The 72089-nt window shown below is 42.0% G+C and overlaps 1 protein-coding gene across 1 annotated transcript; it reads right to left on the bottom strand.

The window, feature by feature from the left end:
- Positions 1 to 15550: 15550 nt before the first annotated feature.
- On the bottom strand, positions 15551 to 22089 carry LOC123078664 (probable sodium/metabolite cotransporter BASS2, chloroplastic). Its single transcript, XM_044501250.1, has 13 exons — positions 21741 to 22089; positions 21547 to 21664; positions 19878 to 20001; positions 19716 to 19757; positions 19504 to 19617; positions 19314 to 19376; positions 18268 to 18395; positions 17421 to 17502; positions 17282 to 17333; positions 17088 to 17185; positions 16591 to 16752; positions 16003 to 16092; positions 15551 to 15901 (listed from the first exon to the last, which is right to left on the bottom strand). The coding sequence occupies exons 1-13, from the start codon at positions 21829 to 21831 to the stop codon at positions 15824 to 15826; spliced, it is 1242 nt and encodes a 413-aa protein (XP_044357185.1). The 5' UTR covers positions 21832 to 22089; the 3' UTR covers positions 15551 to 15823.
- Positions 22090 to 72089: the final 50000 nt, after the last annotated feature.

Raw genomic sequence — 72089 nt, forward strand, 5'->3', positions numbered from 1 at the left:
CAAAATATTATTTTAATATCTTTTTTTGCAACGAATTAGTTGAAATAAAACTTAAGCAGTTCCTCTCATAACTAAATGAAAGGAAACATGAATTACATTGAGTACTGAAACAAAAGAACAAAATCTTATTTTCTGATAATTAGACCCTCTAAAACAACATATACTACTAGCAATCATAAAGAAAAAAAAGATAATAGAAGAGATATAACTACAAAACACATCTGACCTTTAGGTTACTTCATAAAATCTTAGTTCTATATCTGTCAAATGACTCGGGAGGAGCATCTTTGCGTTCAAGCACTTCTCTGTGAAGAGGCAGCTTGAGTTCAAGGCTGTCCTCTTGGTTCCCAGGAGGAACCCTTTAACATCCTTGAGAACATAAAAATCTTAACAAAGCAAGCACTATGTGTGTTGTGCCTTCATCATGGACAATTACAAACTGGAAATTTTGAGCCAGGATGAATGCAATAGATAGTCTAAGCTCGTACAGCCCAAAAAGCATATGATTTGGATAACGTCCAAGTTTCAACACTACCTTGAGCCTAAGACATTCTTTCTGCGTATAGTTGAAGATCAAAGCTGCAAGCATGACTAAAAATCAAGAGCGATATGATGAGTTTGGATTGACACGAACATGAAGTAGGATAATCAACATGGTTGGTTAACATAAAACTATGATGAATACTACCATCACACAAAATATGTAAATCTGTCTGCATTACTTAGGTTATGAACATCTTGTAGCAAAATGGAACATAGTGAAAGGTTCTTATGTATGTACGCGTTCACGTCTTCCTCTCTCATGCTCTCCCGTTTCCTTTTCTCCTACCCAAGTGTCTCCTTGCCAATCTGTCAAAAAAAGTAGCAGCTTAGTGACACGTCGAGAGCGGACATCAGCCTTGAGGAAGTACTCGTCAAGCTCGATATTGACCGATGCCCACCTTGATTGAAGACGGCAGGCTGTGAGAACATGTGACACACCCTAGCTCACCAAATATCGTTCCACCGCGGAAGTAGTTCTGCACACATCAAGACTTCAGACACAAGAATGAATGTCATAAAAAATACCAGAAGAAGGTGCACATATAAAAGTGTAAAAAGGTATAAGTAGGGAAGTAATTGTGCGATAGCGCTGCTGCTTTGATGAGTGCTTAAGACAGTACACTACCAAAATAAAACAGTTTATGTGGCAATTTGATTGTCAGAGAAGTTTACATGCTCATAATGTACCCATCAAGAGAACTGGAAATTGAGAGGGTACATTATTAAAAAATAACTATCATCCATATAGATACATAGATCTGACAGAGCACAATCAAATCCCCCCAAAAAATAAAATTATTGTCGCCATAGGTGACATACAAAGTGTCGAGAAAGCACATAGCAATGGTCATTTTGGTAGGAATCAAAATATGACACATTATTCAGAAAAAAATTATAAGCTCAATGTGCAGGAAAAATGATACTAATTTATACATGCACTTGATATGCGCACAGTAGGCTCCATTTGAAAATAAAGTAGTCATTTTTACAATCCAGTTTCATCTACCAGATGGCAGAAGCCATATGTGTTTGACACTTTACTAATCATCTGCAAATTTTGAATGATACCTTCGGGGCCTTGTGATAAAAAAAGAAACACTGAACAATTGGCATAGATTCACCCAGGCAAGAGATTATGTAATTAGCACCATGATTCTAAAACAAAATGATCAAATTTTTAATACCGCTCAATAAGTATTGCTTCATCCCCAGAAAAAACCTCAATTGCCTTTGCAAAAAGCATATCCGTATGTGGAACTCTGTAGTGAAGCTTTGTCTGTCGTGGTGCAAATTGTGTTGTCTCACCAGATTGTAGGCCTTTTCCGGAATATGAAAATTCTTTCTCAGACTGTAGATTTACTTCAACCACATGCTTCCGAGTTCCCTAGCAAAAAAAACTACAGAATACATAACTTTGCATCATAGAAGTATAAAGCTATGAAAAGCATTGTAGAGTACTCTCACTTCAAGCAAATTAACATCCACCGTAATTCTTTCAAATTTTTCTAACGATATTATCATCCGTGTAGTTCTGTTACAATATCCATAGTACGTCGGCAGTCCGACAATTAGTATTCAGGTCCTATATACCATCCAAGAAAATGCAAACATGTTTTTCTTCCTGCTGGTAGCATGTTCCATTGATTGTTCAAAGTATATATCCTGTGATGTTTGACTATATTTAGAAAATAATGCATTGTCCTAGATTGAGATTAATCATGATGTTACATTGGCAAATACAGTGTGTACACTGGGGTATTTTTTCTAACAATAGCGAAAATAACAGATATTGTCGTGCAACAATAGCAATAAAGGAATCCAATTGATCTCATTGGCATCCTCATATGAGTTGACGCTGTTCATAACACAACTTTACCCGATGATACTCAACTCATGGGAGTCTAGGTATCTTCAATTCATAAGCCTGCTCCAGGACGGGATTCGGCGCTCAGCGCTTTTTTTGGCCATGTACAGGTTGCCTAATATGCCAATTGAGCAGAGCACCACACGGATGAAAATCCCATAGTAGCAAATTTTCACTCCAGATATGAGGGATTCCTCGTGATAACTACTACCACTATTGGAATGGTCTAAACATGATTAAGGTAGAAGAGACAACCAAACCTAAGGCTGTAGCCTATAGCACACGTCTGGAGACTCCTCGGACACTCTGCCGTTGGTCGATGATTGGCCAGTGCGTGCCCGAGCAAAGGGGAGAGGAGGCCGACGGGAGAGCGCACCAGCACGAAGAACCACGACCTCATCTTCCTCTATTAGTGATTAGGCCAGCGCCACCACTGGCCGCTCCTCCCTCTCTCTTTCTCTCCCCCCTCTATCTTCCAAGGCGGGCACAAGGGACGGGAGGCATCCCTCACCTTGATCCAGAAGGCGTGCATCAACGGATGGAGAGGTGGTGGGGCGACGAGCACAGCCGGTGGCGGCAGCGACTTTTCCTGGAGAGAGATGGGATCGGGATTGGAACTAGGAGCGAGTTGGGAGTTGTGGGAGGCGAAGACGTGAGTACATGTTAGCGACAATTTTTTTCGCTCTCTGTATTCGGTTGGGGATGGGAGGAAGTGTGGGCTGGTTTCCGGGCCATGTCCTATGCCGGGTGGGCTGCCTTTTTTCCGAGCGGGAGAAAGAAACTATCGATCGTAGGTGGGAGTACGAGGTCGAACCATCACGACGTTCGATTCTCCTTTAATAGTAGAGATTATTCCACACATCGACCGCTATCCAGCATGCATCTAGAGTATTAAGTTCAAGAGAACAGAGTAACGCTTTAAGTAAGATGACATGATGTAGAGGGGATAAATTTATGCAATATGATATAAACCCCATCTTGTTATCCTTGATGGCAACAATACAATACATGCCTTGCTGCCCCTACTGTCACTGGGAAAGGACACCGCAAGATTGAACCCAAAGATAAGCACTTCTCCCATTGCGAGAAAGATCAATCTAGTAGGCCAAACCAAACTGATAATTCGAAGAGACTTGCAAAGATAACCAATCATACATAAAAGAATTCAGAGAAGATTCAAATATTGTTCATAGATAAACTTGATCATAAACCCACAATTCATCGGTCTCAACAAACACACCGCAAAAGAAGATTACATCGAATAGATCTCCACAAGAGAGGGGGAGAACATTGTATTGAGATCCAAAAAGAGAGAAGAAGCCATCTAGCTAATAACTATAGACCCGAAGGTCTGAGGTAAACTACTCACACATCATCGGAGAGGCTATGGTGTTGATGTATAAACACTAGTAATCTTAGCAACTGAACCGGTATCCAATGAGTGGATGACATCTGTCCCAACGGTGAGCCAACACGTGTTTCCTCCGGCCAATGAGAATTTTACACGTGGAAAATCCCCATTGGTCTGGGCTGTTAACGGGTTATCGGATCCAAAACCGGACCCGGTAGCTTAACGGCGACCCGTTACGGTGGATTCCACGTGTCGGTCACCCTTGACGAAAGCATTTCCATGACGCGCCATTTATCTTCATGGAAGTGGACACTTCCGTGATGATAATTTTGGTAATGTCATGGAACACTTCTACGACAGCACATGTATGACTATCTTGATTCTGTCATAAAATCGTCATGGATGTACATGCATGATAGAAAACGTGACCTACTGTGATAAACATGTATCATCACGGAAGTGTATTTTTTTTGTAGTGCCAGTAAATGTTAGAAGCTAAACTGAGATTGCACAAATGATGTAAAATACAACTACCTATGTTCCTAAGTACAAGTATGTTTTTTGAGATTTCAATATGAACTACATACGGATGTATATAGAGCTATAGATATAGTTTAGATTATAATCTAGATTCACTCATTTTGCTCCTTATGTAGTCTATATTGGAATCTCTAAAAATATTTATATTTAGGAACAAATGGTGTATAAGACATGGGATGCAGCTAACCTCGACGGCAAACAACAGCATCGCCCATTGTAGCCCTGTGTAAGTACATGGAAAGCCAATGTTAACTACAACAGGGTTAACATCCACCAAAAATAGCAAATGGTAATAAAACGGCAACATCTGTAGTGATATCTTCATTACGAAAGGATAGCACGGTAGCAAAGGGATGGATTAAAAAAGGATACAACTGTTAATTGCAACAGGTTTAACAACATCCTAATTCATGTTTTGTAAGTTTGTAGCCATTGAAATACAACTCTTTAAAAATGGATACAACTGTTAATTGCAACAGGCTTAATGACCATTGAAACTGGTACTGATAAAAATGCAATTGGCAGAGTTAAACATCACAGGGCAGGTGCTGCCAGAGCAGATAATGGCCCAGTTGTCTACAAAAAGGTAGGAAAATAGCTAAAACGTGTTAGGCATGTTTACTACAACATGCTTAATACATCGACCGTACAGAACATAGCCATTAATTGCAACTGGTATTGGTACGATTGAACTGGTGAGTACATACTTGGTAAGTCCTGAGAGGTAGTTGCTGGGGCACTTCATCTTGGCCAGAGCCTGCCCAAAGTCAGTGGCGGCGGAGGCGAGCTATTCCTCCGGGTCGAAGCATGGATCAGTGCCACTGGCATGTGTACCTATAGGCAACCAGTAAATGGTAGAAGTTAAACTGCAATTGCACAAATGATGTGAAATACTGTAAGACATGGGATGCAGCTAACCTCGACGGCAAACAACAACATCGGTCGTTATGACCCTGCGTAAGTACATGGACAGGCATGTTAAGTACAATAGGGTTAGCATCCACCAAAAATAGCAAATGGGCAGCATCTCTAGTATATCTTCATTGCGGAGAGTAGCATGGTAGCAAATGGACAAATTAAAAAATGGATACAACTGTTAATTGCAACAGGCTTAAGAGCATCCTAAGTCATGTTTTGTAGGTTTGTAGCCATTGAAATACAACTGTTTAAAAATGGGTTCAACTGTTAATTGCAACAGGCTTAATAGCCATTGAAACTGGTACTGATAAAAATGCAATTGGCATAGTTAAAATCACAAGGCAGGTGCTGCTAGAGCAGAGAATGGCCCAGATGTCTATAAAAAGGTAGGGAAAGTAGCTAAAACGTGTTAGGCATGTTTACTAGAACATGCTTAATACCTCGATCGTATAGAACATAGCCATTAATTGCAACTGGTATTGGTAAGATTGAACTGGTGAGTACATACTTGGTAAGTCCTGAGAGGGAGTTGCTGGGACACTTCATGTTAGCCAGAGCACGCCCAAAGTCAGCGACGGCGGAGGCGAGCTATTCCTCTGGGTTGAAGTGTGGATCAGTGCCACTGACATGTGTACCTACAGGCAACCAGTAAATGGTAGAAGTTAAACTGCAATTGCACAAATGATGTGAAATACTGTAAGACATGGGATGCAGCTAACCTCGACGGCAAACAACAGCATCGGCCGTTATGACCCTGCGTAAGTACATGGACAGGCATGTTAAGTACAACAGGGTTAGATCCACTAAAAATAGCAAATGGGCAGCATCTCTACTGATATCCTGAGTCATGTATTGTAAGTTTGTTGCTGGTATTGGTGAAATTGAGCTGGACACGGTAATATTTGAACATCACACAGTGTGCAGTACTGAAATAAACAAGGCATGAACATGCTTAATACATCAACTGTACAAATCATAGACGTTGCAAGTGGTATTGGTAGGATTTAGCTGGTCAGATCTTACATCTTAAGTCCTAGGGGGTAGTCGCCGGGGCACTTCATCTGGGCCAGAGCCTGCACCATGTCGGCGGCGGCGGTGGAGGCGAGGTGTTCCTCCGGGTCAACACGCACAGTGGCCATCGCGCCATGGACTGCCATCAGCTCCTGGCGGTGGGGATTTGGAGGCATGAGGATGTTTCACATGCGCCATTTAAGCAATCAAGCCGGGGCCGTAATAGAGATCGGTGGGTTACCTGACTGGATCCGAGCAGAACGTAGATGTGGTTGAAGTTGTGGTTGCGGCGGTAGCGGTTTGAGATGCCGGTAGGGGGAGGCGCGAGGGGGGGATACTGAGGGTGGGGATATGGTTGGAGGAATAAATTCTGAAATCGCGCGCCTAATGAAAATTTCGCTGCGAAGCTTGAAACTTGGGCGGGGGAAACACACAACACAGACGAAGCGCGTAACGTGTAGTTAATTTTTTTGGTCAATGGTACGCCTGGTTTATTAGGAAACATCGCACAGGTAACTGACTTATGGATCATTAACGCAAAAAAACGCTGACGGGTACGGCATAGAAACCGTGTGTTTTGTGATCTTCTAATGATTAACGCAAAAAAAAACGCACACGAGCACACATGCTAATCAACACTCAAAGCCCTCAAAGGATGCTCTTACCGACATTGTACGTTAATACTACAAACTTAAAGTACTAGTGGTAATTTGCTCTAATACCACAAACTTAAACTACGTCTCACATGCTGCCATCGGGGCATGCTGACCAGACGCCGGCATTCTCCTTCCCGGCCTTGTAGGCGGCAACCCACCGTGCTTCGATCTCCTCCAAGCTCACCTCACCACGGCGTGCGGCCTCTCTTTTCTTGCGGTGGCGGGACTCTCTTTTCTTGACTGCTTTCTGCCTTTTCCGCTCCTTCCGTGCGGCTTTGGCCGCCTCTAGATCCACCACCCATTCGGCCATGGCAGCCTCAAAGTCCGCCCATGTAACTGTCTGGCCGCCGGCGGCGATGAACTCGGTGCGGTGAGATGCCATTGCTTCCTTACCATGTGTGCGGTCACGGGCGGCGAGGAACGCGGCGCGGCGGGATGCCATTGCTTCCTTACCAGTTATTGTGCGCCGCGGTGCCATGGATGACGCCTGGAGAGAGCTTTGGGATGGAGGCGCCGAGCATCCGTATAGTGCGGTGGTATTCAAGATCTCAGTGACAAATGACAACAGAAATTTGGCTTCCTTTACAATTTTGCTCGTTCATTATCGCACACGGTTCATCTCCGTCGCTTCCAGAAACAGTGTGCGCTGAGCCTATTGTGTGTTGCGTTATGATTGGCCGGAACCCCAGCCACGCGATCGCGCGTGTGCACCTTAGGATGCGCCACCATCGAGCGGCAATCCACGTCCCTCACATCACACCCGTGCACCTGTAGCTGGATTGGATTTATATGCGCTAAATGCCTAGAAAATGCACATAATCCCCTAAATATGGTAAATGATCCCGAAAAAATGCCAAATTTGAACATGGTGATTTGCAGGGTGTATGTTTGTTGTAGAAAAAAACTCCAGGGCAAAGAATGAAGAAAATTTGGATTCCCCTTCAATCTTGGTGATTTCCTTCTCGAAAGCATGGAACTTCTTTGGTGATGGTTCGATTTATGAAGGGCGTGCAGGACGACATAAGCCAAACCTTCTCGAATTTTTACCAGGGCATGGTGAGGTCATACCATGGCACACCATGCCAGGCGTCATGTTTTTCAAGCATTTATTTCGTTTTTTATAGTTGAAAACCCAATAAACAAACGTTTATGGTTGACTATTGCCACACATTTCATCGAAATATTTGTCCCTTCCATGTAAAAGGCATGAGAATTTACTAAATGGCACGAGCATGGTTTTCCAGGTCGTTCTTGTGCACCCTTTCATGCACCGATTGTTTGAACTTGAATTATGTGCATTAATGCCTAGGTAATGCACATAATCCCCTAAATATGGCAAATGAACCCAGAAAAGTGCCAAATTTGAACACGGTGATTTGCAGGTTGTATGTTCATCATAGAAAAAACTCGTGGACAAAGGACAAAGGAAATTTGGATCCCCCTTCAATCTTGGTGATTTCCCCCTCGAAACCATGAAACTTCCTCGGTGATGGTTCGATTATGAAAGGCGTGCATCACGACATAAGGAAAACATTCTCCAATTTTTACCAGGGCATGGTGAGGCCATACCATGGCACCACGCCAGGCGTCGTGTTTTCGAACCATGTGTTTCATTTTTTGTATAGTTGTTAACCCAGTAAACGACGCGTTTATGGTTGACTATTGCCACACATTTCCTTGAAATATCTGCCCATTCCTTGTAAAAGGCATGAGAATATACTAATTAACACGAGCATGGTTTTCCAGTCCGTTCTTGTTCACCTTTTCATGCACCGATTGTTTGAATTTGAATTATGTCCATTAATGCCTAGAAAATGCACATGATCCCATAAGTATGGTAAATGAGCCCGGAAAAATGTCAAATTTGAACACGTTGCATTTGAGGCAGTATGTTGATCGTTGGAAAAAAAATTAATGAAAAACTAGGACGGAAATTTGGATTCCCCTTCAATCTTGGGGATTTCCCTCTCGAAAGCATGGAACTTCCTCGGTGATGGTTCGATTTATGAAGGGCGTGCATAACGACATAAGACAAACCTTCTCAAATTTGTAGCAAGGCATGGTGAGGTCATACCATGACACCATGCCAGGCGTCATGTTTTTCAAGCATTCATTTTCTATAGTTGAAAACCCAACAAACAAACATTGGTGGTTGACTATTGCCACACATTTCATCGAAATATCTGTCCATTCCTTGTAAAAGGCATGCGAATTTACTGACTGGCACGAGCATGGTTTTCCAGGCCATTCTTGTGCACCCTTTCATGCACCGATTGTTTGAACTTGAATTATGTGCATTAATGCCTAGGAAATGCACATAATCCCCTAAATATGGCAAATGAACCCGGAAAAGTGCCAAATTTAAACACGTTGATTTGCAGGTTGTATGTTCATCATAGAAAAAAAACTCGTGGACAAAGGACAAAGGAAATTTGGATCCCCCTTCAATCTTGGTGATTTCCCCCTCGAAACCATGAAACTTCCTCGGTGATGGTTCGATTTATGAAAGGCATGCATGCCGACATTTTTACCAGGGCACGGTGAGGCCATACCATGGCACCACACCAGGCGTCATGTTTTCCAAGCATGTATTTCATTTTTGTATAGTTGTTAACCCAGTAAACAATGCGTTTATGATTGACTATTGCCACACATTTCCTTGAAATATCTGCCCATTCCTTGTGAAAGGCATGAGAATGTACTAAATAGCACGAGCATGGACAATGGAATACGTGCTTGAAAAACATGACGCCTGGCATGGTGCCATGGTATGGCCTCACCATGCCCTGGTTAAAAGCTGAGAAGGTTTGATTTATGTCGTCATGCACGCCCTTCATAAATCGAACCATCACCGAGGAAGTTCAATGCTTTCGAGAGGGAAATCACCAAGATTGAAAGGGAATTCAAATTTCCGTCCTAGTTTGTCATTCAGTTTTTTTCCAACGATCAACATACCGCCTCAAATGCAACGTGTTCAAATTTGACATTTTTCCGAACTCATTTACCATATTTAGGGGATTATGTGCATTTTCTAGGCATTAATTATGCACATAATTCAGGTCTATTTTCTTAGCTTGTTGGAACTCATGAGTATTCAGTCTCTCGAGGATATCAGCAGGATCTAGCGACTTCTAGTCTCCACGTTATTGAATCATCAGTGCCAGTGTATCGAATGAGGAATCAAGTGATCTCAGCAATTTCTTCACCACCTCATGGTCGGTGATGTCCGTGGCACCAAGTGCTTGAAGCTCATTTGAGATGTCAATGAGGTGATCGAAGGTTTGCTGAACATTCTCATTGTCGGGTCTTTTGAAGCAGTTGAAGAGATTGTGAAGAACGTCAACTCGAGAATCATGTTGGGTTGAGATTCCTCCGTTGACCTTGGACAGCCTATCCTAGATAAGCTTTGCAGACTCCAAAGCACTCACTTTGTCGTACTGTCCTTTGCTCAGATGGCCACATCTGATATTCTTCGCTTGAGAGTCGAGTTGCTTGAATCTCTTCACATCAGCAGCGTTCACGGAAGGAGTGATGGAGGGAATGCCATTTTCCACAACGTACCAGAGATCGTTGTTAATTGCCTCAAGATGCATGCGCATCTTGTTCTTCCAGTAGGGGTAGTCCGTCCCATCGAAGGTGGGCACCCTTCCGAGACCTTGATTATGCCTGCAGTCGACATAAATAAAACTCCAGGTGGTTAAACCAAAATCGCACAGAACAAGGGAGTACCTTGCTCTGATACCAATTGAAAATACGTTATATCGACTAGAGGGGGGTGAATAGGTGATTTTTACAAATTCGTCACTGAGGAAATACAACTTGAGTAATTTGCTAAGTGACGAACTACAAGCAGCGGAATAAGTACTCAGGTGCATGCATAACAAGACAGTAGCATAGTCATCATGATGAAATGAAACATACACAGAGCACATGTAGCGTGTAAACAAGATAAGCAGGCAAAAGACAAGATGACTGAAGAAATAGGATTGAGGAAGTTGAGAAAGTCTTCAGTCAAAGTCTTCAAACAGTAACGATCAATTTCATCAACACATGAGTGAGGAAATGAAAGGGTTGAGGAAATAGAACTAGCAGCTCGGTGAAGACAATGATTTGGTAGACCAGTTCCAAATACTGTGACAGTTGTACGTATGGTTGGAGCGGCTTGGTATTTAAACCAAAGGACACACAGTCCCAGGACACATAGTCCTTACCGTGTTTTCCTTGAGCCAAGGTCACACAGACCTTGCCAATCACTCGTGGTAAGTCTTCAAGGTGACTTCCAAACCTTCACAGACTTGGTCACCCGGCGATCCACAATTCCTCTTGGATGCTCTAGACCATGACGCCTAACCGTCTGGAAGATGCATAGTCTTCAAAGGTAACAAGCGTCGATTCCACACAGGAACAATCTCTTCGGTGATGCTCAATCACTTTGGGTTGTAGGTGTTTGGGTTTTGGGTTTTTCCTCACTGATGATTTTCTCTCAAAGTCCTCGGAGGATGGGATGCTCTAAATGACAAGTGCCAGTTTCTCTCGGAGCAGACAAGCCTCTAGTGGTTGAGGGGCGGCTATTTATAGCCGGGGAGCAGCCCGACATGATAAGACATAAATGCCCTTCAATGATATGACCGTTAGGTAGATAAGATATTTGGGACAGCTGCCACGTAGCACAACAATGGTCAGAAATTTGAGCTCTCAAATTCTTCAGGGCTGTCATGTTCCTCACTTGTAGGCAATCCACACTAGCAAATTCCTAACTCCTCAGTCAGAACAAATTCCTCAGAGTCCAGAAGATCTTTGTCTATGTCACTGAAGAAATTGACTGAACTGTATGAGATTTCCAAAGGCTTCACTCGAAGGATTGGGTAGGTGTAGGATTTGAGATGAGCATCACTTGGAAACTTTTTCTTAGTTTTACCTCGACCCCCTTTAACAGTACAGTGTTTCCTATGACTCAAGAAAGAGAAAATGAAACAACAAAAACAAAAGTCTTCACGCTTCATGATCCTCGCATCGATATCAATATCTTCATGGTCACACCAATTTCCTCATTTTCAAAGTCTTCAAATGAAGACCTTCATTTTTAGGGGTCGACTTTCATTGTAAATATCAAACTCCTCAGAGACTTATGGAACCTGTGTACACTCATAAACACATTAGTCCCTTAACCTATAAGTCTTCAATACACCAAAATCACTAAGGAGCCCTAGATGCACTTACAGGTGCTCTCACCTTCTTCGCTTGCAAGGTGTTCGATGAATTTCCTAGGTACGTTTATGTTAGCTCTTTTGATTTCATTTAGATATTCTTCAAACAAATTCAACCTAAAATATAGCATAGTGTAGATGAAGAGGTTGAGAGAGATGGTCTTTGATGACTCTTCGTCGGTCGGACGAGGAGGAAGAAGATGATGATGATTTCGAAATCAACATTGGCGTGATCGTTAACGCGCACTTTCGGAGACCAGAAGTAGGATCACAGTTCGATCGCTTGTACATCAATTGAGATAGAGCAGAGGAACATGAGAAGATTGTGAAGGATTATTTCAACCCAAATTCAACCTATCCAAAGAAGTATTTTTGTCGGAGGTTTCAGGTGCACATTAGTCTCTTTCTCACCATTGCAAAAGATGTAGAGAAGCCTGATGATTGGTTTAAATTGTGGAGAAGCGCATCGGGGGAGATAAGTGTGATCCCTTTGATGAAGTGTATTGCGGCTGTTCAAGTGCTTGCCTGTGGGCGTTCGGCCAATGCCATTGATGACTATGTCCTCATCGGGGAAGATTCAATCTTAGAGGCAGTTCGAAGATACACACAAGTAGTGATTGAGATCTATGGGTTGGAGTACTTGAGGGCACCCAATGATGAATATACCGTGACATCCCGGCTTAATAGGAATGATGGAGTACTCATATCAATAAGGTGTAACTTCTTTTCTTGGAGCCCATCTGAAAGGAACCTCAAAGCTGAGTGGGCTTGGCTTGGTGAAATTTGAGGATGGGTAACTAACTGGGAAGTTGATTCCGGGTGAGGAAAAAGTGCATAGGAAAGGCTAGTGTTGGTCTCTGAGGCCGGTCTAGATCCTAGGCGCAACGATCAGGAACTGGTGGGTGAACCAATTGGTTTGTTCAGGGTGTTACAGCTACCGAGAGGCTTTTGGCTTCAAGTGAAAAATTAGGATGTCCTGGTACGCTTGGATCAATTGATTTCATGCACTGAACATGAAAGACTGTCCTGCGGGATGGAAAGGTCAGTACAAAGGGCACTCCAGAGATCCAACAATCGTTATTGAGGTAGCTGCATCGAAGGATCTATGAATTTGACATCCATTCTTTGGATTGCCTCACTCTCATAGTGATCTGAATGTGTCGAGATCACCACTGTTCTCTAGGCTTGTTGCCGAAGATGCCCCTCCTTGCAACTATGTTGTCGATGGCCGTCTGTACACAATGGTTACTACCTTGCAGATGACATCTATCCTCCAGGGGCCACATTTGTAAAGACAATCGTGTGTCCTCAAGGCTGCAAGAGATCTCATTTTGCAATGCGCCTAGAGTCGACAAGGATGGATGTTGAGAGAGCTTTCGGTGTGCTTCAGAAGTGCTTTGCCATTGTTCGTGCAAACAAGATATAGGGATTCCTCGTTGTGCATCAAAGCATCAAGAACCAAGAGGTTGATACCTAGCTCCAAGATGATCTTATTGAGTATCGGTGGCTACTTCATTGCACCAGTTGGTTGTTGTGCTTCTATCATGCTCTTTACTTCATTTGGACCCTTTCATGTGTTTGAATTTGAATAATTTAAATTATAAACTTTAAATTTGTAATATTCGTAAATTGTGTGAACTTTAATTACTAAGTTTGGATTTAACATGTGTGCAAATATTTAGTTGAAATGTAGTATGTACACAGAAACTTAGAAGAATTGGTGAAGAATAGAAGGAGTGTGCGAATATTAGGAGTTTCTATCATGTTTTTTTAGGAAGTTAAGTTTGAGGAATTCGGCTAGGAACCGTTTTTTAGCACAACAAATATAAGGAGTTAAACGATAATGGGCCCTTTGAGGACCTAAATTATAGGGGATCGCTGGAGATGCTCTTAGTAGTTGGGATTTAAATAGCCCGGTGTGGCTTGTTTGTGGGGTTAGCAAAGATCAGACTCAGAACAGAGCTTCTCGCTCACATCTTCTCCCCTATCCCTCTATCTCAGATCCCCCTTCCTTGTTCTTTTTCTTCCTCAAGACTTCTCCCAACATTGCAACCCTGATCAAGTGATTATCCAACTACCTAGGTATGGAATATTAGTCGATTTTGATCTGTGGTTGTGCGGACATCATAGTTGGTATAAAATTCCAGTCGATTGGTGGTGGCGGCTGATCGAGCTTGGTGTTGGCAGGGTTGGGTTCTCTCGCAGAATCTTGTGTTGGTGTCGAAGTTCGCGACGACGGTGTGGTTGTTGTGTTCCTTTGGCGGCGCCAATGGAGATGTCTGGCTGTGGGCGGATCATTCGGCTATAGATCGGGCGCCTCTTTCGGTTGCGCACGATCTCTTTGTGTGTGTGAAATTCTGGTTACGAGACTCAGTTTGAATGGGTTTTGGCAGCGACTGGGAATCGGTTGCAGACAAGGTTGGCGGATGCCGTAAAACGCTTGAATACTCGCTGATTCATGTCACCTTCCATCATGATGGAAAAAGAGTTTGCCCTCCTTTTTACCAAAGAACGAGCAACTTTCCCAACTTGCGGTAGGTTGCCCCCGGATCTTTGGTGCTGAATTTTGGCTGGTATATATCAAACACCTTGGACAAGCAGTCGCTTCAAAATCAAGCATATCCATCCAGCTCTTCAGCCTGCTCGAAAAGCACTTTTTTCCTCACAATTCTAGAAAAATGATGTATTGTCAAGCTACAAACAGAATTATTTAATGTTATATGAAAGAATATAAAAATGAGCCACAATATCTATAATCATCGCCTTGCATTATTTTCATGTTATAGGACATGTATGATGTGAAATCAAGTAGAGACTACGTGTGGAACCTTGTATGTGGACAATTCAAAATTACTCCCTCCGTTCACTATCATAAGGCGTTTTGGATACTTCAATATGGACTATATACGGATTGAAATGAGTGAACAAACACGCTAAAATGTTGTTTATATACATCTGATTCAGAAAAAAGTTATAACTTTTACAATAGTGAACGAAGGGAGTACTATATTTTAGATGATAGCATGATCATGTGCAAGTGCTATCATCTAAAAAAATTTCCGGCTATCCTTTGAAAAAGTGGGATTTTCTTTTAACTTGGAAACACAGTAAACATGAAGAGTGTACGGTCTTTGGAAAATGCCACGCCATGTATCATTCCAAACCTAAACGGACGTTACATTTTCATCAAATTATCCACCACGAACTAGACCATTAACAGTTAGCACTTTGTCGAGAAGCAGCTTATTTATTTAGAAGATGAAAAATGGGTGATAAACATTTTTATCAAGTGGGTGATAAACATTTCCAGCTGGCCAGGTATGGATGCAGGATTTTGCGTTAGGTAACCGAATGTTTGAGAACCAAACAAAACCTCCCTTTAAAAAAACTGGATACCTAAAATTAAATTTGCTAAAGAAAACTCCGAATCAACAAATATGGCCTACTGCACAATACCCTATAAACGAATTACTGCTTTGTCTGAGAAGCAGCTTATTTATTTAGAAGATGAAAAATACATTACACACCAAACTTAATTGCAAAGCCTTGCCTAAATCATTAACAAGGGTCCTTCCTACCAATAATCAATTATCTAGAATAAACAAACGTCCTTATCCTGTTTTGTGTTTTACATACCTAAAATATGGGAATATAAAAATTCTCTGACGTAACCACGCTCAACTAAAACAAGGTAACGACTAGAAGCTGGAGCCTAGGATTGTTTTTGCTTCATTCATTCCTTGAAATCGTCCTTGTCATCTGCTGGAAGGCCTCTGTTTCTCCAGAAAACTGCGAGAGCACTGCCTCCGAGCTGTCGTGAAGAAAAGAACAGTCAGATATTGGCATGAACCACCACGCAATAATATATTAGTGACTACAGAATTATGAGGGGGAGAGGACAAGAAAACCTACCGCCATGCACACAACACTGACAGCAGAAGGAACAGCAACAAGAGGGTTTGTGAAATGCTTTTGCGCAAGTAAAAATCCAAGCGCAGAACTCTGCAAGCATGAAGAATGTATGTCACTATTAAGCACAAAAAGGGCATTAAAACATGGAGTGTGTTCAAAATGGCTGTAAACTTCATATGGCTAGTAAACTCAATCCAGCTAATGCACATTCTGATGCTCTGCAAACTGAAATTTACTACTCGAGAATTAGAGGTACATTATCAACTACCTCGGTCAATTAGCAAGGTGTTGATAATGTAAACCTAGACAAATTTTTATCCTTATCCTTGGGTCTTTTGGTGTCCACCACAATTAAACAGATATAACATATTTGCACATTTAGACGTCAATATTTCAGCAACAACTACATGAGGAACTGAGTCTAAACAGGTAGCGCACGAAAGACTGCATTAAATAGATACGTTGACTACATTTACCTTCCTAATATCCAGGTCAATAATATAAGAACCATAATGTTATTAAAGGCCATACAAGTGCTACGGCTAGATAAGAAAATTATTAAATTTGAGCATTTGAATATCTGTGTACCTGCATCCCACACTCAATTGAGATGGTTCTAGAAGTTGATTCCCCGAAAGAAGACCATTTCGAGATCCAATAGCCAAGAGCGAATGCAACAGCATGCAGCAGAGCAACAGGGAGAATAAGTTGAGCACCTTGAGTTTTCAACACTTCAGCGACTTGCCCAATCTTGTGAGATGTAAAATTTCAATTAATAATAGTGAAAGAAAGTAGCACTGGTGACCAAAATATCACAAACAAGAGCATAACATTTACTTGAAAAACAAGAACATCAAAACAGTATATGAGTACTACATGTCGGCGATGTCACCATTTCGTGGGATAAAAGTTGCAAACTTTGTGGAGAGCAGACATTATTTAGGTTAAAGTTCAACAAAATGCATTCTAATTAACTCAAGCAACAACTCCACTCGTCTTCTCATCAGGACACAAAGTGTCTGAATTAACTATGGGCTGAAAGAAAGGCTTGAAGCATTACTCAGATCGTTTGTTTACAGACTTACAGGGCTAGCACAAAGCAAGGTGGTGAGGATGACCCCTATCAGTGGTGTTATGGAGATAATCCGCTCGGTAAACTTGGGAAAATACTCATGTGCCAACACTGCAAATTAAACCGAAATAGTGTCACAACATATGTCAAAGAAGGCATTTCTAAGATGCCACAATAATGTACAATGGATTTTCAATTAAGATTCACCTCCAACGATAGTCGGTACTAAAACAACCTGAAAAGTACTGATGGCCAAGCCCTGCACAAAAATAGTTTAATTTAACTAAGATTTGATCAATTAAACTAGCAAGCAGTTGATTCAAGATACGGATCATAGTGTGTTTACTGCAGCATCAACAGGGACTAATTGACCAGCAAGGAGTTTAGTAAGGAGTGGTGTCATCGCTATAGCACCAATAGTCGAGCAACTGGAAGATTCAGAAAAATCGTGTTAGAATAGTACTGGAAGCAGATAAAGTAACAGGGCATCTAAGAGGTTACTGGATTAATCGAATAGAATGGCACCACATAAGTAATTTGCAAGTAACAGTTTGCTGCTCACTGCTCAGTTTCGGCAGAGAAACTTCTATAAAAAAAAATCAAAACTAGAAGAATCTCATGCTTGACATGGCGCATTATACCCATTCCAAAAGTATTCTGCACTTAAACTTACACCATGTTATCCTCAATAGTAAGTCCTATTTGCAGCCTCAAAGCAGTGTGTGCCATCATGGTAGGCAGCAATTTTTGGTACGGACTACAGAAGGTGCTAAGTTGATCGCTTCAGATAAATTTGACAGCTAGTACTTATGATGGAAGCAGACGGAAATATCCATAACCAATGTAGATCAATCTTTTTATGCAAAATACTACTCCCTCCATCCCATAATATAAGAGCGTTTTTGACACTAGTGTAGTGTCAAAAACGCTCTTATATTATGGAACGGAGGGGGTAGTAGTTCTAGCTTCATAGTAGAATAACCCAAATTCTGTGACGCATAATACAGCGAATTTTGAAAACAGTTAGCATACTAGTGGAATTCTAATAACTGCAACAGAAGTCAATACTAAAGGCTTCATTTCCACAATGGACGAAGGAATTCAAGAGAGACGGAGGTACATCCGTATATGGATAAATAGATTAAAACAAGCACCAAAGAAATGCCTTTTCTCAAAGAATATCCAAAGCTTACGTGGTCATAAGAACTGAAAGTGCCACATTTCCTTTGGATATGTAAGTTGCAACGTTTGATGCTTGACCACCAGGACAACATGAGACCAAAATAAGACCAGTTGCAAGAGGAGCAGATAGCTTCAATGTCTGTAAAATAGGAAAGCAAATTAGGTGCATATAATTATACACTGAAAGAAGAAAGGCTTATGCACACATGTTAGTGCAAATATTCATTTGTACAAGCAATTCAAGGTTTCAAAATAGATTAGCCATGAACAAAGAGAAACAATTCGCCAACATAACTCATACATTTCTAAACTCAAACATGAAGTAATTGAAAAACTAAGAAGATAATGAGGTGCACAATAAAATGAGCAAAGTCAGTCACGCTGACTAAATTCAAGACATATAATAAAAGGAAACATCAGAAAGTTTGAAACCAGGGACAACTCTTGAACTTTAAAATCTTTTTGGGGCATAGCATATTAGACCGGTTCATTAATTCGAGCCATTTATCCTCGTTTTCATTTAATCTTTTATAAACTTTACAGGGGAACTGGGAAGTCCTCGCATAAGTCTGTTTAGCACAGAAAATGGTCAGCATAACACCATGCAAAGGTGCAACAATTTATAAGCAATCCATATGTTGTTTGTTACTTATTACTACATTATTAGTTTATAAGTAGCAAAAGTAAGAAAACTTCTTCAGAGACCTGCTTGCTTTTGAAAAAACTAAAAGATGAAACAGGAAGTTCAACAGATTGGTACACTTGCTACTCATGTATAAAGAGAGTGTCATTTTAGCATGTCATGAAGACTGAACAATTGCTTGAGCCTGCCACTATGCGATCACTGATCAAACTTTACATTGGTGAGTCCTTTGGTGCATACATTGTTAGTATGTATTATAATATTTAAATTAAATACTTCATTTTGCAATACAGAAATTGTTGGTTAAGTAACAAACTAGCAATAAGACTATTCACCACGAATTTAAACATCCACAATCACTAAATTATGTAAAACTAAATCAGCAGTATTATGCAAGTTTATTGTCAGCATTACCAATGCAATAGCATATCCTAGCATTGGTTTGATCAAATACTGCGCAAGAAATCCCACACCAACCTGCAAAGAAGCTATTACGTCAGTGAACATACAAAAGAAATTCTACATCAATTCATGAGGTTATTAAGTACAGAACTGCATCAATATTTTTATACAAATACATGCGGCCAAGGGGCAAAAAACATACTGTCCATGGATTCCTTAAACATCTCCTGAAATCTTCAAATGTTAATGTTAGTCCCATTGACAACATTAGAAATCCTAGGCCCACGGTAAAAAGATCAGTCTCCAACCAGGTGACCTGTAGGTCCAAGGAAAGTAGGAAACCATACATACAATATGTTAAGGCATTAGCTGTGAGTACATAGTAATAGAATTGATAGGTGAGAGAAAGTTTACCATTGATGGCTTGTAGATGCCAATAACTGTACCTAATATGACCTGCAAAAGGTGATCTCCACGTTACTAGATTTACAAAGATTTGCATCAAATTAATGAAAGAAACTACACCGTTAAAGACAAGAGAACTGAAATTTTTCAGATGCTCTCATAGCAACTTACCCAGACAGGGAAAAGAGTGGTGAGTAGCTCAACTATTTTCTCATACTGGCTTGCTCCAGTAGGCTCGCTCGCTGGCAGGTTACTAGAAATGTTAGCTTCTGCCTTGCAGAAAATTTGACGGCTCCTGAGAAAACAACAAATTGTTTTTTAATTTTACGGAAACTAATTATATTTTTGAATTATCTGGTCAAGAAGCATACAAAAAATGCGAGCAAGGAGGAAGAACCCTCCCTTATCTTTGTGTTTAAAGTAGGTTACGGAGCCTTGAGCCCAGGTGGCTTCAGTCAAGGAGTATAAACAAATGAGAGAATCAAGAAAGAGCAAAAATCACAGCTAAGATGGTTCTTGCGGAATCAAATTATTTGGAGAAAGTTAATGCTATTTGATGATGGTTCTCCAATCTTCATACGAAACTATACGGGCAAACTGAGTCTGCCAAATATCACGAATTGGAGAGATAATTTATAGCTATCAAAATTGATCAGCGAAATTGATCAGAAAGTTACAAATAGTCGATAATGCTCTCTAATAAAAACTGAAGATGTCGCGACATAGCAACGAGGAATGAGGATTTTTTCGCTTGCATGGGTAGGTCTAGATACACGCAATTCCAAATTGCATAGATGTGCATCTAAAATAAAATCTCGATGTGCCTCATTTTAGAAAATGTGCACCTGCAAAAGGATAACTAAGTGTGCACCTGAATAGAACTAACTAAGCATGCACCTGCAAAAACCTGTCTACCTGTTGCACATCTATGAGTTTCTTGGGATCTTTTCATGATGCATAGATGTGATTGAAGAGTATTGGTAGGCAGGCATGACAAAGCCCCTACCAATTCTTATCTTTTATGTTGAGACATTGCAACAAATTTTAACAACTTGTTCACCTGATTTTCAATTTAAGCATTGAAAAAAATGCAGTTTAGAAAAGAAATTGCACTATGATTAAAGCGTGGAATGGAAGTTCAACAGATTGCATGACTAATGTAAATACCAGTAGCTTCACTGGTGGGTAATGGACTAATGGCAAAGCAACAATTTTGACCAGTTATTAATACAAAACGGAAAAAATGTTGGTTGGTGTTGTATCACTATATAATGGCATGTACTTCAAACCGAAAGATAAGTGCAACCAGTTTGGAAAGAGGTAAATGAATTCCATTGCACCTATAAGGCTATAACTGTATACATTTCACTGCAGTCACTCATTGAGTACTGTTTGTTCAGTGTAATAAACCTAAGAAACGAACATCTCCCTATGCCTACTACCCCAATAGGCCAGGACCAAAACATGCAATGCGCCTGAACCCCACACCCTAGGACCAAATTGAGCATGACCATGAGCCACACTGTAGCTTTTTTTTTTTTCGGGGAGCCACACTGTAGCTTGATGTCCCTATGTTGCAAAACTTGCAACCTGGCAAGCTCTGACACAGGATCTTTATTTCTTTGACCACTATAATAAAGCGTTCAGAATTTTATCTTGGTAAAAAAAGATAGAGTTGAGGGTGAGAATATAGAACTCCCCTACCTCACATTAGCGATATATAGTGACCAGTCAACACTCGACAAAAGCAACTGTGTTGACAAAATAAAACCCAGCAATTGGGCAATCCATTCCCAGACACGATCAATTTCACAAGCCCAATTAGCAATTAGCATTATACCTCACAACGGGAACAAGAGTGGTCGCTGGTGAGGGCGCAATGGCCAATCCCCAGTCGGCCTTCTCCGTGGCAGCACTTCCATATGCTGGCACAGAGCACCCAACTCTCAGTCCGCACCCTGCATCCACGCGAGCAAAACCAGGTCAGACAAACAAACGGAGAAGTGGGGGCAAAACCTTCAAAGAGGCTCGTACCAAGACGAGGAGCGGCGAGACGCGGGCGCGGGCGGAGAGCGCGGGAGACGGATGCCATGGAGTGGAGAGGGCAGGTCGCGGAAGGCGCCATGTCTGACAGAGATAGCGTGTGGAGTTCCGGAGGTGGTGGAAGGAGAGGAGTGAGGGTTTAAGACTCTTGAGAGTGAGCGGAGGAGAAGTGGTGGCGCTGGCGTTGTCGTCGACGGGGAGAGCACCAGTGGGGACGAGAAAATCAGGGGGCGCCGCGAGAACCACACATCCGGCGGCTTGGCCGCGGCGCGCCTGTGGATCAGGTCAGGTGGCTCCTCCCTCTGTCGACGGACGTGCCTCCTTCAGTCAGGCGGATCCTCTTCTGCGTCAGGATCGACGCCAGCTGCGAATGGGCTCAATCTGTGGAGAAGGAGTATCCGTACCCTCAGGCCCAGGATCAGTGAGTGAACCACCTGCGCGTGGGTTGTCGGGCTTGACCCGTGTAAGCAGCATTCTCGTCCATCAAAGTGGACCAGAAAAATAAAATCAAGATGGACACCCAAATTTTCTCATCGACAACATAAAAAAAATTGGACACCCAAAAACGTCCGTGGACGCATTCCTTTGTCCATGATTATATTGTGCGAATATTTGAGCGCAACAATAATTCAAAAAATAAATATTACGAAGTACAACTCAAACATGGAGTTCTGCAATAAAGTTCAAATTTGAATTCAACTTATTCAGACATATAGTTTTCCTCTCGAATCGCCCACTTCATGCTCACGAGTATTTGTCGCTAGATTCTGTTCAGGAAGTCGGATAGAATCACACATTTGCTCAAATTTCAGATGGTGATATACTTCGTCACCCTCATCCTCCACAATTACATTATGCATGACCACACAAACTGTCATGAGTCATGACCTCCCATAATGTCTCTGCATCCCATACTTTGCATGTCCTCCCACAATGTCTCGAACAACTGCAAAACAGACTTGGAGCACTCCAAATGCCTTCTTCCTTTGTGGCTTCTTATTGTCTTTGGAAAAAGTGATATATTTTCTCACTCAATGGCTCAGAGATGGTCTCGAGGAAGGTCACGCACAAAGGATATAACATCACAAAGATAATAGTCCATGTTGTACCCGTGACTAGTGATGGTGTAGTTGCACAGAGAAACTTTTTCCGTACACAACCTTGCAAACAATGGAGACCGTTGTAACACGTTGGTGTCATTATGTGACTCGGGCATCACAAGAAAAGATTGAGAGGCGGTCGCTTTAAGAATGATGGTGGGCCTCTTGCAATGGCATTGGTATTGCCCTTAGAGCATACTACTGGTTGGGGCGCCATCCCTGTGGCGCCTCCTGAGAGAAAGCTGGGGCGATGCCAGGTAGGACACGCCCCTTCCACTCTCCTATTTGTACTAAGTAGTGTGTTTTGTGTATTATTTGATGTTGTCGTGAAGGAACTGGCATTTAAAATAGAACAAACCATCAAAAAAGCAACACATGTAGATAAAACAATCACATTATGGATATTAACAAGTGCATATAAACCTCATCAGTTACTTGTTTGGTGGTTGGTGCTTTCAGATGACCAAGGGTACTGTATCTGGATTAATAACTGTCATATATATAGCAGAGAATATATTGTTATGCAATCTATTCAGTGGCGGCGAATAATTTAGGCATAAAAATGCTACATCAATTTTTTTAATCCACCAGTGGGCATAAAAAAGCTTCGTTATTCCTGTTCTAGCGAAGAAACCTTTTCATTTTTGGTACCTGCCATCAATATATACAACATGTTTGCAGGTCATGTTGTGCAGAGCCTACTGATACTTCAAAATTAGTCAAACCCTCATTGGTCTCCATTGATGCTTTGTCAGATAGCTGTGAAACTTACAATGTCACAACTTCACCATTAGTCATGAACCCAACACTCACTTCCTTGCTGAAAAATACAAAAGGTACATTGTCAAATTTCTAGATTTAGTTTGTAAATTTGTAAACATTTGGCAAAAGAAGCATCATTTTATCTTGATTATTAGGTGTATATATCTATTAAGAGGCACCAAGATAAGGGCTTTCAAGTTATATATTAGAAATAAATCATCTGCTTTGACGGGTGTATGGAATCCTTAAGGTTTAACATACAACCATGCATGTCAAAATCCAATGGCATGTTCCATTCAAATGGCATGAAAACAATTTGTTCTTACAATCAACATATTACAATAGCATGTCGCCCTAAAGATATTCAATGTAACATATTCCATAAAGGATTAAAGATATCAATCCCATTATCTTATCATCTAACATATGCAAAGAGGAAGAGCAACATTCCAAGTAACCATTGTATAAATCAAGCAATACTGTTCGCATCAGCCTAACACAACAAACAAATTTATAGGTTGATCGGTGAAACCTCAATGTAGCTCCTTATTTAATCTCCTAATCTTGGACATGGTATAGCTGATTAGTTTCCAAAGAAGTGACAAATCAAAATTCACCCTAGCTCCATATGCAATCTCCTACTCAGATGTTAATTCTGCTAGTTAACCATTATCCTTTAGGCTGATTTTGACACAAATTCTAATAGATGCTTTCATTGCAGTCTAACTAAATGTAGTTAAACCAACTAATAAGGCAGTTGTGTTAGCAAATATGCACAACAAATTGTTGGGGAAGCGACCATTGTGACGCCCCTGACTTAATCGTGCACTAATCATACACGTAAATGCGCATGATCAAGATCAGAGACTCACGGGAAGATATCAAAACACAACTCTAGACACAAATTAAAAATAATACAAGCTTTATATTACAAGTCAGGGGTCTCGAGGGATCGAATACATAAGACCAAATAAACCATATAGCATCAACTACTAGATGTAATCAACACTACTAGTCACCCACAGGTACCAATGTGAGGTTCCGGTACAAAGATTGAACACAAGAGATGAACTAGGGTTTGAGATGAGATGGGGTTGTTGAAGATGTTGATGAAGATTGGCCTCCCAAAGATGAGAGGGTTGTTGGTGATGACAATGGCTTCGATTTCCCCCTCCTGGAGGGAAGTTCCCCCGGCGAAATCGCTATGCCGAAGGGCAAAAGTGCTCCTGCCCAAGTTTCGCCTCGAGACGGCGGCGCTCCATCCCGAAAGTCATCCTCCTTATTTTATTCTAGGTCAAAAGACCTTATATACCAGAAGATGGGCACCAGAGGTGGGCCAGGGCCCCCATGATACGTCTCCAACGTATCTATAATTTTTGATTGTTACATGCTATTATATTATCGTTTTTGGATGTTTTATATGCATTAATATGCTATTTATATTGTTTTTGGGACTAACCTATTAACCTAGAGCCCAATGCCAGTTTTTGTTTCTTCCTTGTTTTTGAGTTTTACAGAAAAGGAATATCAAACGGAGTCCAAACGGAATAAAACTTCCGCGATGATTTTTCCTGGACCAGAAGACATCTAGGAGACTTGGAGAGGGGACCACAGGAGTCCCGAGGAGGCCACAAGCCTGCTAGGGGCGCCCTAGGGGGCTCCCTGAGGGCTTATGGCCCCCTCGAGTATCCTCTAACCCTAATTCTTGCTCTATAAATTCCCAAATATTCATAAACACCAGAGGCATCCACCAAAATACTTTTTCGCCGCCGTAACCTTCTGTTCCCATGAGATCCCATCTTGGGGCCTTTTCCGGTGATCTGCCGGAGGGGGATTCGATCACGGAGGGCTTCTACATCAACCCTATTGCCCTACCGATGATGTGTGAGTAGTTTGCCACAGACCTACGGGTCCATAGCAATTAGCTAGATGGCTTCTTCTCTCTTTTGATCTTCAATACAATGTTCTCCTCGATGTTCTTGGAGATCTATTCGATGTAATACTTTTTGCGGTGTGTTTGCTGAGATCCCATGAATTGTAGATTTATGATCAGATTATCTATGAATATTATTTGAGTCTTCTCTGAACTCTTTTATGCATGATCAAATTGAAGGAAATATGCCCTAGAGGCAATAATTAAGTTATTATTTCCTTATTTCATGATAAATGTTTATTATTCATGCTAGAATTGTATTAACTTGAAACTCAGTACATGTGTGAATACATAGACAAATAGAGTGTCACTAGTATGCCTCTACTTGACTAGCTCGTTGAATCAAAGATGGTTAAGTTTCCTAGCCATAGACATGAGTTGTCATTTGATTAATGGGATCACATCATTAGAGAATGATGTGATTGACTTGACCCATTCCGTTAGCTTAGCACTTGATCATTTAGTATGTTGCTATTGCTTTCTTCATGACTTATATATGTTCCTATGACTATGAGATTATGCAACTCCCGGTTACCGGAGGAACACTTTGTGTGCTACCAAACGTCACAACGTAACTAGATGATTATAAAGGTGCTCTACAGGTGTCTCCGAAGGTACTTGTTGAGTTGGCGTATTTCGAGATTAGGATTTGTCACTCTGATTGTCGGAGAGGTATCTCTGGGCCCTCTCGGTAATGCACATCACTATAAGCCTTGCAAGCAATGTGACTAATAAGTTAGTTGTGGGATGATGCATTACGTAACGAGTAAAGAGACTTGCCGGTAACGAGATTGAACTAGGTATTGAGATACCGACGATCGAATCTCGGGCAAGTAACATACCGATGACAAAGGGAACAACGTATGTTGTTATGCGGTTTGACCGATAAAGATCTTCGTAGAATATGTGGGAACCAATATGAGCATCCAGGTTCCACTATTGGTTATTGATCGGAGACGTGTCTCGGTCATGTCTACATGTTTCTCGAACCCATAGGGTCCGCACGCTTAAAGTTTGGTGACGATCGGTATTATGAGTTTTTGTGTTTTGATGTACCGAAGGTAGTTTGGAGTCCCGAATATGATCACGGACATGACGAGGAGTCTCGAAATGGTCGAGACGTAAAGATCGATATATTGGATGACTATGTTCGGACACCGGAAAGGTTCCGGGAGGTTTCGGACATATGCCAGAGTACCGGGGGTTACCGGAACCCCCCCCCCCCCGGGGAAGCTATTGGGCCTTATGGGCCTTAGTGGAGAAGAGAGAGGGCAGCCAGGAGGTGGCGCACGGCCCCCCTTGCCCCAATCCGAATTGGACAAGGGGAAGGGGCGGCGGCCCCCCTCTCCTTCCTTCTCTCCACCTCCTCCTTCCCCCTTCTCCTTCTTGGAATAGGAAAGGTGGGGGCCAAACCTACTTGGAGTAGGATTTCCCCCCCTTGGGCACGCCTCTCCCCTGGCCGGCCCTCTCCTCCTCCCCTCCTTTATATACGGGGGCAGGGGGGCACCCCAAGACACAACAATTGATCTCTTGATCTCTTAGCCGTGTGCGGTGCCCCCCTCCACCATATTCCACCTCGGTCATATCATAGTGGTGCTTAGGCGAAGCCCTGCGTCGGTAGCAACATCATCACCGTCATCACGCCGTCGTGTTGACGGAACTCTCCCGTGAAGCTCTGCTGGATCGGAGTTCGCGGGACGTCATCAAGCTGAACGTGTGCTGAACTCAGAGGTGCCGTACGTTCGGTACTTGTGGGCGATACAAGTCATACTGCTTACCAGCATGTCATACTTTGGTTCGACGGTATTGTTGGATGAAGCGGCCCGGACCGACATTACACGTACGCTTACGCGAGACTGGTTCTACCGACGTGCTTTGCACACAGGTGGCTGGCGGGTGTCAGTTTCTCCAACTTTAGTTGAACCGAGTGTGACTACGCCCGGTCCTTGATAAGGTTACAACAACACTAACTTGACGAACTATCGTTGTGGTTTTGATGCGTAGGTAAGAACGGTTCTTGCTCAACCCGTAGCAGCCACGTAAAACTTGCAACAACAAAGTAGAGGACGTCTAACTTGTTTTTGCAGGGCATGTTGTGATGTGATATGGTCAAGGCATGATGCTATATTTTATTGTATGAGATGATCATGTTTTGTAACCGAGTTATCGGCAACTGGCAGGAGCCATATGGTTGTCGCTTTATTGTATGCAATGCAATCGCCCTGTAATTGCTTTACTTTATCACTAAGCGGTAGCGATAGTCGTAGAAGAAATAGTTGGTGAGACGACAACGATGCTACGATGGGGATCAAGGTGTCGCGTCGGTGACGATGGTGATCATGACGGTGCTTCAGAGATGGAGATCACAAGCACAAGATGATGATGGCCATATCATATCACTTATATTGATTGCATGTGATGTTTATCCTTTATGCATCTTATTTTGCTTTGATTGACGGTAGCATTATAAGATGATCTCTCACTAAATTTCAAGATAAAAGTGTTCTCCCTGAGTATGCACCGTTGCCAAAGTTCGTCGTGCCGAGACACCACGTGATGATCGAGTGTGATAAGCTCTACGTTCATCTACAACGGGTGCAAGCCAGTTTTGCACAAGCAAAATACTCGGGTTAAACTTTACGAGCCTAGCATATGCAGATATGGCCTCGGAACACTGAGACCGAAAGGTCGAGCGTCAATCATATAGTAGATATGATCAACATAGTGATGTTCACCATTGAAAACTAATCCATCTCACGTGATGATCGGACATGGTTTAGTTGATTTGGATCACGTGATCACTTATATGATTAGAGGAATGTCTATCTAAGTGGGAGTTCTTAAGTAATATGATTAATTGAACTTCAATTTATCATGAACTTAGTCCTGGTAGTATTAGCATATCTATGTTGTAGATCAATAGCTCGCGTTTTGCTCCCCTGTTTTATTTTGATATGTTCCTAGAGAAAACTAAGTTGAAAGATGTTAGTAGCAATGATGCGGATTGGATCCGTGATCTAAGGTTTATCCTCATTGTTGCACAAAAGAATTATGTTCTTGATGCACCGCTAGGTGACAGACCTATTGCAGGAGCAGATGCAGACGTTATGAACGTTTGGCTAGCTCAATATGATGACTACTTGATAGTTTAGTGCACCATGCTTAACGGCTTAGAATCGGGGCTTCAAAGACGTTTTGAACGTCATGGACCATATGAGATGTTCCGGGAGTTGAAGTTAATATTTCAAACAAATACCCGAGTTGATAGATATGAAGTCGCCAACAAGTTCTATAGCTAAAAGATGGAGGGGAATAGCTCAAGCAGTAAGTATGTGCTCAGATTGTCTGGGTACTACAATCGCTTGAATCAAGTGGGAGTTAATCTTCCAGATAAAATAGTGATTGACAGAATTCTCTAGTCACCATCACCAAGTTAGTAGAACTTTGTGATGAACTATAGTATGCAAGGGATGACGAAAACGATTCCCGAGCTTTTCATGATGATGAAATCGATGAAGGTAGAAATCAAGAAAGAGCATCAAGTGTTGATGATTAACAAGACCACTAGTTTCAAGAAAAGGGCAAAGGGAAAGAAAGGGAACTTCATGTAGAATGGCAAGCAAGTTGTCACTTCCGTGAAGAAGCTCAAAGCTAGACTAAAGCCTGAAACTGAGTGCTTCTACTGCAAAGGAAATGGTCACTGGAAACGGAAATGCCCTGAATATTTGGTGAACAAGAAGATGGCAAAGTGAACAAGGGTATATTTGATATACAGGTTATTGATGTGTACCTTACTAGTGTTTATAGTAGCCCCTGGGTATTTGATACTTGTTCGGTTGCTAAATATTAGTAACTCGAAACAGGAGTTACAAAATAAATAGAGACTAGTTGAGGGTGAAGTGACGATGTGTGTTGGAAGTGGTTCCAAGATTGATATAATCATCATCGCACACTCCCTATACTTTCGGGATTAGTGTTAAACCTAAATAAATGTTATTTTGGCGTTTGCGTTGAGCATGAATATGATTTGATCATGTTTATTGCAATACGATTATTCATTTAAAGTCAGAGAATAATTGTTGTTTTGTTTACATGAATAAAACCTTCGATGGTCATACACCCAATGAAAATAGTTTGTTGGATCTCGATCGTAGTGATACACATATTCATAATATTGAAGCCAAAAGATGCAAAGTTAATAATGATAGTGCAACTTATTTGTGGCACTGCCGTTTAGGTCATATTGGTGTAAAGCGCATGAAGAAAATCCATGCGGATGGGCTTTTGGAATCACTTGATTATGAATCAGTTGATGCTTGCGAACCATGCCTCATGGGCAAGATGACTAAGACTCTGTTCTCCGGAACAATGGAGCAAGCCACTGACTTATTGGAAATAATACATACCGATGTATGCGGTCCAATGAGTGTTGAGACTCACGGCGGGTATCATTGTTTTCTGACCTTCATAGATGATTTGAGCAGATATGTGTATTTGATGAAACACAAGTCTGAAACACTTGAAAAGTTCAAAGATTTTCAGAGTGACGTAGAGAATCATCGTAACAAGAAAATAAAGTTTCTACGATCTGATCGTAGAGGCAAATATTTGAGTTACGAGTTTGGTCTTCAATTAAAACAATGTGGAATAGTTTCACAAACTCATGCCACCTGGAACACCACTGCATAATGGTGTGTCCGAACGTCATAACCGTACTTTATTAGATATAGTGCAATCTATGATGTCTCTTACCGATTTACGACTATCGTTTTGGGGTTATGCATTAGAGACAGTTGCATTCACGTTAAATAGGGCACCATCTAAATCTGTTGAGACGACACCTTATGAACTGTGGTTTGGCAAGAAACCCAAATTGTCGTTTCTTAAAGTTTGGGGTTGGGATGCTTATGTGAAAAAATTTCATCCTGATAAGCTCAAATCCAAATCGAAGAAATGTGTCTTCATAGGATACCCAAAGGAGACTGTTGGGTACACCTTCTATCACAGATCCGAAGGCAAGACATTCGCTGCTAAGAATGGATCCTTTCTAGAGAAGGAGTTTCTCTCGAAAGAAGTGAGTGGGAGGAAAGTAGAACTTGATGAGGTAACTATACCTACTCCCTTATTGGAAAGTAGTTCATCACAGGAATTTGTTCCTGTGACTCCTACACCAATTAGTGAGGAAGCTAATGATGATGATCATGTAACTTCAGATCAAGTTACTACCGAACTTCGTGGGTAAACCAGAGTGAGATCTGCACTAGAGTGGTACGGTAATCCTGTTCTGGAGGTCATGTTACTTGACCATGACGAACCTACGAACTACGAGGAAGCGATGATGAGCCCAGATTCCGCAAAATGGCTTAAGGCCATGAAATCTGAGATGGGATCCATGTATGAGAACAAAGTGTGGACTTTGGTTGACTTGCCCGATGATCGGCAAGCCATAGAAAATAAATGGATCTTCAAGAGGAAGACGGATGCTGATAGTAGTATTACTATCTACAAAGCTAGACTTGTCGAAAAGGTTTTGACAAAGTTCAAAGTGTTGACTACGATGAGATTTTCTCACTCGTAGCGATGCTTAAGTCTGTCCGAATCATGTTAGCAAATTGCCACATCTTATGAAATCTGGCAAATGGATGTCAAAACTACATTCCTTAATGGATTTCTTAAAGAAGAGTTGTATATGATGCAACCAGAAGGTTTTGTTGATCCTAAAGGTGCTAACAAAATGTGCAAGCTCCAGCGATCCATCTATGGACTGGTGCAAGCATCTCGGAGATTGGAATATATGCTTTGATGAGTTGATCAAAGCATATAGTTTTATACAGACTTGTGGTGAAGCCTGTATTTACAAGAAAGTGAGTGGGAGCACTACAGCATTTCTGATAAACATAGTGAATGACATAATGTTGATCAGAAATAATGTAGAATTTGCTGGAAAGCATAAAGGAGTATTTGAAAGGAGTTTTTCAAATAAAGACCTCGGTGAAGCTGCTTACATATTGAGCATCAAGATCTATAGAGATAGATCAAGACGCTTGATAAGTTTTTTCAATGAGTACATACCTTGACAAGATTTTGAAGTAGTTCAAAATGGAACAGTCAAAGAAAGAGTTCTTGCCTGTGTTACAAGGTGTGAAATTGAGTAAGACTCAAAGCCCGACCACTGCAGAAGATAGAAAGAGAATGAAAGTCATTCCCTATGCCTCAGCCATAGGTTCTATAAAGTATGCCATGCTGTGTACCAGATCTATTGTATACCGTACACTGATTTTGGCAAGGGAGTACAATAGTGATCTAGGAGTAGATCACTGGACAGCGGTCAAAATTATCCTTAGTGGAATAAGGATATGTTTCTCGATTATGGAGGTGACAAAAGGTTCGTCGTAAAGGGTTACGTCGATGCAAGTTTTGACACTGATCCAGATGACTCTAAGTCTCAATCTGGATACATATTGAAAGTGGGAGCAATTAGCTAGAGTAGCTCCGTGCAGAGCATTGTTGACATAGAAATTTGCAAAATACATACGGATCTGAATGTGGCAGACCCGTTGACTAAACTTCTCTCACAAGCAAAACATGATCACACCTTAGTACTCTTTGGGTGTTAATCACATAGCGATGTGAACTAGATTATTGACTCTAGTAAACCCTTTGGGTGTTGGTCACATGACGATGTGAACTATGGGTGTTAATCACATGGCGATGTGAACTAGATTATTGACTCTAGTGCAAGTGGGAGACTGAAGGAAATATGCCCTAGAGGCAATAATAAAGTTATTATTTCCTTATTTCATGATAAATGTTTATTATTCATGCTAGAATTGTATTAACCGGAAACTTAGTACATGTGTGAATACATAGACAAACAGAGTGTCACTAGTATGCCTCTACTTGACTAGCTCGTTGAATCAAAGATGGTTAAGTTTCCTAGCCATAGACATGAGTTGTCATTTGATTAACAGGATCACATCATTAGAGAATGATGTGATTGACTTGACCCATTCCGTTAGCTTAGCACTTGATCGTTTAGTATGTTGCTATTGCTTTCTTCATGACTTATACATGTTCCTATGACTATGAGATTATGCAACTCCCGTTTACCGAAGGAACACTTTGTGTGCTACCAAACGTCACAACGTAACTGGGTGATTATAAAGGTGCTCTACAGGTGTCTCCGAAGGTACTTGTTGAGTTGGCGTATTTTGAGATTAGGATTTGTCACTCCGATTGTCGGAGAGGTATCTCTGGGCCCTCTCGGTAATGCACATCACTATAAGCCTTGCAAGCAATGTGACTAATAAGTTAGTTGCGGGATGATGCATTACGTAACGAGTAAAGAGACTTGCCGGTAACGAGATTGAACTAGGTATTGAGATACCGATGATCGAATCTCGGGCAAGTAACATACCGATGACAAAGGGAACAATGTATGTTGTTATGCGGTTTGACCGATAAAGATCTTCGTAGAATATGTGGGAACCAATATGAGCATCCAGGTTCCGCTATTGGTTATTGACTGGAGACGTGTCTCGGTCATGTCTACATAGTTCTCAAACCCGTAGGGTCCGCACGCTTAAAGTTTGGTGACGATCGGTATTATGAGTTTTTGTGTTTTGATGTACCGAAGGTAGTCCGGAGTCCCGGATATGATCACGGACATGACGAGGAGTCTCGAAATGGTCGAGATGTAAAGATCGATATATTGGATGACTATGTTCGGACACCGGAAAGGTTCCGGGAGGTTTCGGACATATGTCGGAGTACCGGGGGTTACCGGAACCCCCCGGAAGCTATTGGGACTTATGGGCCTTAGTGGAGAAGAGAGAGGGCAGCCAGGAGGTGGCGCGCGGCCCCCCTTGCCCCAATCCGAATTGGACAAGGGGAAGGGGCGGCGGCCCTCCTCGCCTTCCTTCTCTCCACCTCCTCCTTCCCCCTTCTCCTTCTTGGAATAGGAAAGGTGGGGGCCAAACCTACTTGGAGTAGGATTGCCCCCCCCCTTGGGCGCGCCTCTCCCCTGGCCGGCCCTCTCCTCCTCCCCTCCTTCATATACGGGGACAGGGGGGCACCCCAAGACACAACAATTGATCTCTTGATCTCTTAGCCGTGTGTGGTGCCCCCCTCCACCATATTCCACCTCGGTCATATCGTAGTGGTGCTTAGGCGAAGCCCTGCGTCGGTAGCAACATCATCACCGTCATCACGCCGTCGGAACTCTCCCGTGAAGCTCTGCTGGATCGGAGTTCGCGGGACGTCATCGATCTGAACGTGTGCTGAACTCGGAGGTGCCGTATGTTCGGTACTTGGATTGGTCGGATCGTGAAGACGTACGACTACATCAACCGTCTTGTGCTAACGCTTCCGCTTTCGATCTATGACGGTACGTGGACAACACTCTCCCCTCTCGTTGCTATGCATCATCATGATCTTGCGTGTGCGTAGGAATTTTTTTGAAATTACTACGTGCCCCAACACCAATATCTTTGTATTTCTCTTCGAACTATCGGTTTGGTTTGGCCAACTAGATTGGTTTTTCTTGCAATGGGAGAGGTGCTTAGTTTTGGGTTCAATCTTGCGGTGTCCTCACCCAGTGACATAGTAGGGGTAGCGAGGCACGTATTGTATTGTTTCCATCAAGGATAAAAAGATGGGAGTTTCATCATATTGCTTGAGTTTATCCCTCTACACAATGTCATCTTACTTAAGGCGTTACTCCGTTCTTATGAACTTAATACTCTAGATGCATGCTGGATAGTGGTCGATGTGTGGAGTAATAGTAGTAGATGCATAATCATTTCGGTCTACTTGACACGGACATGATGCCTATATTCATGATCATTGCCTTATATATCTTCATAACTTTGCGCTTTTCTATCAATTGCTCAGCAATAATTTGTTTACCCACTGTATGCTTTCTTCAAGAGAGAAGACTAATAAAACCTATGGCCCCCACGTCTATTTTCCATCATATATTTTCAGATCTATAAACCAAAAATCCAAAAATACCTTCCTGCAATTTATTTACTTTTTTGGCTTTATGTTCTAGTAATCTTTTATATCGATCTCTATCGGATCTCATCCTTGCAAGTGACCATGAAGGGATTGGCAACCCCTTTACCGCGTTGGGTGCAAGTGTTTGATTGTTTGTGTAGGTGCATATAATGGAGACTTGCTTGTACCACCTACTGGATTGATACCTTGGTTCTCAAACTGAGGGAAATACTTATCTCTACTTTGCGACATCACCCTTTCCTCTTCACGGGAAAAACCAAAGCAAGCTCAAGAAGTAGCAGGAAGAATTTCTAGCGCCGTTGCCGGGGAGGTTCTGCATCAAGCCAACCAAGTACCCATCATAAACTCTCATCTCTTGCATTACATTATTTGCCATTTGCCTCTCCCCCGCTTCTAATTTTTTTTCAAAAAGACACAAAAATATTTGCCTTTTTATCCGCCCTTTTTGCGTTCGTCTCTTTGCTTGCCTTTTCGTTTGCTTGTGTGCTAGATCGCTTGCTTACCTCTATGGCTCAACCCAAGAGCCTTGACCCGTACTATAGAAAGTTGGAGGAAATTGAAAACAATACAAAAAGTTTTATGTCCTTGCAATTTTAGCATAATAGTTTCTTCAGGAACGAACTTAAAGAATAAAAGACTATGATGGAATATATCAACAAAGAGCTTGATGATGTTACTAAGGAAATATATGGTCTTAAATCTCAATTTTCTCATATTGAAAATTTAGTAGGTCCAATTTCCGATAAGCAATCTACGTTAATAAATAAGATGGCCTCTAAACCAGAATCTTGTGATAATAATGATGAAGATCTTAAAGTGATTGGTGTGACTCCTACTGAATCTTTTATTTACTAATATAAATCTTGACAAAGATGGGACTGGATATGAGTCAAATTTAGCTAGAGGGCGTCCCGATGATTTGGAATCTAAAGATCTTAATGATAAAATTGATAAAAGTGGGTTTGGAGAGGTCAAAACTTTAAGTAGCAATGAACCCACTCTTTTGGATTTCAAGGACTTTAATTATGATCATTGTTCTTTGATAGATTGTATTTCCTTGTTGCAATCCATGTTGAATTCACCTCATGCTTATAATCAAAATAAAGCTTTTACTAAACATATCGTTAATGCTATGATGAAATCCTTTGACGAAAAACTTGATTTGGAAGTTTCTATCCCTAGAAAGCTTTAGATGAGTGGGAAACTACTATTAAGATTAAAATTAAAGATTAGGAGTGCTTTGCTTTGTGTGATTTGCGTGCTAGCATTTCCACGATTCCAAAAAGTTTATGTGATGTGTTAGGTTTCCGTGAATTTGATGATTGTTCTTTGAATTTGCATCTAGCAGATTCCACTATTAAGAAACCTATGGGAAGAATTAATGATGTTTTTATTGTCGCAAATAGGAATTATGTGCCCATAGATTTTATTGTGCTTGCTATACACTACTGCAGGATGGTCCAAACGTGACACTACGATCAGAGACCCTTCGACGAAACTGTGTACGATGCCATAATCGCAAACGGTGGTGTAAAAAAACCATCAAAAAAGGTGCAAAACGTTTGCGATGTCGGATGCATCAAACACGGTTCAGAATTTAGTTGCGTGTGCGATGCAGGGCATACGGTTCAGCTCAATTAACTGTTTGGGATGAGGAGAAATAAAAGAAACGGGCAGCCAGATGAAGGCGTGTGTGATATATAGCATACGGTTCACTGGGATGAACTGTGTGTGATTAGGCAACACAATGGAAATGGTTCAACTGAACAAGATGTGTGTGATACGCGGCAAACAGGTCCGTAATCAAAAATGTGTGCAAAGACCAATAATAACACAAGTGATTGCTGCTAATAAGCCGTGTGAATTGCTCTGTCTACAGTAGAATAACATATATATATATAACTGAAATAAACATCCAATTACATAAGTGACTATATAGATCATTCGCACACCTCAATAAACAATTGCATGCATTCTAAAGTAGGAGAAACGATTGTCTAGTCATCTACTTCTTGTGACGCTCCCGCCACTGCTATGTGGCTCGATCCCTCGTTTGGGTCAGGAAGAAGACAGTTCCTCATGTCAATGATCCGCCTGTACATCTCGTAGCTTGTGTATGCGTCCATGGTCGCGTACTTAAGATGTTGTTCATCCAGTCTCTCATGCCACACACTGTGCCAAGCGTTCTTGTCCTTATTGCTCTCTTCCTTCATCTTCGTGTAGTAACCAGGGAGTTCAGTTTGTTATTATCGCTGCCCCAGACCTTGTAGTGGTGCTGGATGTTGACAAGATTCGGGCATTTCAAGCCCGAAACCTTGAGCGCTTTTAGATCGTTGGTGGTGTCCCCCGCAGCGAAACTGTAGTCGGAGCTGTTGATAAACCTGGAGAAACGCTCACAAGGCGTTGTGGCCAGGTGGTAGTGGTAGACGAGGACATCATGTCGCACGCACAACTGGGTGACAACAACCTTCTGATCGTGCCCAGCACGACCCATGGTGTACTCGAGGTCGAAGCCGACCACTTGGTACTTGTCCTCGGCAAGGAACTGCTCCATAGTTTGGATGGATCTCTCCACCGAGACCGTATCATTCATGTACACCACCGAGAGAGCCTTCCCCCTCACGTGGGTGTCCACGATGTGTTGCATGGTGAACTGCAAGCCGTTGTCGTCGTCGGCCGCTGGGAGTGCCATTGGAACCGCTGGATGTCCTCTCTATATGTGTCCTTGTGGGTGTGCTTATTGTGTCGTGTGAGAAGAGAGATGAAGGTAAATGGTCGCAGGAATAAAAGGGGGCCGGGCGACGTGGATTCTCGGCGCGTTCGCATGGCAGTTTTTGCAGCGGGTAACTACATCGTCGCGCGGCGCAACCGCATGCACACGAACGTGTGTGATCGTGCGCCGGCCCCAAAACACTGGCAGCGCGCGTGGAGGGATGAGGGCAGAGCACCCGGAGAGACGCGAGAGCAGAGCGCGCGTGGCGGGACGCGAGTAGAGCGCGCCGCGGACGCCTGAACCGCAAGCAACCACACGCATAGAGAAGTTGAACACGCAGGAAATGGTCGCCTACAAGCAGGCCGACAGTTGCGTCGCTGCGTAGAGAGCGGCCGTGTGCTACCACCTCCGTCTAGTCTATAGTCTCCTTTATATTCTTTGCCATACTTTTCCCTCAAATTTAACCAACAAAATGTTAATGCATGTTATAAAAATTATATAATTGGAAACTATGTTCAAATACAAATCCAACTATATAATCTTTGGCGACATGCATTCGTATTTTATTAGTTAAATCATACTTATAAACCAGGACAGTGGTATAGTAGGTAATTAAATCGCAAATGTTTTTTTATTAACCGTATGTGTGCGTGGCCTTTCGTCCTCCTCTCACACGTCTTGTCACCCCGTTGCCGCAGACGGCTTACATCGCAAGCTTGCGCAGCGCGCGGGGGCATTCTTTTGGCCAAACGGTGGCACCAATGAATCGTCGGTGAGCCCGTTCCTGCGCAACCTCGCAGGTTCCCGCGCAAGCTTCCCGCCCGACTCGGTGAAATCCCGCAAAATCCCAATGCTTACCGGCCTGCTATAAAAACCCTCACGGCCGGCGAGTCCTGCGTCGCATTTTCCCCTCCCTCTCTGTAGCTTATCTCGTGTGCTTCTCCCACAATCGCCAATGGCACCGGTCCGCCGCTGTCGCTCAGCCACTTCTCCGTCATCAGAGGATAGCTCCAGCTGGGAGGCTACACCGCGGTGGCAGCGCAGTCCCCGGAGTAGTGTAGTGCGCGTGGCGTCCCCATTGGGTGTGCGTGGAACACCCAACACACGCTCCACCGCCGCTACCCGTCAGTAGCTGTTGCCGGCCGCCATTGCCGCCACACCACCGTCGAAATCTAGGGCCATCGCCCGCTCCGCCGCCGCGTCCCGAAGGTAGGAGGTGGCCGTCGTGGCCGCCACCCCACTGCCGGCCACTGTGGCCATCACCCGCTCCGCCACCGCGGCCCGAAGACGGGAGGTGGTGGTCGTGGCCGCCGCCCCGTCGTAGGCCGCCGTGGCCTCCAGCCCACCGTCAACCGTCGAGGTCATCACCCGCTCCGCCACCGCCACCTGAAGCCGGGAGGCGGAAGTGGATGCCTGCACGTGCGTTAGCGACCTTGCGCGCTACACCGATTTCCTGCGGGAGGAGGAGGAGCGCCTCATCGAGCATGCAAAGAGCCTTACCGCCGTCGTGGCCGCGGCACATGCCGCCTCAGAGGCGAGGAATCAGGAGATCTACGAAGAGAACCACCGCTTCGAGAGGGGTCGTCTGGAGCGGCAGAGGGCGTTCGAGGTGAGCGTCATTGAAGTTGCAATAGCGGCAGGCACCGTATTGCGGTTGCCCAGCTCGTCGGTAGGCTCCTCCTCCTCTGCATTTTTACTGAGCGCGATCGACAGAGGAGAGGCAGCCGGAACTAGTACAAAGCCCCTCCGCAGTACTAGTAGTAGTATTTAGGGGCTATTTTGTTGAGTTCATCTGACTATAGATGTGGTGGAACTGTACAACGTACTTAAAATTAGCTAGTATATATAGTTGAACTAGCTATTTCAGTACGTGGTTGGCAACGATTGGGGAAAAGTTTGGTCGGTTTAGCTGTCGAACGACTACTTAATCTATGAATAAAATCTATGCTTAATTACTGAATTTTAGTTGCAAAAATTAGATAGTGCTAGTGATTTTTAGCTGCATATTTTGACAAATCGCAGTGTTACAAGGATTGCCAAATCTTACCAAATTGTTTGTATGTGGTTGCACACGGGTCATCCAAAACAACCATTTGCATTGAAGGGATGCACAAATCCTGCGCTGCTGTCACTTTGCATACGGGTGTTCTATCTAAAACATTTGTGTAGGATCGAAAGTATGTCTAGGGGGGGGGTGATTAGACTACTTGACAAAATAAAAATCTAGCCTTTTCCCAATTTTAAGTCTTGGCAGATTTTAGCAACTTAGCACAAGTCAAGCAATCAACCTACACATGCAAGTCTAAGAGTATAGTAGCGGAATGTAAAACATTTGCATTTAAAGGTAAAGGGAGGAGGTTGGAGGGAGCAAACGCAATGTACACACGGGGATTTTTGGCATGGTTCCGATAGGTGGTGCTACTGTACATCCACGTTGATGGAGACTTGCTACCTCTTGAGCACTGCGTTGGTTTTCCCTTGAAGAGGAAAGGGTGATGCAGCAAAGTAGCGTAAGTATTTCCCTCAGTTTTTGAGAACCAAGGTATCAATCCAGTAGGAGGCTACGCGAAAGTCCCTCGCACCTACACAAAACAAATAAATCCTCGCAACCAACGCGATAAGGGGTTGTCAATCCCTACACGGTCACTTACGAGAGTGAGAACTGATAGATACGATAGGATAATATTTTTGGTATTTTTGTGATAAAGATGCAAAATAAAATAAAAGCAAAGTAAAAAAGCAAAGGAAATAACTAAGTATTGGAGGATTAATATGATGAAGATAGACCCGGGGGCCATAGGTTTCACTAGTGGCTTCTCTCGAGAGCATAAGTATTTTACGGTGGGTGAACAAATTACTGTTGAGCAATTGACAGAATTGAGCATAGTTATGAGAATATCTAGGTATGATCATGTATATAGGCATCACGTCCGAGACAAGTAGACCGACTCCTGCCTGCATCTACAACTATTACTCCACTCATCGACCGCTATCCAACATGCATCTAGAGTATTAAGTTCATAAAAACAGAGTAATGCCTTAAGCAAGATGACATGATGTAGAGGGATAAATTCATGCAATATGATAAAAAAACCATCTTGTTATCCTCGATGGCAACAATACAATACGTGCCTTGCTGCCCCTACTGTCACTGGGAAAGGACACCGCAAGATTGAACCCAAAGCTAAGCACTTCTCCCATTGCAAGAAAGATCAATCTAGTAGGCCAAACCAAACTGATAATTCGAAGAGACTTGCAAAGATAACCAATCATACATAAAAGAATTCAGAGAAGATTCAAATATTGTTCATAGATAAACTTGATCATGAACCCACAATTCATCGGTCTCAACAAACACACCGCAAAAAGAAGATTACATCGAATAGATCTCCACAAGAGAGGGGGAGAACATTGTATTGAGATCTAGAAAGAGAGAAGAAGCCATCTAGCTAATAACTATGGACCCAAAGGTCTGAGGTAAACTACTCACACTTCATCGGAGGGGCTATGGTGATGATGTAGAAGCCCTCCGTGATCGGTGCCCCCTCCGGCGGAGCTCCGGAACAGGCCCCAAGATGGGATCTCATGGGTACAGAAGGTTGCGGTGGTGGAATTAGGTTTTTGGCTCCGTATCTGATCATTTGGGGGTACATAGGTATATATAGGAGGAAGGAGTACGTCGGTGGAGCAACAGGGGGCCCACGAGGGTGGAGGGCGCGCACTGGGGGGTAGGCGCGTCCCCCTACCTCGTGGCCTCCTCCTTTATTTCTTGACGTAGGGTCCAAGTCTCCTAGATCTTGTTCGTTCTGAAAATCACGTTCCCGAAGGTTTCATTCCGTTTGGACTCCGTTTGATATTCCTTTTGTGCGGAACTCTGAAATAGGCAAAAAACAGCAATTCTGGGCTGGGCCTCCGGTTAATAGGTTAGTCCCAAAAATAATATAAAAGTGAATAATAAATCCCAATAATGTCCAAAACAGTAGATAATATAGCATGGAGCAATAAAAAATTATAGATGCGTTGAAGACGTATCAAGCATCCCCAAGCTTAATTCCTGCTCGTCCTCGAGTAGGTAAATGATAAAAACAGAATTTTTGATGCGGAGTGCTACTTGGCATAATTTCAATGTAATTCTTCTTAATTGTGGTATGAATATTCAGATCCGAAAGATAGACAAAAGTTTAATATTGACATAAAAATAATAATACTTCAAGCATACTAACAAAGCAATTATGTCTTCTCAAAATAACATGGCCAAAGAAAGGTATCCCTACAAAATCATATAGTCTGGCTATGCTCTATCTTCACCACACAAAGTATTTAAATCATGCACAACCCCGATGACAAGCCAAGCAATTGTTTCATACTTTTGACGTTCTCAAACTTTTTCAATCTTCAAGCAATACATGAGCGTGAGCCATGGACATAGCAGTATAGGTGGAATAGAATGTTGGTTGTGGAGAAGACAAAAGGGAGAAGATAGTCTCACATCAACTAGGCGTATCAACGGGCTATGGAGATGCCCATCAATAGATATCAATGTGAGTGAGTAGGGATTGCCATGCAACGGATGCACTAGAGGTATAAGTATATGAAAGCTCAACAAAAGAAACTAAGTGGGTGTGCATCCAACTCGCTTGCTCACTAAGACCTAGGGCATTTTGAGGAAGCCCATCATTGGAATATACAAGCCAAGTTCTATAATGAAAATTCCCACTAGTATATGAACGTGACAAAATGAGAGACTCTCTATCATGAAGATCATGGTGCTACTTTGAAGCACAAGTGTGGTAAAAGGATAGTAACATTGTCCCTTCTCTCTTTTTCTCTCATTTTTTTGTTTGGACCTTTTTTCTCTTTTTTTATGGCCTCTTTTCCTTTTTTATTTTTTAATTTCCGTCCGGAGTCTCATCCTGACTTGTGGGGGAATCATAGTCTCCATCATCCTTTTCCTCACTTGTGACAATGCTCTAAAAATGCAGATCATCACACTTTTATTTTCTTACAACTCATCAATTACAACTCGATACTTAGAACAAAATATGATTCCATATGAATGCCTCCGGCGGTGTACCGGGATATGCAATGAATCAAGAGTTACATGTATGAAAGAATTATGAACGGTGGCTTTGCCACAAATTTGATGTCAACTACATGATCATGCAAAGCAATATGACAATGATGGAGCGTGTCATAATAAACGGAACGATGGAAAGTTGCATGGAAATATATCTCGGAATGGCTATGGAAATGCCATGATATGTAGGTATGGTGGCTGTTTTGAGGAAGGTTTATGGTGGGTGTATGATACCGGCGAAAAGTGCGCGGTATTAGAGAGGCTAGCAATGGTGGAAGGAAGAAGAGTGCGTATAATCCATGGACTCAACATTAGTCATAAAGAACTCATATACTTATTGCAAAAATCTACAAGTTATCGAAGCAAAGTATTACGCGCATGCTCCTAGGGGGATAGATTGGTAGGAAAATACCATCGCTCGTCCCCGACCGCCACTCATAAGGAAGACAATCAATAAATAAATTATGCTCCGACTTCATCACATAACGGTTCACCATACGTGCATGCTACGGGAATCACAAACTTTAACACAAGTATCTCTCAAATTCACAACTACTCAACTAGCATGACTCTAATATCACCATCTTTATATCTCAGAACAATTATCAAGCATCAAACTTTTCTTAGTATTCAACACACTCATAAGAAAGTTTTTACTAATCTTGAATACCAAGCATATTAGGATTATTTAAACAAATTACCATGCTATTTAAGACTCTCAAAATAATCTAAGTGAAGCATGAGAGATCAATAGTTTCTATAAAACAAATCCACCACCGTGCTCTAAAAGATATAAGTGAAGCACTAGAGCAAAACTATATAACTCAAAAGATATAAGCGAAGCACATAGAGTATTCTAACAAATTCCAAATCATGTATGGCTCTCTCAAAAGGTGTGTACAGCAAGGATGATTGTGGTAAACTAAAAAGCAAAGACTCAAATCATACAAGACGCTCCAAGCAAAACACATATCATGTAGTGAATAAAAATATAGCTCCAAGTAAAGTTACCGATGGAAGTAGACGAAAGAGGGGATGCCTTCCGAAGCATCCCCAAGCTTTGGCTTTTTGGTGTCCTTAGATTATCTTGGGGGTTCCATGGGCATCCCCAAGATTAGGCTGTTGCCACTCCTTGTTCCATAATCCATCTAATCTTTCACCCAAAACTTGAAAACTTCACAACACAAAACTCAACAGAAAATCTCGTGAGCTCCATTAGCGAAAGAAAACAAAAGACCACTTCAAGGTACTGTAATGAACTCATTCTTTATTTATATTGGTTTTAAACCTACTGTATTCCAACTTCTCTATGGTTTATAAACTATTTTACTAGCCATAGATTCATCAAAATGAGCAAACAACACATGAAAAACAGAATCTGTCAAAAACAGAACAGTCTGTAGTAATCTGTAACTAACGAAAACTTCTGGAACTCCAAAAAATCAGCCAAAATAAGAAGACCTAGACAATTTGTTTATTGATCAGCAAAAATTGGAATCAGTATTTTATCACGTTCTGGTGATTTTTAACAATTGTTTCCGTGAACAGAAAGTTTTTGGAAATTACAGCAAGATCAAATAACTATCACCCAAGAACATGCTATAGGTTTAACTTGGCACAAACACTAACTAAAACATAAAAACACATCTAACCAGAGGCTATAACAAATATTTATTCCTAAACAGAAGCAAAAAGCAAAAAAACTAAAAATAAAATTGGGTTGTCTCCCAACAAGCGCTATCGTTTAACGCCCCTAGCTAGGCATAAAAGCAAGGATAGATCTAGGTATTGCCATCTTTGGTGGGCAATCCATAAGTGGCTCTCATGATAGATTCATATGGTAATTTTATTTTCTTCCTAGGGAAGTGTTCCATGCCTTTCTTTAATGGAAATTGGAATCTAATATTCCCTTCCTTCATATCAATAATTGCACCAATCGTTCTAAGGAAAGGTCTACCAAGAATAATAGGACATGAAGGATTGCAATCTATATCGGGAACAATAAAATCTACGGGCACATAGTTCCTATTTGCAACAATAAGAACATCATTAATTCTTCCCATAGGTTTCTTAATAGTGGAATCCGCAAGGTGCAAGTTTAGAGAGCAATCATCAAAATCACGGAAATCTAGCAAATCGCACAAAGTTTTGGGATAGTGGAAACACTAGCACCCAAATCACATAAAGCATAGAACTCATGATCCTTAATCTTAATTTTAATAGTAGGTTCCCACTCATCATAAAGTTTTCTAGGGATAGAAACTTCCAACTCAAGTTTTTCTTCATAAGATTGCATCAAGGCATCAACGATATGTTTGGTAAAAGCTTTATTTTGACTATAAGCATGAGGAGAATTTAGCACGGTTTGCAACAAGGAAATACAATCTATCAAAGAGAAATTATCATAATTAAATTCCTTGAGATCCAAAATAGTGGGTTTATTAATATCTAACGTTTTGATTTCTTCAATCCCACTTTTATCAATTTTAGCATCAAGATCTAAAAACTCCGAATTTTTAGAACGCCTTCTAGGTAGAGGTGGATCATATTCAGTCTCATCATTATCAAGATTCATATTGCAAAACAAAGATTTAATAGGGGACACATCAATAACTTTTAGATCTTCATCTTTATTTTCATAGAAATTTGAAGAACACGCTTTCATAAAGCAATCTTTCTTAGCACGCATCCTAGCGGTTCTTTCTTTGCACTCATCAATGGAAATTCTCATGGCTTTGAGAGACTCATTGATATCATGCTTAGGAGGAATAGATCTAAGTTTTAAAGAATCAACATCAAGAGAAACTCTATCAACGTTCCTAGCCAATCCATCAACTTTAAGCAATTTCTCTTCAAGCTAAGCATTGAAATTCTTTTGTGAATTCATAAACTCTTTAACACTAGTCTCAAATTCAGAGGGCATCTTATTAAAATTTCCATAAGAGTTATTGTAGGAATTACCATAATTATTAGAGGAAGGCCTAGGATTACAGTTTCCTCTATACGCGTTGTTACCAAAATTATTCCTACCAACAAAATTCACATCCATAGATTCATTATTATTCTCAATCAAGGTAGACAAAGGAATATCATTAGGATCAGAAGAAACACTCTTAGTAGCAAATAATTTCATAAGTTCATCCATCTTTCCACTCAAAACATTAATTTCTTCTATCGCATGCACTTTTTTATTAGTAGATCTTTCAGTGTGCCATTGAGAATAATTAACCATAATATTATCTAGGATTTTAGTAGCTTCTCCTAAAGTGATTTCCATAAAAGTGCCTCCTGCGGCCGAATCTAAAAGATTTCTAGAAGCAAAATTCAATCCGGCATAAAAGTTTTGTATAATCATCCACAAATTCAAACCATGAGTAGGGCAATTACGTATCATTAATTTCATCCTCTCCCAAGCTTGTGCAACATGTTCATGATCAAGTTGCTTAAAATTCATAATATCGTTTCTAAGAGAGATGATCTTAGCGGGAGGAAAATATTTAGAGATAAAAGCATCTTTGCACTTATTCCATGAATCAATACTAGTTTTAGGCAAAGACGAAAACCAAGCTTTAGCACGATCTCTAAGCGAAAAAAGAAATAGCTTCAATTTAACAATATCATTGTCCACATCTTTCTTCTTTTGCATATCACACAAATCAACGAAGCTATTTAGATGAGTACCGGCATCTTCACTAGGAAGGCCGGCGAATTGATCTTTCATAACAAGATTCAACAAAGCAGCATTGATTTCACAAGATTCAGTATTGGTCAGAGGAGCAATCGGAGTGCTAAGGAAATCATTATTGTTGGTATTGGTAAAGTCACATAATTTGGTATTATCTTGAGCCATCATGACAAACAAGCAATCCAACACACGAGCAAACAAGAGACGGGCAAAAAGAGGCAAACGGAAAAGAGAGGGCGAATAAAACGGCAAGGGTGAAGTGGGGGAGAGGAAAACGAGAGGCAAATGGCAAATAATGTAATGCGGGAGATAAGGGATTGTGATGGGTACTTGGTATGTTGACTTTTGCGTAGACCTCCCCGGCAACGGCGCCAGAAATCCTTCTTGCTACCTCTTGAGCACTACATTGGTTTTCCCTTGAAGAGGAAAGGGTGATGCAGCAAAGTAGCGTAAGTATTTCCCTCAGTTTTTGAGAACCAAGGTATCAATCCAGTAGGAGGCTACGCGCGAGTCCCTCGCACCTACACAAAACAAATAAATCCTCGCAACCAACGCGATAAGGGGTTGTCAATCCCTACACGGTCACTTACGAGAGTGAGAACTGATAGATATGATAGGATAATATTTTTGGTATTTTTGTGATAAAGATGCAAAGTAAAATAAAAGCAAAGTAAAAAGCAAAGGAAATAACTAAGTATTGGAGGATTAATATGATGAAGATAGACCCGGGGGCCATAGGTTTCACTAGTGGCTTCTCTCGAGAGCGTAAGTATTTTACGGTGGGTGAACAAATTACTGTTGAGCAATTGACAGAATTGAGCATAGTTATGAGAATATCTAGGTATGATCATGTATATAGGCATCACGTCCGAGACAAGTAGACCGACTCCTGCCTGCATCTACTACTATTACTCCACTCATCGACAACATGCATCTAGAGTATTAAGTTCATAAAAACAGAGTAACGCCTTAAGCAAGATGACATGATGTAGAGGGATAAATTCATGCAATATGATAAAAAAACCATCTTGTTATCCTCGATGGCAACAATACAATACGTGCCTTGCTGCCCCTACTGTCACTGGGAAAGGACACCGCAAGATTGAACCCAAAGCTAAGCACTTCTCCCATTGCAAGAAAGATCAATCTAGTAGGCCAAACCAAACTGATAATTCGAAGAGACTTGCAAAGATAACCAATCATACATAAAAGAATTCAGAGAAGATTCAAATATTGTTCATAGATAAACTTGATCATAAACCCACAATTCATCGGTCTCAACAAACACACCGCAAAAGAAGATTACATCGAATAGATCTCCACAAGAGAGGGGGAGAACATTGTATTGAGATCCAGAAAGAGAGAAGAAGCCATCTAGCTAATAACTATGGACCCGAAGGTCTGAGGTAAACTACTCACACTTCATCGGAGGGGCTATGGTGATGATGTAGAAGCCCTCCGTGATCGATGCCCCCTCCGGCGGAGCTCCGGAACAGGCCCCAAGATGGGATCTCGTGGGTACAGAAGGTTGCGGCGGTGGAATTAGGTTTTTGGCTCCGTATCTGATCGTTTGGGGGTACGTAGGTATATATAGGAGGAAGGAGTACGTCGGTGGAGCAACAGGGGGCCCACGAGGGTGAAGGGCGCGCCCTGGGGGGTAGGCGCCCCCTACCTAGTGGCCTCCTCCTTTATTTCTTGACGTAGGGTCCAAGTCTCCTGGATCTTGTTCGTTCTGAAAATCACGTTCCCGAAGGTTTCATTCCGTTTGGACTCCGTTTGATATTCCTTTTCTGCGAAACTCTGAAATAGGCAAAAAACAGCAATTCTAGGCTGGGCCTCCGGTTAATAGGTTAGTCCCAAAAATAATATAAAAGTGAATAATAAAGCCCAATAATGTCCAAAACAGTAGATAATATAGCATGGAGCAATCAAAAATTATAGATACGTTGGAGACGTATCAAGACTTCAACCCATGAAGGGTAACGGTTGTGTGAGTCCACGGAGGGCTCCACCTGTGAAAGGTCCACGAAGAAGCAACCTTGTCCCACCTTGGCCATCGCCCACAAAGGACTTGCCTCACTAGGGTAGATCTTCACGAAGTAGGCGATCTCCTTGCCCGTAGAAACTCCTTGGTTCAACTCCACAATTTTGACGGAGGCTCCCAAGTGACACCTAACCAATCTAGGAGACACCACTCTCCAAAAGGTAATAGATGGTGTGTTGATGACTAACTCCTTGCTCTTGTGCTTCAAATGATAGTCTCCCCAACACTCAACTCTCTCTCACAGATTTGGATTTGGTGGAAAGATGATTTGAGTGAAAAGCAAGTTGGGGAAGGATAGAGATCAAGATTCATATGGTTGGAATGGAATATCTTGGTCTCAACACATGAGTAGGTGGTTCTCTCTCAGAAAATGAAAGCTGGAAGTGTAGGCTCGTTCTGATGGCTCTCTCCACTAATGAAGAGTGGGTGGAGGGGTATATATAGCCTCCACACAAAATCTAACCATTACACACAATTCACAAAACTCGGTGGGACCGAATCAGAAAACTCGGTCAGACCGATTCAGTTCAAAATGTGAACGTTAGTCTTCTCGGTGGGACTGACATGTCAACTCGGTGGGACCGATTCCATTAGGGTTAGGGAATAACGTAATCTCGGTGAGACCGATTATACAAACTCGGTAGGATCGACTTTGGTAATAAGCTAACCAGAGAGTTGGTCAGGCAAACTCGGTGTGACCGATTCGCTCATTTTGGTGAGACCGAAATGTTACGAAAGGGAAACAGAGAGTTTGCATTGCGAACTCGGTGGGACCGATCAGTCATCTCGGTTGGGCCGAAATGTTATGAAGGGAAACCGAGAGTTTGCAATCCCATCTCGGTGAGACCGAGATCCCTATCAGTGAGACCGAAGTGACTAGGGTTTCTGGCAGTGGCTATGTCAAGTGAAATCGGTGGCGTCGGATAGAACATTTCGGTGGGGCCGAGTTTGGCTTTTGGTTTGGGACATATGTGGATATGAGAAAGTGGTTGAGGGCTTTTGGAGCATATCACTAAGCATTTTGAGCAAGCAAGCCATAAAGCAACACCTCATCCCCTTTTAATAGTATTGGCTTTTCCTATGGACTCAATGTGATCTGGGATAAACTAAAATGAAAATGTAGAGTCTTCAGCATGAGCCAATGTGTGTCCTTAGCATTTTGAGGGGTCCACATTCCTAATTGATGACCCACAAGTATAGGGGATCTATCGTAGTCCTTTCGATAAGTAAGAGTGTCGAACCCAACGAGGAGCAGTAGGAAATGATAAGCGGTTTTCAACAAGGTATTCTCTGCAAGCACTGAAATTATAGGTAACAGATAGTTTTGTGATAAGATAATTTGTAACGGGTAACAAGTAATAAAACTAAATAAAGTGCAGCAAGGTGGCCCAATCCTTTTTGTAGCAAAGGACAAGCCTGGACAAACTCTTATATAAAGAAAAGCGCTCCCGAGGACACATGGGAATTATCGTCAAGCTAGTTTTCATCACGTTCATATGATTCGCGTTCGGTACTTTGATAATTTGATATGTGGGTGGACCGGTGCTTGGGTGTTGTCCTTACTTGGACAAGCATCCCACTTATGATTAACTCCTATTGCAAGCATCTGCAACTACAAAAGAAGTATTAAGGTAAACCTAACCATAGCATGAAACATATGGATCCAAATCAGCCCCTTACGAAGCAACGCATAAACTAGGGTTTAAGCTTCTGTCACTCTAGCAACCCATCATCTACTTATTACTTCCCAATGCCTTCCTCTAGGCCCAAATAATGGTGAAGTGTCATGTAGTCGACGTTCACATAACACCACTAGAGGAGAGACAACATACATCTCATCAAAATATCGAACGAATACCAAATTCACATGACTACTAATAGCAAGACTTCTCCCATGTCCTCAGGAACAAACGTAACTACTCACAAAGCATATTCATGTTCATAATCAGAGGAGTATTAATATGCATATAGGATCTGAACATATGATCTTCCACCTAGCATCAACTACAAGGAGTAATCAACACTACTAGCAACCTACAGGTACCAATCCCAGACTTGGAGACAAGAGTTGGATACAAGAGATGAACTAGGGTTTGAGAGGAGATGGTGCTGGTGAAGATGTTGATGGAGATTGGCCCCCTCCCGATGAGAGGAGCGTTGGTGATGACGATTGCGATGATTTCCCCCTCCCGGAGGGAAGTGTCCCCGGCAGAACAGCTCTGCCGGAGCCCTAGATTGGTTCCGCCTCGTGGCGGCGAAGTCTCGTCCCGAAAGCTTGCTTATGATTTTTCTTCGGACGAAAGACTTCATATAGCAGAATATGGGCACCGGAGGGCCAACAGGGGGCCCACGAGGCAGGGGGCACGCCCAGGGGGTAGGGCGCTCCCCCCACCCTCGTGGCCGGGGTGTGGGCCCCCTCTGGTATTTCTTCCGCTCAGTATTTTTTATTATTTCCAAAAACAACTTTCGTGGAGTTTCAGGACTTTTGGAGTTGTGCAGAATAGGTCTCTAATATAGGATTTGGATAGCATGAGGGGGAAAGGCAAGCTCAACATGTTGGATGATCCATAACAATATACTTTATCTCAGATATAAGAAAACATAACCCATTACGTTGTCTTCCTTGTCCAACATCAACTCTTTAGCATGTCATATTTTAATGAGTGCTCCCAATCATAAAAGATGTCCAAGATAGTATATTTATATGTGAAACCTCTCTTTCTTTATTACTTCCTATTAATTGCAACGATGAACAAAGCTATGTTTGTCAACTCTCAACAACTTTTAATCATCATACTCTATCTATGTGAAGTCATTACTCTCCATAAGATCAATATGATCTCTTTGTTTCTTTTTATTCTTTCTTTTTCTTTTATTCCCTCAAGATCATAGCAAAATAATCAAGCCCTTGACTCAACACTAATCTTTATTATATAGCTCACGGACTCGATTACATAAAGGGATCATAAAGCAAAACTCAAAACTAGATCATACTAAAACTTTATTCTACTAGATCAAGATATTACTAAAAGGATCGAACTTAAGAAAAACGACAAAGATAGGAGTGTGATGGTGATACGATACCGGGGCACCTCCCCCAAGCTTGGCAGTTGCCAAGGGGAGTGCCCATACCCATGTGATTATGTCTCCTTTGCTGGTGAAGAAGATGGTGGCGATGAGGGGTAGTCACACATCGAGCGTAGGAGATCCTCCAACTTGCGGATAATGCCCTTGAGTGCAACGATATGCTCCAACAAAATATTTTCACGTATGAGATACTTGTTTTGTATACGATCTAACTCAATCATCTTGAAATCTTCGATCTCAGTTGGGGTAAGAAGATTGTGATCAAGTTGAAGGGTGTCTTCTGCTGCCGGAACTTGGTCCTCCTTGGCCTTCTTGATCCCTTCATCCTTGTTGATCTCCGCGGGTTCTTCCCTCTTCAACTCTATCTTCATTAGCCAAGCATCATTGTCACCATTGTTGGAGGAGGGAGACGACATGATGCCTGGCCTTGACAACCCTGACAGAAAACAGCTCGAAACAAGAACAGAGGACAATTGCGTGATACAGGAGTCAAAACCTTCGCGAGATTATATAGTGAATTTTTACCGACCAAAATACGTATCGTGCAAGAAAACGGAGTCCGGAGAGCGCATGAGGTGCCCACGAGGCAGGGGGCGCGCCCAGGGGGTAGGGCGCGCCCTCCACCTCGTGGAGGCCTCGTGTCCTTCCTGGACTGCTTCTTATTTTTGTATTTTTCTAAATATCCCAAAACGGAGAAAAATTGCCATTAGAACTGTTTTGGAGTCGGTTTACTTACCGTACCACATACCTATTCCTTTTCGGAGTCTGAAACATTCTGGAAAGTGTCCCTTATATACTCTTCCGGGGTTACGGTTTCAATAACATTGGTTTCAACATTTATAGGGTTACCTGAGATATAATGTTTGATTCTTTGACCGTTCACCACCTTCGGATTTGTGCCTTTGAAATTGTTGATTTTTATGGCACCGAAACGATAGACCTCCTCGATAACGTAAGGACCTTCCCATTTAGAGAGAAGTTCTCCTGCAAAAAATCTTAAACGAGAGTTGTATACCAATACATAATCACCTACATTAAACTCACGCTTTTGTATTCTTTTGTCATGCCATCTTTTAACTTTTTCTTTAAACAATTTGGCATTCTCATAGGCTTGGGTTCTCCATTCATCAAGTGAGCTAATGTCAAATAGCCTCTTCTCACCGGCAAGTTTGAAATCATAATTGAGCTCTTTAATAGCCCAATATGCCTTATGTTCTAGTTCGAGAGGTAAGTGACATGCTTTTCCATCAACATTTTATACGGAGACATACCCATAGGATTTTTATATGCAGTTCTATAGGCCCATAATGCATCATCAAGTTTCTTGGACCAATTCTTTCTAGATCTATTAACAGTCTTTTGCAAAATTAATTTGAGCTCTCTATTGCTCAATTCTACTTGACCACTAGACTGTGGGTGATAAGGAGATGCAATTCTATGATTAACATCATACTTAGCAAGCATTTTACGGAAGGCACCATGAATAAAATGTGAACCACCATCAGTCATTAAATATCTAGGGACTCCAAACCTTGGAAAAATAATTTCTTTAAGCATCTTAATAGAAGTGTTATGATCAGCACTACTAGTTGGAATAGCTTCTACCCACTTAGTAACGTAATCAACAACAACTAAAATATGTGTATATCCATTAGAGGCAGGAAACGGTCCCATATAATCAAAGCCCCAAACATCAAATGGTTCAATAACAAGTGAATAATTCATAGGTATTTCTTGACGTCTACTAATATTACCAATTCTTTGACATTCATCACAAGATAAGACAAACTTAGGGCATCCTTGAAGAGAGTAGGCCAATAAAAACCGGATTGCAATACCTTATGTGCAGTTCTATCTCCAGCGTGGTGTCCTCCATAAGCCTCGGAGTGACACTTGCGTAGGATCTGTTCCTGTTCATGCTCAGGTACACAACGTCTAATAACACCATCTACTCCTTCTTTATAAAGATGTGGGTCATCCCAGAAGTAATGTCTCAAATCATAGAAAAACTTTTTCTTTTGCTGGTATGTGAAACTAGGTGGTATAAATTTAGCAACAATGTAATTAGCATAATCAGCATACCATGGAGCAGTACGAGAAGCATTTATGACATTTAATTGTTCATCAGGAAAGCTATCATCAATAGGTAGTGGGTCATCAAGAACATTTTCTAACCTAGACAAGTTATCTGCAATGGGGTTCTCAGCTCCCTTTCTATCAATAATATGCAAATCAAATTCTTGTAGCAAGAGAACCCATCTAATAAGTCCAGGTTTAGCATCTTTCTTTTCCATAATATATTTAATAGCAGCATGATCCGTGTGAATAGTTACTTTAGAATCAACAATATAAGGTCTGAACTTATCACAAGCAAATACAACTGCTAAGAATTCTTTTCAGTAGTAGCATAATTTCTCTGGGCACTGTCTAGAGTTTTACTAGCATATTGAATAACATTTAATTTCTTATCAACTCTTTGCCCTAGAACAACACCTACAGCACAATCACTAGCATCACACATGATTTCAAAACGTAAATTCCAATCAGGTGGCTGAACAATAGGTGCAGAAATCAATGCTTTCTTAAGTATTTCAAATGCTTCTACACAATCATCATCAAAGACAAATGGTATATCTTTTTGTAATAGATTAGTCAGAGGCCGAGAAATTTTTGAGAAGTCCTTAATGAACCTCCTATAAAAACCGGCATGACCAAGGAAACTTCTTATACCTTTGATGTCCTTGGGACATGGCATCTTTTTAATAGCATCAACCTTGGCTTTATCAACTTCAATGCCTCTTTCAGAAATTTTATGCCCCAAAACAATGCCTTCATTAACCATAAAGTGGCACTTCTCCCAATTCAAGACAAGATTAGTTTCTTCACATCTCTGCAAAACTCGATCAAGGTTGCTCAAGCAATCATCAAAAGAGGATCCATAAACAGAGAAATCATCCATGAAAACCTCACATATCTTTCCACAAAAGTCAGAGAATATAGCCATCATGCATCTTTGAAAGGTAGCAGGTGCATTACATAAACCAAAAGGCATATGTCTATAAGCAAAAGTACCGAAAGGGCAAGTAAAAGTGGTCTTTGATTGATCATCAACTGACACAGGTATTTGAGAGAAACCAGAGTAACCATCTAGAAAGCAAAAATGTGTATGTTTGGATAATCTTTCTAGCATTTGATCAATAAAAGGTAAGGGGTAATGATCTTTTTTAGTAGCTTTATTTAATTTGCGGAAATCAATTACCATCCTATAACCTGTAATAATTCTTTCCGGGATCAATTCATCTTTATCATTAGGAACGACGGTAATACCTCCCTTTTTAGGGACACAATGGACATGACTTACCCACTGACTATCAGCAACGGGATAAATAATACCTGCCTCAAGAAGCTTTAGTATTTCCTTTCTCACCACTTCTTTCATCTTAGGATTCAGCCGTCGTTGGTGATCACGAACTGGTTTGGCATCTTTCTCCAAATTTATTTTGCGTTGGCATAGAGTGGGACTAATGCCCTTAAGATCATCAAGAATATATCCAATAGCAGCGCGGTGCTTCTTCAGAGTTTTCAATAATCTCTCTTCTTCATGCTTTGAAAGGTTAGCACTAATAATAACAGGATATATCTTTTTCTCATCAAGATAAGCATATTTAAGAGTATCAGGTAACGGTTTAAGCTCAAACACGGGATCACCCTTGGGTGGAGGAGGATCCCCTAGGATTTCAACAGGGAAATTGTGTTTTAGGATGGGTTCCTGTTTAAAGAATACTTCATCTATTTCCCTTCTTTCATTCATAAACATATCATTTTCATGGCCTAGCAAATATTGTTCTAAAGGATCACCAGGAGGTACGGCAATAGAAGCAAGACCAATAATTTCATCCTTACTAGGCAATTCCTCTTCACGGTGTTGTCTATGAAATTTAGAAAAGTTAAACTCATGAGACATATCACCTAAACCAATAGTAACAACATCCTTTTCGCAGTCTATCCTAGCATTAACAGTGTTCAAGAAGGGTCTACCAAATATAATGGGACAAAAGCTATCTTGTGGGGAACCAAGAACGAGAAAATCAGAAGGATATTTAGTTTTCCCACACAAGACTTCATCATCTCTAACAATTCCCATGGGTGAAATAGTATCTCTATTGGCAATTTTAATTGTGACATCAATATCTTCTAACTCAGTAGGTGCAATATCATGCATAATTTCTTTGTATAAGTCAATAGGTATTGCACTAGCACTAGCACCCATATCACATAAGCCATGATAACAATGATCTCCTATTTTAACAGAAATAATAGGCATGCCTACCACAGGTCTATGTTTATCTTTAGCACAAGGTTCGACAATTCTAGCAGTTTCATTACAGAAATGAATAACATGCCCATCAATATTATCAGACAAGAGATCTTTAACAATAGCAATATTAGGTTCAACTTTAACTTGCTCAGGAGGTATATAAGTTCTAACATTGCTTTTACGAACCATAGTTGAAGCTTTAGCATGATCCTTTATTCTAACAGGGAAAGGTGGTTTCTCAACATAGGCAGTAGGAACAATAGGATCATTATAAGTGATAGTCTTTTCTTCAACTTTAATAGGTTCAACTACTTTTACTTCTATGGGAGGATGATATTTAGACCACTTCTCCTTAGGGAGATCAACGTGAGTAGCAAAAGATTCACAGAAAGAAGCTACTATCTCAGAGTCAAGTCCATATTTAGTGCTAAATTTACGGAAAACATCAGTATCCATAAAAGATTTAACACAATCAAACTTAGGTGTCATACCTGACTCCTTACCTTAGTCGAGGTCCCAATCTTCAGAGTTGCGTTTAATTCTTTCCAATATATCCCATTTGAATTCAATAGTCTTCATCATAAAAGAGCCAACACAAGAAGTATCGAGCATGGTGCGATTGTTATCAGAAAGCCGAGCATAAATTTTTTGAATAATTATTTCTCTTGGGAGGTCATGATTGGGGCATGAATATAACATTGATTTAAGCCTCCCCCAAGCTTGAGCGATGCTTTCTCCTTCACGAGGCCAAAAATTATATATATAATTGCGATCACGATGAACAAGATGCATAGGATAAAACTTCTGGTGAAATTCCAATTTCAATCGTTTGTAGTTCCATGATCCCATATCATCACATAGCCTATACCATGTCAATGCATCTCCCTTCAAAGATAAAGGGAAGACCTTCTTCTTGATAACATCATCGGGCATACCTGCAAGCTTAAATAATCCACAAACTTCATCCACATAGATTAGGTGCTCATCAGGATGCATTGTTCCGTCTCCTGCAAAAGGATTAGCTAGTAGTTTTTCTATCATACCTGAAGGAATTTCAAAGTAGACATTTTAATTTTCAGTAGGTTCAGTAGGTTGAGGAGCAACTCTTTGCTCTACTGGTCGGGGTGAACATACCCCGAACAAGCCCCTCAGAGGATTACTTTCCATAGTAACAAGTGACAATAAATTTCAGCACACTATATAATTTTTTTTCTTACCAAATTCCACCTACCAAAGGCACTTCACTCCCTGGCAACGGCGCCAGAAAAGAGTCTTGATGACCCACAAGTATAGGGGATCTATCATAGTACTTTCGATAAGTAAGAGTGTCGAACCCAACGAGGAGCAGAAGGAAATGATAAGCGGTTTTCAGTAAGGTATTCTCTGCAAGCACTGAAATTATAGGTAACAGATAGTTTTGTGATAAGATAATTTGTAACGGGTAACAAGTAATAAAACAAAATAAAGTGCAGCAAGGTGGCACAATCCTTTTTGTAGCAAAGGACAAGCCTGGACAAACTCTTATATAAAGAAAAGCGCTCCCGAGGACACATGAGAATTATCGTCAAGCTAGTTTTCATCACGTTCATATGATTCACGTTCGGTACTTTGATAATTTCATATGTGGGTGGACCGGTGCTTGGGTGCTGTCCTTACTTGAACAAGCATCCCACTTATGATTAACTCCTATTGCAAGCATCCGCAACTACAAAAGAAGTATTAAGGTAAACCTAACCATAGCATGAAACATATGGATCCAAATCAGCCCCTTACGAAGCAACGCATAAACTAGGGTTTAAGCTTCTGTCACTCTAGCAACCCATCATCTACTTATTACTTCCCAATGCCTTCCTCTAGGCCCAAATAATGGTGAAGTGTCATGTAGTCGACGTTCACATAACACCACTAGAGGAGAGACAACATACATCTCATCAAAATATCGAACGAATACCAAATTCACATGACTACTAATAGCAAGACTTCTCCCATGTCCTCAGGAACAAACGTAACTACTCACAAAGCATATTCATGTTCATAATCAAAGGAGTATTAATATTCATATAGGATCTGAACATATGATCTTCCACCAAATAAACCAACTAGCATCAACTACAAGGAGTAATCAACACTACTAGCAACCTACAGGTACCAATCCCAGACTTGGAGACAAGAATTGGATACAAGAGATGAACTAGAGTTTGAGAGGAGATGGTGCTGGTGAAGATGTTGATGGAGATTGGCCCCCTCCCGATGAGAGGAGCGTTGGTGATGACGATGGCGATGATTTCCCCCTCCCGGAGGGAAGTGTCCCCGGCAGAACAGCTCTGCCGGAGCCCTAGATTGGTTCTGCCAAGGTTCCGCCTCGTGGCGGCGGAGTCTCGTCCCGAAAGCTTGCTTATGATTTTTCTTCAGACGAAAGACTTCATATAGCAGAAGATGGGCACCGGAGGGCCAACAGGGGGCCCACAAGGCAGGGGGCGCGCCCCCCACCCTCGTGGCCAGGGTGTGGGCCCCCTCTGGTATTTCTTCCTCTCAGTATTTTTTATTATTTCCAAAAACAACTTTCGTGGAGTTTCAGGACTTTTGGAGTTGTGCAAAATAGGTCTCTAATATTTGCTCCTTTTCCAGCCCATAATTCCATCTGCCGGCATTCTCCCTCCTTATGTAAACCTTGTAAAATAGGAGAGAATAGGCATAAGTATTGTGACATAATGTGTAATAACAACCCATAATGCAATAAATATCGATATAAAAGCATGATGCAAAATGGACGTATCACTAATCCATGCCATGCCAATCATTGAATTTTCTGAAATGATCATCTTGAAATAGTATTAGTTCAATGAGCTATATGTTGTTAGGAATTACCAAAACCACCCAGGGATAGTTGCACTTTGAATCTCCCCCTTTTTGATAATTGATGACAACATATAGATCAAAGCTTCGACATATGATAATAAGATTGAAATACATCGTCGCTTGGAGAAGTATGTGATAAGTAAGAGCTCCCGCTAAATTTGTGCATTATTTAAAATTTGCTTTTGAATGCAAATGCACAATCGATTAGGATCATGGGTTACTCTTCCATGTCACATACATCTTGGTGGAGCGCTCAAAATGATAGGAATTAAAGCATGCACTCATCACCAAGCAAAGTGAATGATCATATAGGGATATAAAAGATAATATCATCCAAGCAAACATTAAAGTATAATATGATCAAACACATGATCATATAAGTATCTCACACACAGACATAAAAAGTATCAACCGAGCACACACAAAAGTTCAACCAAATAGCAAGAGAGACAAAGAAGCAAAACACTCTCTCTCGAAGTCTATGATCTATACATTTCTCCCCCTTTGGCAACAAGTTACCAAAAAGTTTGAAAATGCATAGTGCTATGCGTCTCTCAGGCTTGGTCTTCGGGAGGAGGTGTAGAGAGAACTCCAAGGACGAAGGCATCAGTAGATGTTGTTGGAGATGGTGGAGTAGTTGCTGGAGGTGGCATTAAAGCTGTGGCTACTGGTGCAAATGAAGTAGCTCTTGTATCTGGCACTGCAGCTGACCTCTAACCTCTTGCACTCGCTGAAAAGCATCCGTAGTTGCCTTCCCTTTCTTATCCTCTGCTTCCTCCTGGAGCTGCTCGACTGCAGTCTATATCTCAGTCACTTTCAGATCAAGATCATAAAACTTGGTCTCAATGATCCTCTCCAAGCTCTCCTGATTCCGAGTCAGGGTGGCCAAGCCCTTCTCAATCCTTAAAGTTGCCTGAATCAGATAAGCTAGCTGATCTTGTTTGCTCTTTAAGAACACTTGAGATGCCTCCTCAACACTTGGCATCCTTGCAGCCTTTTCTGCCTTTGCCTTTGCTCTCTTCTCTTGTGCTTGCACTGATGAAGGATCATCCTCATTCATCACAACTGTGTTATCCTCAAATTCTGGGTGCAAAGGTAAATGATCCTTGTCCAACAAGTAAGTGCATGTGCCCATCTTGGAGTTGATGAGCACCTGAATGTGTGGAGCATACCCACAAGATCTTTTCTGATCTGCAGCAGTCCTCTTGATTGTCTCAACAATCAGACTCATGACCTTGAATTTTTGAGGAACATCAAATATCTGTAGCAAGTTGATTGAATGCCCTCTGATCATCTTGTGATCTCCAAATTTGGGTAACAGAGTATGCCTCAAGATTGTGTTGATTGTAGGCAGACCAGACAACAAATAATGCACAGATCCAAGCTTGTGTGTCTCCAAAGCTTTGTCTGGGATCTCCTTGTACATGTTTGCCATAGAGTTGTGGTCTTTCTTATTCTTGGCATACACATCCAAATCATCCTCATGCTCTTCTAGGGCATTGATCAACTTGGCCCACTCATCAACAGTCGACTGGTACCTTGTACCCTCAGACATCCAAACAATTCTACCATCTGGATAGAAATGAGCTGTAGAATAGAACTGCATAATGAGCTCATCATTCCATTTGGCAAGCTTCTGTCCCACAAACTCATCAACTCCACAAGCTTTGAAGCTTTCATGTACTCCTGGAAAATAGTCTTCATTCTCATCAATGAATTCCCAATCAACCCATTTCATATCACAGACTATAGGCTTCTTGTCAAGCAAAATAGTCTCATAGAAGTCTTGTTGTTGTTTGGTATGGAACCTATAGTCCACTGCAGTCTTCCTCCTCATAGCATATGGATCAGACTGTCTCCAAAGTCTCAGTCCTGCATCCTTCCTGATGTTCATATCCTCAGCCACTGGATGAGTGTCATTGTGTTCTGGAATCTTTGGTTTCAGTCTCCTCAGCACTTGGGCTTCTGCATCTTCTTATTCAACTTCAGGCATTGGGGCCTTGTTCTTCTCTTCAGCTGGGATGTTCCTGGTGCTTCTCTTGGGCTTAGAAGGCTTCTAAGCTTGAGTAGCAGCCTTGGGGCAGTCTTGGGCTTTGAAGTGGAAGCCCCTGACTTAATGGCATCCCCCATAAGCTTTTGGGACTTGGGTGCTGGTGCAGCTTCCTCTTCATCTTCTTCTGGATCTCTCATTATAGAGGATCTACCAATGACTCTGGCAGTGGTCTTCTTGACCCTCTCTTTCCTTTTCTTACCCTCTCCAGCAGCCTCTTCACTTGGCTTAGAAGTATCAGCAGTTGAGGCCCTGGCCTTTAAGGTTGGCACCCTCTTGGCAGGGGTCTTCTTATGCAGTTCAGGCTTTGTTGTTGCAGCAGTACCATATTCTTTCTTCAGCACTTTCTTTTTGGAGCTAACTTCCTCCTCTGTAGCCACACAGTCCTCATCCTCAGAATCTAAGTTTTTCTTCTTCCTTGATCTGGTGGCTGCCTTGGGCAAATTACTAGGAGTGCTCCTGCTGCCCTCATCATAGCTGCTTGAGGGACTAGTGCCCTCACTCATTTGCACTTGCTCTTCTGACTTGTTCTGACTATCACTCTGGTCAGACATTCTGGCAAGCAAACTGACAGCAAACCTTGTGAATAGATATAGATGAGGTAGAATAGATGAGCATCACAAAGTGCAGAGTTTTTGCAAAACAAATGAGTCAAAAAATTAGTTTTAGTTCTCCACAGAAATCATTTCGGAGCTACCGATTTGTTAAACTCGGTGATACCGAAGCAACTGTTGGAGTCTAAACTAGTGAACTCGGTCAGACCGAGTAGTTCGGTGGCTCCGAGATTGCTAGGGTTTCACAGAGAGTCGAATTCGGTTGCACCGATTTGCAATTTTCGGTCAGACCAAAAAGCGCATGTGCAATGGCCTAAGCCAAATCGGTGGGACCGATTTCTACAACTCGGTCGGTCCGAGATGAGTTCGGCGGAGACCTAATCCTAAATTTTCGAATCAAACCTAACCTAAAGGAAGTTTTCTCTGGATAGATTGATTTCATACGTGGTAATGATCATGGCAAAGAAATGTGCTAGGAATCGAAGTAAGGAATTAGCACACAAGATCGAACTCATACCCTAGTTCGGCAGGAGTTCGCTACGGCGACAACGGCGGGGCAGAATCGCGTTGACAGCAATGGAAACCAGCGGCAGGAGGTTGCTGGCGATGAGGAGACGATCCGGACACCCGAGGCGACAGAGCAGGATACGCGCGGGCTGAGGAGGTTTGAAGAAATTTACAAAATCTCATCCATGGGTATATATATCCTGACCCTGTCGGTGTGACCGAGTGGAACAACTCGGTGGCACCGAGATGCAGAATCGCAAGCGGTTACTGCAACTCGGTGTGACCGAAAAGTTCAAATCGGTTGCACCGAGATTGAAAACCTAGATCAACTCAATGAACTCGGCGTGACCGAAGTGGATGGATCAGTCAGACCGGAATGCACAGAGAGGTTTTGTAAGTTTAAGTCTATGACGAATCGGGGACTCCGAGTGCTCCTCACACAGAGTGGTTCGAATCTGACTTGATCAAACTTTGTGATGTAGCATGAATAGAGTTTGAGACGAGAAAAGCATAGATAGCTAGAGGAGGTTCTTAGGCATTCTTGTCCATCCACTTGGCAAAAGAGAAAAAGCCAAACAATCAAAACAACAAGTGGATGTCCTCGAATGAGTAAAATATGCAATCAACATGCTCACACAATAAAATGGCAAATGAAATATGTGGCAAAGCATGCACAAATACTCTAGCATCTATCAAGCAATTGGCGATGACTAGGTCATCTATATATGAGTATATTGACTTAGGAGTCAAATGAGAACATTTGATCGTAGGTCATACTCATCTTTTAAGCACAAGTGGGGTTAACACTTTTACATAAAACATTGTTGTGTTCACACCATTAGAGTTGCTTTAGCTCAATTGATTAGAGTAAAGCTCCCCCTAGATGTGATATCCCCCCTAAGAGGGATGAACTAACCTTGGGTTTTGTCGATGATGACTTCATGTAGATGTTGAAGATGTGGATGCTCAATGTTGATGTAGATCATTTGGAGCAATCCATTGGAGTGAGTTGCACTTTCAATACCTACACGGGTTAGTCCCACAAGGAACAAACAAGGATATCCATGGACATAGAGTGATGTTCACACAACATGATGTCCATGAAGGCAATAGGTTACCTTGTCCCTTGTCTTACCAACAAGAGGGTTTGTGACTCCTTGAACTAGTGCAAGATGTTGAAGTTGTTTGCACTTGTCCTCGCCAGAATGATATAGAGTGAAGTATGTTGGCGGAGTCACCCTCAAGAACTCTCTTGTTCTTCTTCTTCGGGATCCACATCATCTTGATGGGAATCCTTGGAGTTGTAGTCGTACTTGATGAAGTAGAACTTTATGTAGTCTTGGAAACCCACTTGACCAAGGCCTTAGGAGCTTCTTCAAATGCATCAATATCCTCCTGAAGCTTGTCCTTGCCTTTTTGCTTGTGGTCTTGTGGTGGAAGATCACCTTGAGTGTAACATCCCAAATTTTCAATTTGGAATGTTATACATTAGATCATCATTTGCATATCATGTTTTGTGCATTTTGACAAATCCTCGATAAATCCTAAGCAACTCAAGGACCCTCGGAGAGAGTTGGGGATTTTCTCGAATTTTCTTATTTGATTTTTCAAACGAGGATTGGGATTTTTAATTATTTTCCCTCCGGAAAAATATTTCATTTTTTTAAAATAAACGAGAGGAGAAAATATGACTTCTCCAAAACATTGAGATACTGGAGGAAAAATGTTAAAATCATTATTTGGAATTTATTTGCAATTTTATTGCATTTAAAAATATGCATGTTTTCAAAATATTTATTTTTGATTTTAAAAATGTTCACCCTATTCTAGATTTTCTAACTAGACGGGGAAAATTTATTTCATATTTTTCTGATTTTTATTTATTTTTCTACGCAATATTTTCCGCGGAACATATTTTAAAAAAAACGCCCGCGCCGACTTGGCCGAGCCCAGCCGACGGCCCGCCCGCGCTCTCCTTCCTCCCCACGACGCCGCCGGAGCCGCCCCCCACCCCCCCGAGCCCGCACCCCGCCGCCCCTCGCGCCGAGCCCGGAGCCCCGCTGGAGCCCCTCGCCGGAGAAGCCCGACGAGGTACTACCCGTCCGTTGTGACCGGTTTTCTGAAGAAAAAAACCTTTTGTTTTAAAAAAAGAAAAAAAAACCTAGATCGGTTTTTTTTTCGGTTTTCTTATTTCACGAGCGTTCACCGAACCGTTCGTTTTAACGAACGCGTTCGTCGGTTTTTCTCTGTTAACGAACGTCCGTTCTTTAACCGTTCGTCCGTTTTTCTTTTTCGTCGGATTTTCTCGTTATTTTCTCAGATTCGATTTCTGATCGAATTTTCGAATCTGTTTAACTTTTCGCTCGTTTATCGGAATCAGGTGATTCAAGCACCTAGAGTTTCGTCTCGAAATTCTCTTTCCGTTTAACCTACTCAAACAAGTTTTTGCTACAGTAAAACTTGACCTAGATCCAGATTAGCAAACGAAGTTTCTTTCTTTCGCCGTTTGACTTTCGTTGCTTTTTCGAGTTGATTCTTTTTGCAAACCGGAGTTCTTAAGTTGAACTTTCTGGTTGGATCTTTCTTTCGAGTTTTACCTGTGCATTAGATGAGTACTGATTGTATGCTTGTTTGTTTGCGATAGAGTACCCGGAGTGTGCCGCTTGTTACTTCGACTCGCTAGGTTTTGCGGATCATCAGCAAGACAAGTAACACTTTGATCATACCCCGTTCATACCCAGTTTTATTGCATTAGATCTATTTTCCTCAAACACATTGCATGATTAGGATCTAATTAAACTGTGGGTATTGGGAAGTAGTTGAGGTAGTACCTATTACCTTTTTATCTGTCAAACCCTTGGGAGTTACTTCTACGTTGCTTTTATCAATGCCATGCCATGCTCGTAGACGTGGATTGGGTTTGAGAGACATTCATGACAGATGTGAGATTGTTAATAATGGTTTAACTTAAGGTGGCAACTAAAAACTCACATCTGGGTGGATTGAGGCACCTGGAGAACCCAGTGTTGTCTGTATGTATAAGGTCCGCCACCCAGGCTCAAAGGGATCATAAGATTATTCATGCTAGAAACTTCCGTGTGCAGCCGCAAGCTATTATGGGCTCTAGCATAGCTAAGTAGGTTACGGGATCTCTTGAAGAGGTGGACTAGCAGATGTAGGGGAAAGTAGGTGTACCGGTCCATCCAGAGTAGAGAGTGACTGTTTCTGAAAGACTGTGTCTCGGTCATCCGTTTCTCAAACATCATGCAGTGCGAGAATCAAGCGGAGGCGATCGAGTCTTGTGGGGAAAAGTGCACAAACCTCTGCAGAGTGTACAAACTGATCATGATTAGCCGTGTCCCCGGTTATGGACAACTTGAGTATCTAGTGCCTGGATTATCATTTGAATCTCATCACCGTGATACTTATAATTAATTTTGTTGGGTTAATGATGTTACTTAATTGGGATTGAGTTGGAGGTACCTTCTCAATGTTTCAACCACCATGATAGTTAAATAAAATTTATTCCTTTGCAGTAGGATAAAATTGGCTTTTCGCAAAACTGTAACCATAGAGCCTTTCCACCAGCCATATATGCATATAGTATAGCCTTATCATTGTTCATTGCTCTCTATGTGTTGCTTTGCCAGCATATTCTATGTGCTGACCCGTTTCCGGGCTGCAACGTTTCATGTTGCAGACTTTTCAGACGACGAGTAAGGTGCCTTAGGTCGTGGTCTTATACTCAGTGATGCCGCTGGAGTTGATGGACTCACTATTCTTCCAAGTCTTCCGCTGTTATCGTTATTAGATGGCCTTAAGCCATGTTTATTATACTAATCTCTTTGGAGATATTCGATGTAATAAGTGTGTGATTGCTACTCTGTTATAAATCCTCCATTTGTACTGTGCGTGTCAGCATTACTGATCCAGGGATGACACTGGTGCACAGCAGCACAGGCCATTTGAGGTCTGGTCGCTACAAAGTTGGTATCAGAGCACACGCTGACTATAGGACACGACCACTAAGCTTAAGCCCTAGAAAACTTCTCTCTTCTCATTTCTGACTCCTCTCCACTTTCTACTCTTTTAGGAATGGCGAATGCAAGGAGCAAGTTCATGCAACCAGATGAAGACACGCCATTTGGACGACACTTGAAGGAAGTCACCAAGTACTTGAACATAGGAATACCAAGCGTCACCGGAACCTGCAACGCTACATTACCTGAAGAGGAGAGCTGGAAGATTCAAGTTATCATTCCAGGAAGAACGTTTGCGCCAATTACGGAACCCATAAGATTGGTTTTCGAAGCACCAACTTGGAGTTTAGGGAAGAGCATGGCCGCACACATCGCCATGGGACGCATTGGAGAAGTCTATCACCAGGAGCTTAAGGATACAATTTATCAAATTTGTGGACGTCGAGACGCGCAATGGGAGATGATCAAGACCAAGAAGGATGGATCAATTGCAGCTTTCATCCAGGAGCAGAACCAACATATTCGACGCCAGGAGAACCAGATATGCACGGACAAGGAAGAACTGAAGAAGGCATTCACGAAGATCAAGGAACTCCAAGAAGAACTCAAGACTACACGCGAAGATTATCTGGAGGAAATCAACGCACTAGTCGGGAAGATTGACGACCTGGAGAATAAGATTGGAACATTCGTGGGAAATCCAGTGCCAAAAGCAGAAGTCGACGAATGCACTTGTCCGGATAACTACATCATCATCGACGACACCGACTCGGAACCAAGTGAAGACGAATGGATTGATGAAGCTGGAGCAGACATCATGGAGTCTTCAACGGATCAGAATTTTTAGTAGACTACCATATCAGTAGTAGTTTTCCCCCATTTAGTAGTATAGCTCAAGCACTTTGTAACGCTAGTTAGATCGATTGTTTTGCCTTGTTTGGATTGATTGAGTGATATTGATTGAATTTGTCTCATGAGCATATGGGTAGTGTTTTCTCTCTAGACCTCATTCTATTCTTAATTCTCATCTTTTCTAAACCTATCAGATGCCTCCGAGACGCGACCCCGGATTTGTTTTCCCGCCAGAGATCACCCAGTTGATTCAGCAACAGAATGCCCTGATGCAAGTGTTAGTTCAGAACCAAGGCAACAACAACAACAACCCACCGCCACCACCACCTGTTGACCACTTAGCCCGTTTCTTAAGGCTAAACCCGCCGGTGTTTTCCAGTAGCACCGAGCCGATTGTTGCAGATGATTGGCTCCGCAAAGTTGGAAGGGAGTTAACCACTGCAGGATGCACAGATGCGGAAAGAGTGCGTTTTGCCGCACATCAGCTTGATGGACCCGCAGCATCATGGTGGGAGAATTATACAGCCACGCACCCTATTGACACTGTCACATGGGACCAGTTTCAGCAAGCTTTCCGTACAGCTCATGTTTCAGCAGGAGCTATGGCTATGAAGAAGCGTGAGTTTCGCAACCTACGCCAAGGAGGACGCACCGTAGGCCAGTATGTGGAAGATTTCAGTAAGTTAGCACGTTATGCACCAGATGACGTTGCTACGGATGCAGCCAAGCAGGAGAAGTTTCTGGAAGGATTGAATGATGAGCTGAGTATGCAGTTGATGGTAGCAACTTTCAACAACTACCAGGAGCTGGTAGATAGAGCTCTCATGATAGAAGGGAAGCAACAGCAGATTGAAAACCGCAAGAGGAAGTATGGACAAGGGAAGTATAATTCTGGAGCCCAGCAGAAGCCACGATTTACCCCGAAGCCGGGAGGACAGTTTCAGCATACCCATGGAGGAGGTAGTTCGCACAACCATAATGGCTCCAAGAATGGTAATGGGAATGGAGGAGGAAACGGACAGAACCGCACCAACCCATCTACCCCAACCAAGAGAGATCTAAGTCACATTACTTGTTTCAAGTGCCAGAAGACGGGACATTATGCAACTGATTGTCCCGAAGCCCAAAATGGAAACGGCAATGGAAGCTCTGGGAAGAAGCCGAACCCGTTCAACAAAGGACATGTGAACCACGTGAGCGTGGAGGAGATTGAAGCTCAGCCTGATGCAGTAATAGGTAAGTTTTTGGTTAAGTCATTACTGCAACTGTTCTTTTCGATACTGGTGCATCGCATTCATACATATCAAGGGGATTCGTAAACAAGTTTAAGATGTCCACCCAAGTTCTCAAAAGCCCCATGTTAGTAACCTCGCCAGGAGCAGAGTATATGGCCACCCAAGGATGTTTTAAGATACCGTTGGCCATTGGAAGGCATGTTTTCCCCTCAGACCTCATTGTTTTGGAATCGCAAGGTTTGGATGTGATTTTGGGAATGGATTGGCTATCGTTGTATGGAGGAAACATCGATTGTGCCAGCAAGACTATTTTGCTTACCACCCCGGAAGGAAAGAGGATCAAGTATGTATCCAGGCATATGCCGAAGAGGACTCAAGTGAATTCCTTATCAGGAGTTGTACAGGAGGAAGTACCAGTGGTGAAGGATTATCCGGATGTATTTCCAGAAGAGTTGCCAGGCATGCCACCAGATAGAGACATTGAGTTTTTGATTGAACTTTTGCCAGGCACAGGGCCAATATCTAAGAGACCGTACAGGATGCCCGCAAAGGATTTGGAGGAAATTAAGAAGCAGATCAAGGAGTTACTGGATAAAGGCTATATTCGCCCAAGTTCGTCACCTTGGGGATCACCAGTACTTCTAGTGGAGAAGAAAGATGGATCACTAAGGATGGTTGTTGATTACCGAGGATTGAATGAAGTGACCATCAAAAACAAGTACCCACTGCCGATGATCAATGATTTGTTTGACCGCCTGCAAGGAGCTAAAGTATTTTCCAAGATCGATCTACGATCAGGATACCATCAGTTAAAGATTTGAGAGCAGGATATACCCAAGACGGCATTTACCACCAGATATGGATTGTAAGAGTATACCGTTATGTCATTTGGACTGACTAACGCACCCGCCTATTTCATGAACCTGATGAACAAAGTGTTTATGGAGTTTTTGGATAAGTTCGTCGTGGTGTTCATTGATGATATTTTAATCTTTTCCAAGGATGAAGAAGAGCATGAGGAGCATTTGCGATTGGTACTTGAGAAGCTCAGAGAACATCAATTATATGCCAAGTTCAGCAAATGTGAGTTTTGGTTGAAGGAAGTTGGATTCCTTGGACATGTTATTTCTGGAGAAGGGATAGCAGTAGACCCTGCCAAGGTCGACACAGTGACAAGTTGGGAATCGCCCACTACAGTTGGAGAAATCCGGAGTTTTCTTGGACTCGCAGGATACTACCGGAGATTTATCGAGAATTTCTCAAGGATTGCTAAGCCCATGACTGAGCTATTGAAGAAGGACACCAAATTTAATTGGACTGAGGAATGTGAAGCTAGTTTCCAGGAGTTGAAGAAACGATTGGTTACATCACCAGTGTTGATTCTGCCAGATCAACGCAAGGACTATGAAGTTTATTGCGACGCTTCTCGTCGAGGACTCGGAGCAGTGCTTATGCAGGAAGGAAGAGTTGTTTCGTATGCTTCACGACAACTTAAACCCCATGAGAAGAATTATGCTACGCCTGATTTGGAATTATCAGCCGTGGTGCATGCATTGAAGACATGGAGACATTTTCTCATCGGAAACCATTGTGAGGTGTACACGGATCACAAGAGTTTGAAGTACATTTTCACGCAGAAGGAGTTAAATCTCAGACAGAGGAGATAGTTGGAGCTCATCAAAGACTATGATATGAGATTGCATTATCACCCTGGAAAGGCTAACGTAGTAGCAGACGCGTTGAGCCGCAAGAGTCATGTCAACACCATCATGACAGGAGAGTTACCTCAGAAGTTAGCCGAGGACCTTCGCGAGCTATGTTTGGAGATAGTCCCTAGAGGCTATTTTGCGACATTGGAGATTCAGTCTACCTTGATGGAAAGGATCAGAGAAGCTCAGAAGACAGACAAGGAGATTGAAGAGATAAAGGAGAAGATGAGCAAAGGAAAAGCCAAGGGATTTCGTGAGGATGAGCACGATACCTTATGGTTCGAGGACCGCGTATATGTGCCAAATGATCCGGAGATCAGGAAGTTGATTTTGCAAGAAGCCCATGATTCACCGTACTCGATTCACCCAGGGAATACCAAGATGTATTTGGATTTGAAGAATACTTTCTGGTGGACCGGAATGAAGAAGGATATTGCGGAGTTTGTAGCAGTTTGTGATGTATGTCAGAGAGTGAAGGCAGAGCATCAGAAGCCAGGAGGATTGCTACAGCCATTGCCGATACCCGAATGGAAGTGGGATAAAATAGGCATGGATTTTATCACAGGATTACCCAGGACTCGTTCAGGCTATGACTCGATATGGGTTGTAGTCGACCGTCTGACGAAAGTGGCTCATTTCATTCCAGTGAAGACCACTTACACCAGTGCTAAATTGGCAAAGATATACATGACCAGGATAGTATGTTTGCATGGAGTTCCGAGGACCATTGTATCAGACAGAGGAACCCAATTTACCTCGAAGTTTTGGAAGCAGTTACATGAAACATTGGGAACCAGGCTGGAATTTAGTACGGCATTTCACCCGCAGACAGATGGACAGACCGAGAGAGTCAACCAGATTTTGGAGGACATGTTGAGAGCATGTGCCCTAGATTATGGATCTAGTTGGGACGACAATTTGCCATATGCGGAGTTTTCATATAACAACAGTTATCAAACCAGTTTGAAGATGGCCCCTTTCGAGGCTTTGTACGGAAGGAGGTGTAGAACACCGTTGTTATGGGATGAAGTTGGAGACCGTCCGTTGTTTGGACCAGATTTGATTAAGGAGTCTGAACAGAAAGTGAAGTTGATTCGCGATAGGCTCAAGGTAGCCCAGTCCAGGCAGAAGTGTTATGCTGATTCTAAAGGCAAGGAGACAGTTCACGAAATCGGAGATAGAGTGTATCTTCGAGTATCACCACTACGAGGAGTAAAGCGCTTTGGAGTTAAGGGAAAGTTAGCGCCCCGTTTTATCGGACCATACAGAGTGTTGGAACGTATGGGAGAAGTTGCCTACAAGCTGGAATTGCCCGAAGGATTGTCTGAAGTTCATGATGTATTCCATGTTTCGCAGTTGAAGAAGTGCCACGCAGAGATGGCTGAGATACCACTGAGAGATACTGTGCCACTGGAAGCGATTCAGTTGGAAAGTGATTTGACCTATGAGGAGAAGCCAGTTAAGATTCTCGAGTATGCCAGCCGAGTTACCCGCGGCAAGGTTATCAAGTTTTGGAAAGTCCAGTGGAGTCACCACACAGAAGATGAGGCCACCTGGGAGATAGAGGAAGATCTACGGAAAAACCACTCCCACATGTTTTCTAACCAACCCGAATCTCGAGGGCGAGATTCATCTTAAGGGGGGTAGGTTTGTAACATCCCAAATTTTCAATTTGGAATGTTATACATTAGATCATCATTTGCATATCATGTTTTGTGCATTTTGACAAATCCTCGATAAATCCTAAGCAACTCAAGGACCCTCGGAGAGAGTTGGGGATTTTCTCAAATTTTCTTATTTGATTTTTCAAACGAGGATTGGGATTTTTAATTATTTTGCCTCCGGAAAAATATTTCATTTTTTTAAAATAAACGAGAGGAGAAAATATGACTTCTCCAAAACATTGAGATACTGGAGGAAAAATGTTAAAATCATTATTTGGAATTTATTTGGAATTTATTTGCAATTTTATTGCATTTAAAAATATGCATGTTTTCAAAATATTTATTTTTGATTTCAAAAATGTTCACCCTATTTTAGATTTTCTATCTAGACGGGGAAAATTTATTTCATATTTTTCTGATTTTTATTTATTTTTCTACGCAATATTTTCCGCGGAACATATTTTTTTTTAAAAAAAACAAACGCCCGCGCCGACTGGGCCGAGCCCAGCCGACGGCCCGCCCGCGCTCTCCTTCCTCCCCACGACGCCGCCGGAGCCCCACCCCCTCGCCGCCGGAGCCCCCCCCCCCCCCCCGAGCCCGCACCCCGCCGCCCCTCGCGCCGAGCCCGGAGCCCCTCGCCGGAGAAGCCCGACGAGGTACTGCCCGTCCGTTGTGACCGGTTTTCTGAAAAAAAACCTTTTGTTTTAAAAAAAAGAAAAAAAAACCCTAGATCGGTTTTTTTTTCGGTTTTCTTATTTCACGAGCGTTCACCGAACCGTTCGTTTTAACGAACGCGTTCGTCGGTTTTTCTCTGTTAACGAACGTCCGTTCTTTAACCGTTCGTCCGTTTTTCTTTTTCGTCGGATTTTCCTCGTTATTTTCTCAGATTCGATTTCTGATCGAATTTTCGAATCTGTTTAACTTTTCGCTCGTTTATCGGAATCAGGTGATTCAAGCGCCTAGAGTTTTGTCTCGAAATTCTCTTTCCGTTTAACCTACTCAAACAAGTTTTTGCTACAGTAAAACTTGACCTAGATCCAGATTAGCAAACGAAGTTTCTTTCTTTCGCCGTTTGACTTTCGTTACTTCTTTCGAGTTGATTCTTTTTGCAAACCGGAGTTCTTAAGTTGAACTTTCTGGTTGGATATTTCTTTCGAGTTTTACCTGTGCATTAGATGAGTACTGATTGTATG

Source organism: Triticum aestivum, chromosome 3D (assembly GCF_018294505.1).
Source record: "Triticum aestivum cultivar Chinese Spring chromosome 3D, IWGSC CS RefSeq v2.1, whole genome shotgun sequence".
NCBI lineage: Eukaryota > Viridiplantae > Streptophyta > Magnoliopsida > Poales > Poaceae > Triticum > Triticum aestivum.

What these genes read in the sequence shown, in the direction of transcription:
- LOC123078664 (XM_044501250.1), bottom strand. Translation starts at nt 21,831, where the DNA reads ATGGCGCCTTCCGCGACCTGCCCTCTCCACTCCATGGCATCCGTCTCC. An exon ending in AGTACCGACTATCGTTGGAG is followed by an intron (nt 17,186 to 17,281) that starts GTGAATCTTAAT and finishes TTTAATTTGCAG; the next exon opens with TGTTGGCACATGAGTATTTT. An exon ending in CAATTGAGTGTGGGATGCAG is followed by an intron (nt 16,093 to 16,590) that starts GTACACAGATAT and finishes TCATGCTTGCAG; the next exon opens with AGTTCTGCGCTTGGATTTTT.